The following is a 61442-nucleotide window of genomic DNA, read 5'->3' on the forward strand; positions in this document are numbered from 1 at the left end:
GGGACGATTCTGCTGAGGTTGCAGTGAGACGAGGAGCCGGACGGCGGAAAATAACTGCTTATCTGGAGCTCCAGCTCCAGGGAGAGGTGTGCTCAGCGGGGCATTGTGTCAAACTGATAAGAGAAAGAAGCCACGATGTCATGGCTAGACAGAAACGGAGGACAAGGGAGAACAGATAACACGCTGAAACTGTGACAAGGTCCCGTTTTCGAAATTGCTTTGGCCAGAAGCAGCCAGGCTGGGACAACACTGACCAGACAGGAGGAAGGAGCCGTAAACAAACACAACTTCCTGTTTGGGACGTGCTGTCCCAACGTGTCTGAGTGTGGACACTTCTTGAATGCTAAGAATTTGACGAAGAAGGTCATATGGCCATTGGTTGAATCACACTAGTGTGCCCTCCTCTGGTGTTGGCTGCACTGGTTGTTCTGGAACTCTTGTAAACAGAGAAGGGAGGGAGGGAGGGGGGGGAGAGAGACTACAGTATACAAATACAGCCTTGGACCTGGGGTCTGTGATCAAGTGAACATGCAAGGTCAAGGGCACTGAGCAATGACACTCATTACTAGGCTGGAAGTCCACAAATAGACTTATTCCTAATCAGCTGAGCAACAGATCGTTTTACCAGTACGTAAATAAAACACAACCCCTCTTCATTTACCGCATAGTGTGTACAGTGTGTGTCACCTGTTGCCGAGTCAATGTCCCCCTCCTGAATTAAACTGTGTATGTGTGTAAACATGCACTTGCTAAAGGGACATACCTTACATACCATTGTATCAGCTGATCCACAAAGTGGTGAGTGTGAATTTGTGGGTGTGTGTGAGCTCATGGGAGTTACCGGCAGTATGTAGCAATAAAGTATGCAAGATGGATCAAAGTTCCTCTCTTATTGAATATTAACAGTGTATAGGAGCAGCTGTTTTGTGGTTAGACAGCCTTCTACAGAGGACTATTAGGCCTATTGTTTACACAGATCAATTTACTGTGTTACATAATTAAAGGTTCACTGGTTGCGTGGTGTTGCCTTTCTGTGTGCTCCATGGTTAAGATGGTCCTCAATCCTGACCCACTTTGTCTATGAAGACGGAAGTTCCAGCGGCACTAAGACACACGTATATGCACACATAGGGCTGGACCTCACATGGAACAATTCATGCAGAGGTCCTTATGTGACAGGACAAAGAGAGAGTGCTTGTGCGCATGCAATTTTCAGTTTGTGAGCATGAGCACAAACGGTGTCTGCGTGTGTCTGTGTGTGTGTGTCTATGTGTGTGAACACAGGAGAGAGACGGTGATATTTACACACAAGCAACACAAGGACCAGCAAAACAAAATAAAAAATATATATTCACGATATTTTCCAATTTTACATCGTCGTCAAAATGATTGCAATATTATTGCTAATATTCGATATATCGCCCAGCCCTACACACATAGGCTTTTTTGTGCTACTGCAGAAAAACCACCTAGTGGCATGGATAGTGTATTTTCAAACTGTAGGATCTCTGCCAGACTAGATATCTAAGTTGGTTACCCTGCAATTGCAAACAAGTCTGTATAGATCAACTATTTTAAAGTACCAATGAACTCGCACTGAAGTGCATTCATCTAAAGATATTCATCTTTTATAATCAGTAATTATGTGCAGGGGTCCCTTAAGTAGCTCACACTATCAAACAGTAAAGAGTTCAGCCTAGTGCACACACTGAGACTGGTGCCAGAGCAGTAATCTTATCTCCTCCGCCTGACAGGGTTTCAGGAATCTAAGCCAGTCAATTCATCCATCAGGCATGTCAGGATGGCCGAGCGGTCTAAGGCGCTGCGTTCAGGTCGCAGTCTCCTCTGGAGGCGTGGGTTCGAATCCCACTTCTGACAGTAACATTTTAACTAACCAAGCACCAGAGAACTAAATTAGCAACAAAGTATACACAAGTTCTGGATACATTGGGGCTAGAGGTATCCATAACAGCTTTACTTGAAAGCTTTTTGTCAAATAGTCTAGTGGAGAGACTAGTTAGACTGGTGTGTCTTAGGTGAACCTTCCGTGTCTTAGTGTTTCCAGCAGTGTCAGCAGTACTGACAGGCCTTAGTAAAGCTCAGCTTACTAAACCAGCTGGTCTCAGTTTCACTGGGACAAGCGCAGACCTGAGCCAGGCTACAGGGGGCAAGAATGTAAGATATTCTGGGACAAAACGTAAGGGGCAGGGTGGATTCTGATAAGGTTCAGGGCCTGCCTGTTACGCAAGTCCAGATATATTGTGTGTTTGAACAGTACAGCTGTAGCCTCATTCAAAACCGGGTTACCAGGACCTATGAAAGATTTTTTCTTTCAGTTTGTCAGCATTTATTAACACCTTTATGAAAAATCGAGCAAAAGAAAATCTTTTAGATGAATTATCAAAAAACTTGCCTTGTCTCAATGAACAACACGAGAGCTCAAGAATATAAACCTATTTACACAGCCTTATAGAAAGATGAGAATTTTCAGATGGCTCACCAATGCCTGTGTTTGCACTGACCACCAGCATGGCAAAGTCTGGACAGTAGCTGGTCAGCCCAAATATGGTGGTTTTCAAGTACTTGTGGTGTCCAGCCAGGTCGATGAAGGTGATCATCTTCGATGCGCTCTCGCAGATCTCTTCTGCTGTCCGAGACTCACTGTAGTTTACCACCTGGTGGACAGGAAACGAGAAGAGACTACTGTTCGCTGCAAACTTATCTTCCAACACCAGCAGGACAGACTTGCACCCATCTAAAAGCATCTGCCTCTCCTTCTAAATGACGTGTTCTCCTTCCTCACCTCTCCTTTGCTGTTGAAGCCCAGGATCTCAAAGCTGATGCTGGATGTGCGTCCTGTCTGGATCTCGTGGAGGTGTCTGAAGAGGTTGAGACGGGCGCGTCCTCGCCCATTATCCAGCTCCCCTTGCGTCAGCACACCGAGCAGGGTGGACTTCCCCGAGTCCACATTCCCTAGCACTGCCACGCGCAGGTCCAGGAACTAAACAAACACATTGAAAATGAAACATGCAAAACTTATGAAGCATTTGCATCCACTTCTACTGTCCATACAGACAGTCTTTGCGCATGCAAACCGACGCAGAAGGTGCAAATCTAAGTTGGCCCAGATTTCCTTGTTCCACGGACGGTTCACCCACCTGTTGGTCGTCAGGCACTTTACGTATGAGCACCTCAGCGATCTTACGAGGGATCTCAGAGTCATAGTCCACCTCTCGCTCTCTGAGGACAGTAATGTCAGCTCCAACCCTGAGGGAACACGAATCCATGAAGCACATTGTCTGTCCAGTTCACACCATTCCCGCGTATTTGAATGGCAAACAATAAAGACGACACGTGTCTGAGTGAGAGATGGCAACGGGAGGGCCTTACTTCTCAGCCATCCTTCGCAAGGTATTGAGGGATGCCCTCATGTCCTCCTCCGATAGGCCCACCAGCATTCCGTTATCCTCCACGCCAATCTGATAGACAGCCTCGCCGCGGCCCTCCTGCAGGCGCCATTTCATTTGCGTGGCCAGGTGTTCGAAGCGATATTGTGTAGGGCTCACCAGCTTCAGCTACAGGGCCGGGAGAGAGAGGTCAGAATACAGTGCTGGAGGCAGATACACCGGGGCAACAACCAACCCAGCAGAGTCCAGAGGAGAAATAGGGCACCCTAAGCTGGACAGGCAAACCATATTGACTAATACTCTGACACTGGTGGAACTGACAATAATGTTGTCATTGTGGTTGTAAAGACAGTGGTCTACACATATCTCAATTGTGTTTCTGGACAGGGGGAACCTTTCAGAGCTTCTGCAAATGTTCACCTTCAGGGAATTTATTTAGAATAGCTTCAGTTTTCACCAATAGCAAGAGAATAGGTTTATGAGTGATTGATAGATCGAACTTTATAAGGAAAGGACAGTTGAGGCAGTGGAGTTTTCGCTTACCTTGTACTCTATATTTCCCTCTTCAGCCTGAACCATGGAGAGACAAAGGACAGCATTTAAATACAACTGAGACAATGAACCCTATTGTTCTGTAAATAGGTACAAAAACGCCCAATCTGACTCAAAGAGCAAACTATCCCTATGTCTGTGAATAGGATGAATGGTTAGGAGAATGGTTAATAGCAGCATTCATTGTTTGATATGGCTGTAAATGCATGTGTAAGTGCTCTCCTAAAGTGATGCAACTATGAACCCGGCTATGAAACTGAGGATGTCCTGATATCAGGGCATGTTCAGACATGTAAAGGGTAATCATGACAGAACACTACAGATTGAGAGGGTTGGTTAACGACCACATAATTAATTGGCTATTTAGCATATTGCGTTATTGTGACACTTATTACACATTCTCAACCTATAAGATCAGTAAACACGTTTAGGAGTCATGGTAACATTTTTGAGGATTGAACACGGACATAAGCAGGTTGAGTTTTACGTCTGAGGTTATTCTTTGGCAGAGGTTAACGTTCGGCAGAGGTTTAAAATCTACATTTAGCCAAACTCGGCCCGCCCCCTTTCCGAACTCTGCGCTAATATTTACAAACACAGCTGATCATGTCTACATATGATAGGTTTTCTAACTCTTCTCGTCCCTCATTGAAGTCAAAAGTCATAACCCCTCTGGTCCCTCATTGAAGTCAAAACTCATGACCTATAGTGCTTTCTTAAAAACACTGTTTATTCAGTTAGCTTTAGCAAGGCTCTCACTCGGTAACCCGCTCAAATGCAACGTGTCATTGGCGGTACAGCTGATGAAAAACCGTGCCACAGCAGACTGCTGAACTGAACATTAATAATGTCATTAAACCACATGCATTTTATTTCACGATAGATGTTGATACAATTCGTGCTAAGATATACAAACAGGTACAGTAGAACATCCAGAGTTGAGGACACACCAACTCTGTAGGAAACATTTGATTAACTCTAGCTAGACTACTGTAATGCCAGATTCTACCATGCCATAACTGGCCCCTTTCAAATAATTTTACCTGAGACTAGCTCTATCGTGGCTATCAAGAATGGGTTAGAACCAAGCAAAGTCAGAATGGACGATCAGCAAACGACTTCTTAAGTGCTACGCGGAAGCCTCGGCTCAATACAATACAGTACTGTAGATGGTCGGGCTGGGTGCTTCTGCTTACCTCTGGAGGTAGATATGGAGGATTATTGCTTGTTTTTAAGTTTCGGGATGACCGACCCTTTGGCTTTTTGGTGTTCTTGGCATAATGTTTTTTGGAAACATTTCCAAAGCCAGTTCCTGAGCAAGATCCAACTCCTTGAGAACCAGACTTCTGTCCGGAACCTGAACCAAAAAGCTCTGATACCAATGTTTCCATTATAAATAGTTTGCTATCTCTGTAACGACGGTTTGGCTGAATAGTTTCTCAACCCGCCGTAACATGCGCCTTTTGCGTTTCAATTTAATAGTGAAAAGAACAACAAAAACATCCAGGGTCTGGACCCAGACCAACCCCCCACTACAATTTGACTGAACAAAAACAACGGACCTGAGACGACTAGCGTCCGAGTTGACAGCGGAAATACGTCAAACCAATGTGTGCTACGTCAATGTTTTGGTTTCACTCATTGGTTGCGAACACTTGCATCAGCTTGCCTTGACATTTACTGTCCCGACCATAGACATATCTATGGTCCAGACTGTTAGTATAGGGCAGTCAAACTGGGAAGCAATTATTTTGTTGCAAATTCCTATCACTTAAATATAATAGATGTGATCAATTTTTTTTATACATAATTCCATCTTATATATTATTAAAACACTAGGAAATATTATGGATATAGGTTACATTAACAGCATTAAGTAGCCTAATACATTAGTTATCGTATTATTTGTTTGTTTGTTACAAGCTGTCAATTCTGAGTAGCCTAAATAGTACCCTCAGGTGTTCACTTTAGACACTGCACCAACAAATTCAAATCCAGTTCATGACACTTTCCGGTGTTGTGCCCCAGATGCACCCCCGGCTAATTTTGACTAGGGAAGTGTCACATGTAGGAAACTTACTCTGGTAATTTGGTGCATTGCATTAACACAGTGGCGATTTTAGACTCTTTTTAGGGGTGCTCAAGCACCCCTAAAAAGGGGTGCTCAAGCACCCCTAAAAATAATAATAATAATAATAATTTAAAAAAAAGAGTAGTGGCCGTGGCCAACACAGCATTTTACCCATGCTTCCCGAAATTACAACTGCCTCTGGAACCAATCGTCACTCCTAATGCCTAAACCTCACAGCCAATCAGAGGCAGCGTAGGGAGAGGTTTACAGACCCATCTCACATCTAGTAGAAACAATTTTAATACAATATTATATTTTAATACAATATTTTAATACAATAAAAAAGTATGTCTATTGGATGTGTGTGAGCTTTACAGTGATGCTTTTGACTTTTTTAAAGCAGTTCAACACAGGTGATCCCATTAGTTTAACTGTTTTTTATGATGTATGCTTTACATTTTTTTTTATTTATGGTTAAAAGAACATGACATTGTTTACAAGAGCACATATTCTACATAGATCTAGCCTCTTTGTTTTGCTCTCAAAGTACACCAGATTCATGCATTTAACTTTAAAATGTAATACATTTTCTTCCAGGGGACCATGCCCCCGGACCGCCGAGAGGGTCAGGGGTTCGCCGTATCCTTATCACTTAAAAAAAAAACTCCTGATCTGTTTGCATGCCTGTTATTAGCAAGGGGGCTTTTGCAAGGCACTGTATTCATGTCTCATTCTTATTGGGGGCTGAGCACCCTTAAAGGTCTGATCCTAGAATTGCCCCTGCATTAACATCAAATGGAAAACAAGGCCTGCCAATAAATGCTCTCCACCCGCATACATTTTTCCCTTAACCCCAGCATTAGATACATTTTATAGCATACATGTAATGCCGATACGTAGGCCTTTGACAGGTCTGAAAGCACAGCATTTTGTGCTGAGAAGATCATCAGTTATTTACACCAATAACCAACATTCTTCTCTTCTATTCTCCTAGCCGAAATGGGAGACTGCTGTCTCCCCCCCATGTGGTTGTGATATCAAGACGCAATCCTTCACTTTTCAGGGCAGAGGGGCATCTGGGGGCACAGCACCGGCCACCTCACAATTTGCCATTCATAAATTACAAACAAGTGTAAAGTTAATGGGACGTTTATAAAAACGTATAAAACACATGAACATATCTATGCAATTTTCAAACCAATTCAATATGTCACCATAATGCCTTTTAGACTGTTTTTCCACCACATTTTTGTCTTTATGTAACGAAGAAAATTTGCAGCCAACTACCCCTGTTTTTTTCTCCAGTGGAGTTCTAGAATGTGGTGTATGTGAACTCTGATTGGTCAGAATGGCTGTGATGTAGGGGTTCTGCCCATTCATTTTTATTGAGAAGAGAATTTTACAGCAGTACTTTCACATACATTCTCACGCGTACTCTTACATTCAGTTTCTCTCTATTTCTCTGTCTCTCCTTCCATTATGTACCTTACAGTTTCTCTCACTCTTCTGGTCCTCTATTTGGGACCATTGGATCAGACCACAAGTTATGTTCTCTTGGAGAAACTGGCAGACAGTAAACTCTGTGCAGAGAAGGAGTGTTCATGTAAGTATGGGGATATAACAAGACTTGCACTCTCTGGAACATCAAGAGTAACTGTTGCCTTTTCAGAAAATGTAATGTATTTTCTGTTGTCTTGATTGTTTTAAGATGCTCTGTCCATGGCCTTGGCTTTAGATGACTTCACAGCTCCTGACTGCAGATTCATCAATGTTAAGAAGGGGCAGATGATCTATGTGTACTCAAAACTAACACCAGCAGAGGGTGCTGGAGTCTTCTGGTCGGGCAGTGTAGGTTGTTTTCTTCTGAGGATTTCCCACTGAGCGGGATTTGAAACGTTTGTGTGTAATATCAAGTGTGATATCAAGTGAGCCATATGCTGTAAGCATTACCCTGCAAGTACTTTAGAAGTGTACCTTAAAACATATATTTTTGGGGGTGGGCGGCCAGGTGGGAGGTGGAATGTGTAGAATACATACTTAGTTCTAGGGGTGTTACAGTAAAATGAGTCAAACATATGCTTGACCACTACTCAGAGGCAGCAGTATATCTGTTTTCTGTTAAGGCCCACAAGGTGACCTGTGAATACTGAACCGGCAAGGTGCTGGTCCCTCTGTCCTGACAGGTTTACAGTGAGCGTTATGTGGACCAGATGGGAATCATTGGCTACTTCCCCAGCAACCTGGTAAACGAGACGTACATATTCCAGAGGGACACGGTACAGATCCCCACCACTGTGAGTGCAAGGTTACTGCTTTGACCTTCTGCAATGTATGCTAAAGTCATAAAAACGTTTGTCTCTGTTTGTATATATATTTTAATCATATGTAATTGTTATAATCTTGTTATGATGCTTTCTCTTTTAGGTCATGGACTTCCATTGTGTTTGAACTTGCACTGACATGTCTCAGCTATTGTAACAAGAACGGATAGAGAAACCAAAATTATTCAAGATCCTATTTTATACCAAAAATATTTAGATTTGTGTACTGAAATTACAAACCTTTTTAATAAAACATTATTTTTATTCCATGCATAGAACTGCCTCGTGAAGATACCTTTTATTTTCACATCTCGGTGTTCAGGATTAACAATTAGAATCAGAATCCGGTTTATTGCCAAGTAAATTTACATGAGGGATTGGTGAGGGATTGAGAGTGTGACCTTGAGTGTGACCTTGTTCATATCTGATGAACTACTATGTTTTGGCAACCAGATTCTGCTGAAGTAAGTTATTGTACTTGAAAGCTTGATAAGACATTGTAAAACATAACATAAACAAATTAATTGTCTTTTTTAATGAGAAATAATATATGTATAAAATAAATATTTTTTAAAGAAGATCACAGGTTATCAACACAGTGATTTTAAGTAAAAGTTAATGTCTAGCTTTATTTAGCAAACTGTGCTTAAGCTTTTGAATGGTTGAAAGCAAAAACCTTAAAGAGATCCTTTTCTCCCTCATGCTGGAGTGTTATTAAATAAATACAGTTTTATGTGGCAGTGTCAATCCTTCAATAAGCATATGATGCCAGGACCTGATAGATTTAACAGTTGGTGCTGACAAATAAATAACATTTTGTTAAGAAAAAAGATTTGAAATGTTGCTTGTTCATGGGAGGTAATCACTATGTAGCTCTGTGTTTATTACAGCCTTCATTCTGAGAAATGTTTGCATATTTGGTTTAGAAATCCTGTCTTATTGCTCCCATGACACTGCATATGGTCAAATACCTGCAAAAACCTTGATTACCTAGAAACATCGAAACATCTAATGTGTTACAAGTTTGTAAACCGTCCTGAGCCAACAATTGTTGTGTGGATGTAGAGTGAAGAGCATTACAAGGTGGTTCATTTGGAAGCCTGAGGCCTGTGAGGTTGTGAGGGCGGTCAGCAGTCGAGGTGAGATGCTGAGGTATGCTAATGACCAATCTGCTGCTTAGCCTCTCGCCCACGCCTCAACTGAATGAAGTACAGGATGTTAAACTTGGGTGTTTAGGGAAAAAGGGAAAAAGTATCACAACATCAGATTATATTTATCATTACATTTATTCATTTAGGAGACACTTTTATCCAATAGCGACTTCTAAGAGAGAGCTTTACAAAGTGCATAGGTCACATAGCCCCAAAAACATTGCGGGTAGCCAAAACATGAAGAACATATTGTGAACAACCAAGATATGTGCCAAAGGGAAGGACCATAAGAGCATGTAGTTAAACAAGTTACAATTAAACAACTTGAATCGCTATAAGTGCAAGTGTAGAAAAGGTGGGGGGGATGTCATTCCAATCTTTTGTACAGTTATAAACAGCAGGTTCTATGCAAGTAAATGCTGTACTGGACTGCCAGGACCACATACTCCTGAGGGAGTTTGAGCCATTGCCCTCAGATTGTCGTTTCAGGACCACTGTCTGTAGGAATGACATTTTCCTTCACCCCAAGTGCTATTGCTGCTCACTGGCAGATAGCACTGGCTGTATTTCTTGCTATATCCTGTACTTTGCACATTGCTCATTTGTTTACTTGCATATTTATTGTTTTCTCAATAAATATCTTGTTATATTTATTGTTCTTTGTACCATGTTCCTGAAAAACTATCTTCCTCTTGTGGGACACAGATAACCTTGAACCTTGATGAGAAAATAGTATAATTACCGTATCTAACAGCTCCTCAAAAGTCCTCAATCTGTTGGTGTCTGTCTTTTGTCAAATTATCTGGTATGAACTGGCACAGAAAGATCAAATTCTTTCTTGCAAGGAGGCTCTCATCGCTCTCTTATTATGATCATAATAATAAATATCATGATACCATGATAACAATAACGATAATAGATAGATTTAGATTAGGTGAGGGGGATGTGGAGAGATCGTCACTGCTTAGGTCATGATATTTATGAAAAAGAAGCAAAGTGTGACTCACTATCTGCTCACACACACACATGCCTTACGTGCAGACACACACACACACACACACACACACACAGCCCAGAAGAAACATGTTCATACTCTCTCCTTTAATGATTAAACCCAACATGACATTTTCTTTCTCAGTTAAGACTCCCTGCACGGGATGTTCCAGACACTATCTTCTGTCTTCCCAGACCAGCTCAAAATCCACCATTTCCCTCTCTCTCTCCTCACCCCCCTCTCCCCCCCCTTTCTCCTTCTTCTTCTCCTTCTAATTTTCTCTCTCTCTCCCTCTCTCTCTCTCTCTCTCTCTCTCTCTCTCTCTCTCTCTCTCTCTCTCTCTCTCTCTCTCTCTCTCTCTCTCTCTTTATGAAGGAAGCCCTCCAATGTTCTTCAATACGTGATTCCTATATCTGTTTCACCAGAGGCGCCACAGATACTGAAGTATACCCAGTTGAGAAAAGAGCGCTGTCACAAACAAAAATCAATGCTCTCTCACTTGTCCTCCGTCGAGATCAATACAAACCTGTTTATGTTCTCCTCTCCCACAAAATGTCAGCGAGTAAAAATATTCCCAGCTTCTCAGTGATGTTTTCCTACCAAGAAGTCTAAAACAGAAACTGTTGCTACTACTGTCTCTATTGGGAGAATCTTGAGATAACACAACTTGTTCCATCATAATGTTTTGAATGAGGATTCATTTGTTAGAAATGGGATGCACTTACCTCATGGTTCAAATAAACACCCTCCCATGCTACTCTCTCACATTTCCCAACCTGTTAATGGTGTCTATAGATTGTCCCTCTAAGATCCGGATTTAATCGTTGAAGTGAAAAACACATTTACGTAAATCCTCATACTATGCCCTCAAATACAGTCTCCAGCTTATAATATGTTGTTTTTGTCTGTCTATTACAATGACCTTTTGCTATTGTATCGATAAAGTCATGTATATTTGGCTGTTTGCATTGAAAGTTTTTTGAAGCCCAATAACATGTTTTTGTTTGCAATCAAATTTGGGCAAAGCTCCTGACACCTCAAGACCCAGTTAGACCTAGTCTCTAGTCAGAAAAAAATAGCTTAGGGCGGTTGCCATGGTGACAGGCAAGCCTGCCGTGACAGAGAGTGATGGGGGAACTATGATAGAGAGAGTTTGTGTGTATGTTTGTGTGTGAAGGGGGCAGCTGTGAAATACTTTGTTTGATATCCCCCACCTCCCCAAACACACACACACCTTTCCACCCATTATTACCAAGGCGTGATTTGTTCTTTCACAATAACCTGGTGTAACAGGTCATAGGTGCACAATTTTTCAACAATGTCTTCCCAATCCTTTTCCCTTATGGTACTCAATCCTGGGACCTTTGACTTGCCAGTGCGACTCCTAGCCTGCTACACCAACTAGCTTAGTTAGCTTTCGTGGTTGCGGTTAGTCTGTATTTACACTGATTAAACTATAGTTTAATCAATCCACATCGGTTACACTTGGTCAAATGCTTCTTCTTTCTATTGTAAAAAACTGTTGTGTATTGAACTTTCCATATCTTGACAAATGCAAAGCAAAACCACAAAGAATAATAATAAATAAATAAAAACATTGAAACACGTAAAAAATCGGAAAACACAGGATGGGGAGCCGAATGGAGCCACGTCTGCCTCTGATTAAACCTTGTCCACTGCAGATTGGGGGGAATTGAGGTTGAAATGAGAAAAGATTAAATAAGTGGGCCAAAACATTTGAAGTAAAAACACACAGGTACCCAGTGTTACTACAATGAATGCCATTGTGGAGCAAACAGCCTAATTTCTCCCAACAAGCCAACATCTTAGCCGTTGTTCCAGTAGAAAGAATATTTACTTGGAACAATGGCAGAACACTAAACTTGTGGTAGGCTGAATTATTTGAGTGTGTTCGTGTGAATGTCTGTGGGTGTCTGCTTGTGTATTTGTGTTAGTCAATGCATGTGTGTGTGTGTGTGCTTGCCGTTACAGATTGCCAGTTATAATCAGCTCTCACCTGTATGGATGGTCAGACCTGTCGGCACAGATCTCCTTCAAGAAGATCCTCTGGCAAACACAAACACCTGCCTGTTCCTTCAATGGAAACAACCAGGATAACATTTTGGGTGAAGCGTACACAAGGTAATGCGTTCACAACATTTATTGAACTGTGGTGTGTATGTTCATACTTCACTGTTGAAAACAAAAAATCATATTGTGGATGACTACTGTAGAGGCTCATGGACTGTGCTGTTGATAAATAAAGGGAAAGTACTCATCCAGGAGATTACCTACGGTACATATGTATGGGTGAGGTGTAGGAGCTACAGCATGTTATCATCTATCATCAACACCGATTTCTCCAAATCACTGCTGAAATAAATTGCGTACTGAAGCTATCAGAGAGAAAAAAGAGTGATAGTAAGAGAGGGAGAGAGGGAGAGAGGGAGAGAGAGAGAGAGAGAGAGAGAGAGAGAGAGAGAAAGAGAGAGAGAGAGAGAGAGAGAGAGAGAAGAGAGAGAGAGAGAGAGAGAGAGAGAGAGAGAGAGAGAGAGAGAGAGAGAGAGAGAGAGAGAGAGAGAGAGAGAGAATAACAGAAAGAGAGAGTGCATTCTAAAAGTTTGTATTTGAAAGTGGTTCTTGTTTTGAGAGTGTGGTCCCTACCTTCCTATCTATCACAAGTATTTTCGTACAATGACGTGTTTCATTCACGTGTCACACTCTCACCCGAATAAGCTTCATTCAAGCACACTTCCTTTTCTCTCTGTTATGGACATCCCCGTGGTTACAGTAATGATTCATACAATTGGCATATAGGGGTGTGGTTTAAAGGTAAGTGCTTTGTTGGAGAGGAAATGGGAAAGAGACCAATACTGAAAGCCTTTCCAGCCATTCATTCAGCACCATTAACAATCCTGGTCTTTTAGTCATTCACCCAGATATAACAGCAGCACTGCTTGTCAGTGTCTGTGATGTCCTTAGGGATCCTTGACGATACGGGCAGGGGGCTTAAGATAGATGAATGATACCAACCTATTCAACTTAGCGAAATTAAAGGGAAGGCACTGAAATAATGTAAACATACAATCAACATTTACGTGCTTGAATCTACATCTGAGTGCCACGGAAAGTCCAAATGGACGAAGTGGTGAAACGTTCCACTGAACAAGCCAGGCTCACTCCCGGGGCTATGTAGGAAGAGATGCACAGGGACAAGGTGTGCGACAGGTGATGGGACACAGCCTCGCCTGTCTGTCCCTGAGGAGCAGTCCTGGGATCAGAAGAGTGATGCGTCACATGCTTGTGTGGACCGCAAAAGAGGTAACCTTTCCAAGCCTTTTGCATGACGCCACCACATTGATTAGTTGCCGTGAAAGATTCCTGTCCGCCCCTCCATCCCTCCAGCCTGTTTGTCTGCTCCCCAATGACGTGTGTGAGAGCCCAGATAAATGACTTGACGTACGGGCCTATATTTCACACCCTGGTTCTATGTTGTCCTAAGAGCTTGGAGCTGTTTTCCCAAATGTGTCAATGGCCACAAATCAACTAGAACCAACATCAGAACCAAATATCATCAGTGTACATTGTAATAATAGTAAAACGTGTCGAGTTAACACACTACAATCCAAGAACCGGTCTCAATTAGTTTCTTGATTTTGTCTCCCAAAAAACTGTCAATTTTTCATAGATATCCGATAGCAGTTTCCCTTGGTACAGAGATTCTGCAGTCACCGGATCTAAATGTGTTCCATGGTCATTGTGGTGTTTTGGTTATAGATGTGTCATTGTGTGCTTGGAAAGTATAACTATATATTAATTAAAATAACAATAGTAATAAACTACTTGCCAGCTCACAACACCACTCCTCAAATGGATTTCCAGATTACTCTGACGAGCAGAAAGCAACCGCTTATTTCTGTCCACTCAGCAGCGGGTGACGTGGCATTTTTCCATCGGAAACATTGCTCTTTTTTGGCCAGGGACTATTTGCAGCGACATGTTCAGGAAACGTCTTGTGGCCCTAGTGTTTGTCATGACAACCAATTATCCATTGCAAAAGCAGCATAGCTAAGTAGGGTAATTATGAAAGAGGTGAAAGAGAGTACTGCAAAAGAAAGTATGAGTAGCAGCGAATGAAAGAAAGAAAGAAAGAAAAGGTGTGTGTGTAGGCTATGTGTGTGTGAGAAAGAGAAAGAGAGAAAAAGAGAGTGATGCACTGTGCCCTTCTACTGTTTCATCGGACCACATACGGAAGGAGGGAAGAACAATCTGTACACACACAGTTCATCAGCTATTAAGATCATAATCTTGCACTGTTGTGTGTCTGCTTTCCCATGATGACATCCCAATGATGCGGAAGTTTTTCTTGTGTTCAATTCGGTCTTCATCCAAGCACACGAGGGACATGGAGCATATCTCTCTCCTGCAGCTTCCCTAACCTGCAGTCAGAGAGGCAGTGAGTGACAGGCACTGATAATGCTCTGGTTCTCATTAAGAAGAACATGGAATCAGCCATCCAAAGCGTCAAATGTGTCAAATCATCAAGAGCTTGCCACGCACTGAAGCACACACACACACACCCAAACCCGAACACAAACACACACAGACACACACTTACACAAAGTGAACATTTTAATCACGTTTTTTTTAAAATCATAAAACTGCGAATAGCTCACACCTTTAGTCACACACAATAGTCACACTTTTCAATGATCCAGGTGTTAAAAAGTGATACTGAAAGCCTTTTTTGACAACCCACTGTAGGTACAAATTACTCTCACAGGTCTTTATGGACAAGCACACACAGTGTCTCTCAGGAACTGCCTGTTATTCATTTACCGAGGACTACTAGCAGTTTATGGACAAGCTGAGTTTGTTAAGCCTAATGGTCCATGTATTGATTGGTGTATGCATCCTTATGTGTCGTAGGCACAGAGAGAGCAATGGCACTCTCACTCAGTATCTGTGGACATACTTCAGCCTCCAGTTTTATTGGACCTCCTGTTACGGCTACACCAGGGTTGATTATGCCTTGGTTTCCTTTTTACAAGTTCATGATTGATCTTAAATGGACCATTATCTGTGCTATCACTTCCCTATTATCATCTGTGGAGAAATAGTATCTGAACCAGGTCCTTTTATCGGTTTTGACTTCATTTGCCCATGTGCGAATGCAAGACTGTTTTGAAAATGTAGAAGCATAGTCTTGCAGGCAATTGTAATGTGGTCTGATGAGTATTCAATAAATATTTGATGAACCGAAACCTTTGGACATTTTTAAGCATTAGCTGAGCTAAGAAAGTAAAACGACTCACAGAAAGACAAGCCTGAAAGATAGGGCTCATCAGGTTAGCCTGCCTGACAGTCAGTGCTGGTTTAGTGCTTTGTGGGTCGTGAATCGGTGAGAGACAGTGACCAGCGGCACTAATGCTGGGATCAGCCACTCCAGGTTGTCACCTCCATGCTAAGATTCCGTTCTCTTTACCAGGTTTCCATCAGCGCTCACAAGCCAGGGCGGACCGCACAGCGGAACCGTGGAGAATCAGAGAGAGACGTTTCAAAGAAGAACACCACGCCGTGGAACAGCCAACCGACAAACACGCTCACATGTATGCGTGCAGACGCACGCTCAGATACGCAACGCGTCAACAACATTTTAATGCTGCTCAGAAGTCCTACGTGCAGGAGGCACGTAGGTAATTCTTCTCTGTTCAGCCCCAACCTTGGCTTTCATTCTTATCACACGCTGTGGTTTCTAATAAACCTTTCCATTCATGGGACAAACAGCATGTGCTATTGTCACACACATACAATGCAGACAAAGGAAAAAGCGTTCTAGGTTTCTGGCTGCTGAGTACCTTGGCCATGTTTACCTTCAACCCTTGCCTTTAAAAAAATAGCTGCTGTTTACTTTATTAATGGACTGTCCTCTCCAGCTGCCTGCCACATGAAGGTCTTCTGGAAAGAGGCTGAAAAGCTCTGTGATACCATTACCATCAGCCCTAATGTCCTTTTAAAATGGAAAGAGTGTCAGGCCTCATCTCCCCATCTCCCCCCCCCCCCCCCCCCCCCCCCCCATCACGCAGAGACGTGTGGGCTGCTTTATGCCCTTAGCGTGATCCTGCACAACCGTCATCTCATTCTGCCAGGGTCAGCTCCCCAGTGCTTTACCATCGTCACAGCTCTCCCACATTAGCAATTAGCCCGTTAGCGGAGTGGTGGCTGTGTATCTTAGCTAATGAGGAGGTGTTAGGTCATATAAGTAGCATATCCAGACCCTATTATTTATTTTTCTTTGTTTAGATGTTTAATTGTTTGATTAGCCCACCGAATAATATTTATCTGTGGACTAAGTAGAACCAGGTGTCAAAATGCTTGCTGTGTGGCTTAGGTTTAAACACTCTCAAAGACACACATACACACACGCACACACAGCCACCCTCTCACACAGAGACACACACACACCCACACATACACACATACACACACACAAAGGTGAGATCCTCCTGAGTGAGAGGTCTTCTGATGTTGCTATAGCCTTACAAACCCCACACCCATTGGTGACCTGCAGTTAATCCACTAAAGCCTGTTCCCAGTCACTGTTTCCAAGAAAAATATTTCATTATATTTTAATCAAACCACCTTTTTACATCCAAGAGTGTGTTTCTTATGTTTGGGAGAGTGGGACATTCTATTATAAATTTGTGAGAAATACAGGAAAAGGTACTACAGATGTGCACAGCATTCTTCCATAGTGCAAATAATAAGAAAGACAGTGAAAGAGAGGGAACGAGAGAAGGAGACACACAGAGAGAGAAAGAGAGACAGAGAAAGTGTGAGAGAGGACAAAGCCTACGACCAGGTGCTACAGCGAAACAGTAGCACACACTGCTTTGCAGTAAGGGTCAAGACCCTCTTGTCATGGTGAGTCAAATGGGCATGTTTTATGTAACGGTAAGACCTTGTTTGACTTACGGTGTCGTGGTGTGGATGTCTTTGCATGCTCTGCTCATTAATACAAAGTCTGGCATCTTGGCTTCTGACAGGGAATAGGATTTGTTCAATTTCAGCCATGCACTGAGGCAGCGATAGTTAGTACCCCATCAGCTCCTTGGTTGGATTGAGACATGTCCTCTCTGGTGTACACACTCACAAAAGCTCATCTGGAGAACCACAGAGAACACTCTCATGAAAAATTCAAAAATATTCTTCCTATGTTGGAAGGGTTTCATACAGAAGCCATCTTAAGGTCAGAAATACCTATTTACCGAAGGACTCCAAACAGCCCCCAAAGGAGCAGGAAAAGGTTATATCTTTGTTGTTTTACGGTTATAGCGGATCCTATTTAGCACCTCTTTGTTTTAAAGTGTGTAAAGCCTCTCCTTAAAGTCACAGCCCATTTAAGTTCAAGATCTATTTGGTTAGAAAATGACAACAAATATACCTGTTAAGTTCAGTACAGTAGCCATGTTGGAGCAGATGGAAGTATGTGTGTTTATCTTTAAGGTATTTAGCTGTGAATGGGGCCTTCCTCACGGTTTTGTTCACTGCCGACATCGTTCCTCTTGGGTTTTAAAAAGCAGAAAAATGACTCTCTTTTCTAAACTTTCAGTGTACTTGCTGTCGGATTTGTAGGTTCCGTAGCGCCTGAACGGCTGCATGCTTGACGGACCTTCTTGAAATAGTAACTGGTTACCAGACTGGTAACTGTCACTAGAGGGGTTTTGCGAAAGGTAATTTCTCTTTCATTTGGTGAATTATCTTTTACTTATTATGAGCCCCCATCCCTTTCTCTCTCTTACTCCCCCTCTCTCTCTTTCACTTCTATACTGTATTTGTCCATGTCACACTCTTTCCAGATGGTTCTGATTCATTCCTCTAATTAGCATATCAAGGTTTTGTTTTTTAGCAGTTCATTATGGAGCTCAAAGTACTCCCATATAAATAAGTAATAAAGAGAGAGAGAGAAAACATTGGGTGTGATTATGCTTCATCTTCCAGTTGTGCTGTTGTTTTACCCTTTCCAATTACTCTTAAATGCACATTGTGAGTGCTTGCAGAATAACAATGGCACGCTTATTTCCCTCTAGATTGTCTATCTTTTCATCTCTCTTTCACACCTACGCCTTTTCAGTTTGTTTCTTCCGTCCCTCCCTCATTTCTCCCTCTCTCCCTGCTCACACGCTCTCTCTCTCTCCCACCCCATCTCTCTCTCCAGCTCTCCGACTGGCACCTCTTCCTTTCTTCCCCTTTCATCCTTTATTTATATCTCTCTCCCTCCCTCTCTCCCTCCCTCCATCATTTGTTGTCGGGTGGCAAGGCTGGGTGAGAACAACGTTGCTGCTGGGTTGCGTTGGCGGTTTGTTTGCCGGAGATCATTAATAATGTAGATTACAAGTAAGACAGAGGAGGATTTCCTTCCATATCGATGCTAAGCCCTAGCACAAGCCAAGTGACTTTACATTTCATTTCCACCTTGATTGATAGGACTGCATTAGGATGAAACGAAGAAAGAAAAACGACAGTGGATTTTGTAACTCCCTGAAAGCAAAACAGAATAACAGGTCGTTTGTCCTTCTGTCCTTTTAAAAATTCCGGAAAAAGATGTCCTTATTCCACAGGAAAGCAAAAACAAGTAAAACTACTTCCATTTGAGTTTCATGGTATGCTCAAGTGTATACATATGAGGTTCACCAGGGATACGATGACAACAACCTGCAACAAATTCTGCTGCCAACCTGTTTCTGAGCTTTCTGACATGATTATAAACACTTTCAACTCTCACAGTGGGGAGAATGAAAACAGCACAGCAGTGCTGAACATTACCAATGAGGCCCCAGCAGGCAGTGAAAACATCTCACTGGACTCCTTCTCACCTCCACACCCACAAACAACACACGCACATACAATCAGAGCAAGTGAGAGAAAATGAAACAGACGGATATATCCGATGTGGTCTTCCGAGGGGTCAGGTTGATGCTAATGATACATCTGTGATGTGCTTCATCACTAATCATAGCGTTTTCAACAGAGTCGACCTGTTTATCTGTGTCACCCAAGTTAGTGATATCTTCCCCAAAGAGATAGGCAGCTTCCTATGAAAGATAAGGGGAGAGAGTTAGTGTGAGACGCCATCAGCTACGCACTTACAGAGACACCAGCTGTCTTTCAATCAATAAGAATGTAATACCTGTAATCTGTCAGTCATCCAGTCACCCAGACAGACAGTCAGCCAGGTAGCTAGGGACCAACACAGCCAGCCAGCCAGTTAACCAGCCAGTCAGCCAGTGACCCAGACAGCCAGCCAGCCCTGTTTTCCTTCCATTCTTCCAAGCTGTCAGACAGGACAAGTAGTGCTGCTTACACTGACAGCTTAACAACTGGGTTTTTTTCCCCTTCTCATTCCTACCATCTCTCTGGTAAAGATGCAGTTTCTTAACAGGGTCTGGGCACTTGGGGAGTACTTGTGGTTACCCAGGCAACAGAACGGGAATCGCAAGCTTCTTCTGGCTGGCTTCAGGTCTCTTTGGTATTTACTCCTCACTATCTCCTTCACAGAGGACAAGTTCAGCGAAGAATCGTGGTTGGTTGTTCACATGAGTTAAGTCACTGTGTTACAACAGGTGTACACATTTTAAAGACCTGTGTGAAAAACGACTCAAACAACAAAAATATTTGTTATACTCTTAACTTGATGGATGTAAATTATGGAATTATTCTGTTTACCTACAGGATGTTGGTGAATTTAAAATAGAGGGTATTAGAAGGTCTGCTTTAATTAGTTTGAGTGCTCTTGTAATATTTCCATGCTGACTTCCACATCAAAGACCACCAGCTTGGTGTTACAGATCAATACTCTTCCCTTTCAAAGCCAGGGAGAAATCAGAGTCTGTTGCTTTGCTTGAAAGGTCAGTGCCACAGGTGGTCCCCTCCCCTAAATAGCAAGGAGTCTGTGCAGGGGTGTGTGTGTTCATGTCTGTGTATGTGTGTGCAAGCATGAGTGTGTTCTGTTGGTTCCCGCTGCAGTATTGTTCGGATCGACGGCCAGGATTGGTGAGGTGGAGTTTTACGCTTCGCAGTCTCCGCCCTGTGTAGTCTTGCCCCCAGGCTAGCACCGTAAGATGAGGAACCTGTCTTTCTCAGCTCCTTCCAAAACATGTTGCCAACCAAGCCAAGTAATGCTTTTAAATGACCTAATACACATTTAATGATCATTATCTAAAATGAGTAGGGTTGTGGCCCAGACTACACCCACAAGATTGTTTAACAACCAGTTGATTGGAGAGAGTTTAAGAAACCAGAACCAGCTCAGACTCACAGTGGAACAAGCAAAGTCTATTTTGGCTAAAAGGTCCAAGGTCAGAATTTATAATGGAAAGGAAAAAACAGAAATAGCATACAGTCAGTTTTCATTATTCAATCAGGCAGATGCTACATCACAGATCCATGACAGTTATTGGAGCACACAATGGTTACAGTTGAAACACATGCAAGAATACACAGAATACTTTAACAGATAATAAGGCAATAGCTGATCTACTGGTTGTGATTAAAATAAGTACATGAGAAATCATTGATTTCAACCACACCTGTGACATTTAGACGATGGTCTCACCATTGTAATAACAAGGTGACTCAGACACAAGAACCTGGCATGTTCCACTATCCCTTTCTTCACGTAACAAAATCAGTGTGTTTCTGTCAGAGAATGACATATATACTTGACAGAGAGACTCAATTAGCCTTTAGTTCCAGACACGTTCCTGCTACATGACACACCATAAGAGCAGAGACAGTCATCTCAGTACCAGGTACAGAAGTTTCTGTGGAAATGCTCGGAATTGAACCATTCCACCTCTGTAGAACTTCCTGTCCATTATACAGTATGTACAACAAAACACGGTCTCCCTAGTGACCGCCTACAAACATTTTGCACCAACAAAGTGTGGATACCATTTCCCATCCAAGACAGAAGCCACCCACTCACGGCACAACTATGTAAATAATAAGCTCAAATAATTAGACACCATGCATATTTTAAGTGAAAATATTTCTGTCATTCGAGAAAGAGAAAAAGGAACCACAGAGCAGAGTCCCATCCTTTCATTTGTTGGATTCTGACTTCTAGCAACTGCTGAGACTAGCTTTCATTTCAGAGAAAAAGCCAGCGGTGGATGACTAGGGCGCAGGTGAACAGAGGAAAGGAGCCTCACCTTTCGGGGCTAAATAAATCAGAGTCTGGCTGCTGCAGAGTAGCAGGTGTGTGGGAGGGAGTCAGCAGGGAGGACGGAAACACACTGATTACTGGAGCAGATCCTCTCAGAACCCCTCCCCCATTCGTACCCCCTCTCTCTGAAAGCATTCATGTTGTCATTCACCATGCTTGCGAAAGTCATGTCATGTGGTTCCACATAATGGAAATATGTGACAAAACAAAACATGCTGATACTGTCCATGGAATACTGAAAGTACCATAAATGGTACTTCTGTAATGTAAATGTCAAAAATAATAAAACAAGTATGTGTATGAGCTGTGATGACTCAAGCAATCCTTTTTATTTGTTCCCTTAGTTTTCCTTATGAGAAAACGAGTCTTCACCTGAAAGAATACAGACAGGGATGTTAAGAAGATGATTACATTGACAAGAACCCCACACATCAGTGCTTATCAAAGCTTTTGTCTGTGAGATGTAATGACAGAAATAATCATCAGATAAGCTTGCAGAGCATGAAAACCAATCGCTTCTCATCCCAATATCCTCAAAGCGTAGAAGATAATTCTTTGAGCAAACAGACATTTCCTTTTGGGGACAAGCCGTCGAGAGATGTATTATTATAAAGCTCTATGGAATTCATCTGATCTATGTTGCCTCGCTGACATAGATGTTGTGAAAATATGAGATTGCTTTGACTGGGAGTCAACCAGAACAGGTGTTTGTTCTCATACAAGGCCACATCAGCTCTTGAATGGTGTCTACTTCAATAGAAAGGACAAAACTGGAGGCTAGCTTCAGTTAGCGTGACAGTGACAGTGGTGCCAGAAAGTCAATGACTATAGGCAGAGATCTTCAGTGGCTAATCCTTTCTAAATCTCTTCATATCTCTAACATACTGTATCTCCAATGGCTTGATTTCAGAGGGATGATAACTTTCCATAATGGTCATCCCCAGAATTAAGTGTGGTCCAGTTCAGACGCAGACCAACTCTAACATACATGTACAGATAAACACACACACACAGACACACACGCACAGACATTCTCTCTTATGTTGCTGTGCTGGAAGGACTAAAACAATCTTTAAATTAATAGCTAAATGTATGCCTGTAAAAGCCTAAATGAAACGGAAGGGTGGACGGGCGCATGAAAAAGTGAAGGTACACTAATCCTATAGACCACTGTCGTACAATGACATGTTAGGCTACTAACCAGGAGCAACCTCGCGCTACCAACCCTATGAAAAACAATTTTCGAGGGTCCTGAAAAAGCCCTGTTTTCTCTGGCACGCGCGTCGTATGCGCGCGCGCTGGTTACTTTCTGAGAGAAACTGGAGACACACCCGCCGGAGCCGATTGGTGGAACGTCACGCGGAGAAGACCCGAACGGAGGAGCTGATGAATTATAGATGGTGATAGAAAGCTGAGGATGCAGGTTTGGTCCAAACACATCCCATCGACTTATAGTGCCCACAGCAAGCCAAACATTGCTTCAACGAGACGGTCCAAGTTCAACTAACCTCGGCACTTGAGGAGGAAATGTATCTGAATCTCTGATTTCAACCACCTCTTTAGAAGAGCATCCCGGCAGAAGAATTTACTCCGACAGGCACACCTTCACAAGGCTGACATGATGCGCGGATCTTTTGGACATGGGACAGCCGTCGGATTGATGTTATTAAACGCACTATTCCTTGCGACGCAAACTGCTGAGGAAGGAATCTTCACAAATCATCTCTTGGTTCAGCTGCATGAAGGCACTCATGATGAAGCGCATCAACTTGCCACAGAACACGGGTACCAGAGTGTCCGTAAGGTATAACATTTATTGTGTTTCATTTTATGATGGATTGCCTTTGTCTATTGAAAAACACAGCCTGGGTCTCTCCATTCCTATTTGTTTTATTTTATTAAATAGCCTATGTCTTTCCATCATACTTGTCTGTCTTTCTGAATATGAAAAGGCCTTCATAAACCCATGTGGAAAACATTTAGTCTGATTTTCACAGTCTATGCATTGCTTCATCAGACTGATCTATTTAGAAATTGTATTTTATTAACGACTGTATAGCTACCACTAGCTAATTAACGAAATAAAATTGTGTGCATTTTAATATTTCCAGTCCTTGAAATTCAAATGAAATTGATTGTTACGGTTGATGTCCGGCTCTTAAAGGCTTGCATCAGTTCCAGACAGCGTGATGAACGGGGACATCCCCGTTCCATAGATAATTGAAATCTAATTAGTTACCTGGAACACTGTGAAGGTGTTCCATGATGGTTTTTCTGCTTCAATTTTAGAAGAGGATTGTTCCATTTTAGTTTACTGAACAGGTGTCTGAATGACAATCGTATGGCCACTGCCCATTGCAATTTTGATTCTCCTGGAAAAGAGAGTTCCCTCTTAATAGATTCTTTTTTCTACAAGAGCTATTTTCACTAAAGGCTTGCTGTGACATCTTGTCCTTGAAACCATCTCAAGATCTTGTTTCTCACCTGCATGTGTGTCATGGAGGTCATGCTTTGTTTGGTACAGGCCAGCTCGTTTGTTTGTGAAGTGATGTTTACACTTGTGATGTAGGCATGTATTCATTTGCAAGGCCCGAAAGTCTGTGTTGACGTCTAGCTCGCATAATAATACTACGATAATATGTTATCATCCTCCTCTCTCCACAACCAACAGCTTACGTTACCTAGCCCAATAAATGCAGAGTGTGTCGGCATGCGTCAAGCACCATAACGAGTCCGTTAGGATGGAGCAAGGGAAATTATCCCCTGACAGTTAGGCGTCGTAACATGTCTAAATAGGAGCGTGGGCGCATTTGTCTGGAACGCTAGCCAATGAGGAGCATCAGAGAACAGAAACCTAAATGGGTTGCCACGAATTAGGATGCAATTCTGCATTCATACTTTCATTGCTCAAAACTTGTATCAAGATGCCTTAAACTGCCTCTGTTCTCCCTTTCATGGATGTTTCCTGTAATGACTAGGTTATGTAATCGCTGGCTATATTTGTCCCCTGAGGACACGCATCATTAAACAATATCTGTGCAATTTGAATTAGCTGCTACTCATGCTTAATTAGTTAAACTGAGAAACATACTGGGCCAACACATACGCGCACACACACACACACACACACACGCGCACACACACACACACACACACACACACACACACACACACACACACACACACACACACACACACACACACACACTGTTGTTAAGGTGACATACTGTATAGTGATAAGGATAAAACAGGCTTTATTGATCTTAATCTCCTTGGATTCTCTGTTCCTCATATGATTTTAGGTGTAATCAATCAGAAAATACAATTGATAACACATGGAGTGCCTGAAGTGCACTGGAGTACCGTAATAATTATAGACTATCCTTATCCGTAGCGATATTGATCATCCTGATCCTGCAGATCCTGCAGATACAAGTGTTTTATCCAGACCAGTGACCTGATAGCCTGCTTGTTGTTAAGGCATAAGGAGATGTTTAATCTGTGCATAGGGCCAGAGGCACGGCTCATATTATGCATCTAATTTCCATCCGCTGGGATTTCTTCTGCCTGACTCCAGCAAGGGCACTTAAACGCCTTTAAATATCGCAAGGAACTTACACCTATGCTACAAAAACAACCATGATGTTCTGCAAGTTTCTCAATCTCTATATTTGACCTTCTCTGTGCTTCTTTTTCTATCTCTCCATATTTTTGATACACCCCTCTCTTTCTTGTTCTCCCCCGTCTTCTCTTCCTCTACGTTCTTTTTGTTTCTTTCCCAGGTTCCCTTTGGAGAGGGGCTTTTTCACTTCTATCCCCAGGACATCCCTCAGAGACGGAGCAAACGCAGCACTCGCAACCGACAGCGACTCCAGAAGGACCGCAGGGTACAGACACACACAAACACTCTCAAACACACTAACACACACTGACACAAACACTCACACACACGCACGCACACACACCCACACACACACACACAAACACACACACACACACACTCACATGCACACACAATCACACACACAGACACATACTCACACACACACACATGCCAGGTTCCCATAGAAACGATTCACCTCCCCCTCCACTGCAAAACAATTGTTAATTTGAAAGCGACCTGTTCCTAGACATCATAGGAGAAAAGGTATCTATAATTGATTGTGTTGCCAATGGATTACTCTAGCTGCTACAACAGTATAACAACTCTACGATAGACTGACTATATGAATTATGATATTTGAGGCAGGCAGTTAATCACGCCACTTATGTGTTCAGATATACGGTACATAGTGATTCTGGTCAACGACACAATATCTTCACAAAAGCAACAAGGAAATAGTTTCTCTCCACTGAGCTTGTGGAGAAAAATAGACCATCATAAAGTACACGTTAAATAGACCAATACATACAGTCATTTAGCAGATGCTCTTAGCCAGAGCGACGTCCAGTAATTACAGGGACATTCTCCCTAAGGCAAGTAGGGTGAAGTGCCTCACCCAAGGACACCACGTCATTTGGCACTACCAGGAATCGAACCAACAACCTTCTGATTAATAGCCTGACTCCCTAACCGCTCAGCCATCTGACATACAATAGAGTCAGGAGTCATTGGTCATGTTATGCAGATAGCAAGGTAAATAAGCCACCTTGTTACTGACAGAAATTTCAGGCCATTGTTTTAAAAATGTGCTTCCAGAAGTACCATAGGACACAGTCCAGGACACATTAGTATTAGTTTCAAATGAAGGAAACACCAATGCAGATGCAAAATTCAGTTTCTTAACCGAATGCTTTTCAATATAAATGGCCATATTTTGACTTGTAAAGAATGTACATAAATATATATAATTGTTTTGTCTGGGGACAAAACGTTATGATGTAGACAAGGATCCAGCCTCTGTTATTGTGCCAGTAAGAGGTGTTAATGAAAATAAATGTGAGCTACTCCAGAGAACTAATATGGCTAATGATGTTGATGCAGAAAAAACATGGCCTTACTGACTTCCTGTAAGGGGCAGTCACTTCCCATCTATTGGCTGACATGCTGTCCCCTGGTCATTACAGTAAGTTCAGCGTCCCTGTGCTTCTTATACGAAAAGGAGTGGAAAGGACCCCTGCTGCTTTTAGTTTTCTTCACCTGTGATTTACTTACACCTAACAAGCTAGCCAAAGGAAACCACACTATTCTGACTGTGACAATGCAATTCTTTTGACTTTGTGTGATTGTATTGATTCAGCAACTGAGACACACAATTTCATCATATTTTTCTGTCTGCCTTTTCCTCAAAAGGAGCGTATATTCAATGACCCAGTTAGAATGACTCCATATTGTATCTTTTGTGTTAGATCTCATTAGCCAATTTGAACATACTTTCCACTGAGAGAGAATGCCATGTTAGAAGAGAAAAAAATCCTCCTGACTGTGTGTGCATGTGCATCTTTGTGATCTGAAAGAGAGATGATTGAGAATGAGGGTGGTGGGGGGGGGGGGGTAGAGCAGATGGGGTGAAAGGACTGAGGGGATGAGCTCTTTGAAGTCGGGTGGTGTTCCAGCAGGCCTGCGGGCAGGGCCAAGGGACGAGGGTGAGGGCGAGGCCACAGGCTGCATCTGATGACGGGAGTGGGTTTCGTGACATTCTGGAGAGCCTGCCTGTCTCTTGGTCTGTTGGTCTGTCTCTTTGACGGTCTGTTGGTCTGGCTAGCTGGCCGGCTGGCTGGCTCAGAGTTAAACACTGTGGTTGCTCCCATGAGATGAAGGAAGCATATGGTTAGAGGAAAGAAGATAGAGGAGGACACGTGAGGAAGGTGGGCAAGGAGGGTGTTCCCCCCCCCCCCCACTTTGACATGTGTCATCACCTAACACAGAAGCTTAAATTAGCCTTGTGGAAAGATAGTTTGATGTACACAGGTTTAGCCGTAGTTGTTTTTCATGTTCAAAAGAACATATTGAAAGAGCCAAATGTATAAGTAAGGTTTTGCAAAGTTGTTAAAAAAACCTTTTTGCCTCTGGTCATCATTGTGTACCTCCGTTAAATTAAAATGTCCTTTTTCTGTTTTTCTGTGCTTGTCGATTGCCATTGCTTTATTGCTTTGTTTTGCACCGATACGGTGAAAGGGACAATCTCTTTTACACGCCTGGGCCTGTTAAAATAAACAACGAACAATAAGACCCCTCTGTCCTCCCCTCTGGCTTAAGTGCTGATTCCTTATCAAGCATGGTAAACCACTGGACAATGACCTTTCCTTTCACTCTCTTAGTTGTGTTTGCTGAAGGTAAACAGAGAGAGTACTCACTGACTATTTTACTATATTCAATAGAAGTACATTTAAATAGTCCCCTTTTACCAATCTCCGTTACAGACTGTTCAAATGGTACAACACATTGCTGTAACTTCAAATATACTGTCGGCAACATAGAAATCTGCAGTCTAAATTACACTCTTTAATGTTCAGCATGTAAGCCAGCATGTAAAAATGTCCCTTTGAAACAATCTTGAAAGGGGTTTTAATGATTTAGAATTCATTTGTAGATCTTAGTCAACCATTATGCAAAATAATGTTAATTCCATTTGAGGATATTAGCTGGAAAGCAAAACCTGTAAAACTCATCTCGTCAGCCACCCCTTCTCTATTTCTCTCTCTCTCGCTCTTCATCTCTTTCTTTCGCTTTTCCTCTTTATCTCTCTCTCCCTCTTGCCCCCCTCTCCGACTTTATTACTGTACAAGGATCCTGTACAAGGAGTTCTAAGCCTTCAAACCAAGTGACGTGTCCTTGAGAGGCTGATGACAAGTAGTACAAGGTCTTTTGTACTCCTAATAAGTTCCAGATAGAGAGCCTACTTCAGACCAGAAATGATGCCATGGCTCCCATTTTCAATTGGAGAGAGGATGAAGCCGTCTTGTCTGTTATTGTCACCCTTCTGTCCACTGTCTGATCTTTGTCTAATTACCTTTACCCTCAGCAAACAGCCTCAAAGTCACAGACATTTCTACTTACTTTACTGTCCTTGGGGATCTTCAATGTTACACTGGTCCCCCTAAAACTGTTCTGAATCTGAATAGCTCATCATAATGTGGGCCTTTTCAGCTTTTATTTTAATTTTAAGTCTTGATACTCAATCACCAAAGTTACAGTCTCTACAGTTAGCTAGACCAAACTGTGTTCTCTTATAGTAAACTCTTAAAGGTCAAACAGGAATCCGTTGATCTTGATTTCATTTGTCATCACTATTTAATCTTTTGTAAGTCCCTCTGTTATCAACAAAAGGCCTGAGCATCACTGGGGAAGCTGTGAAAGAGCTATTCAGTCCAAACCACAAAGCCTATATATCTCAGATCCTTCACAGACAAGTCTCTTTGAGGATGGGAACACACGTGAAGGTGTTTGCATGCAATCAGGGCAATTCTCTTGTCTGTTGAGACCCTCTCTGCACAAACGACAATTTGGAAGCTCTGTCTCTTGTGTGCCAGGCAGAGGAAGGGAGGAAGGGGGTGAGTGGAGGGGAGGCAGAGGCCCAGCTGTAGGCATTGTATGTCTGATTCAGAATGGGACAAATACAATTAGACTGGGAATATATAGGATGTCCCCTCTTTCCATCATACACAGCTGGAGGACATAGGGGAGGGGGAGAGGTGGAGGGATATTTGTCAAACTAATGTACAAAGGCAATATACTTGCATCTAACTAAAATGTGTTTTTGCGTCTATTAGTGACATCCTATTTAAATGGATGTTCGGTCATTGGAGAATCTGCCTGAGAAGCGACGGTCTCTTCATTCCTCCTCAGTAGACACTCACCAAGGTTTCCTCCACAGGTCAAGAACGTCTTTGACCAGGAAGGCTTTGGCCGCCAGAAACGAGGCTACCGGAACATCAATGACTTGGAAGTGAACATGAGCGACCCTCTGTTCTCCAAACAGTGGTATCTGGTGAGCGATCCGTTCGGCAGCTACTCGGCTGCCAGCCTGATGGCTGACCTTTCACACCTGCCCACATCAGACCGCTATAATTACTCCGGAGCCCAGACACATTCACCAACGCTGCCCCCCTGAATTTATTCTCTCATTAGTCTAGCAAATATTGCCCGCGCCACTTCCAAGCTACATCTATGTCAAAACCTCCACTTGTGGGCTGCCCCCCCCGTGCTGTTTACCTAGACTGATCGTAACTTTCTCAGTGGACATCCTTTATGTGGTTTGTCACATCACCCACTCCACCCACAGCAGGGTGCGTTGTATCACTGACATTTACCCCTCCGAATCCCCACACCTAAGCCCCCTCACCCACCCCGCCCCCCCCACACACACCTCCACACGCACACATCTTCATGCCCCTGCGGGTTTGTGTGAAGTTTGTGAACCACCTGATTTGTTGATGGCTGGTTCTTGTTCCAGATAAACACTGGCCAGGCAGACGGGACCCCGGGGCTGGACCTGAATGTGGCAGAGGCTTGGGAGCTGGGCTATACCGGGAGCGGGGTCACCATAGCCATCATGGATGATGGTGAGCACACCTGTCGGCTTTATCAAGATCCACCATTTTCTGTTGACTTTTAGACTTAAGTAAAGCTTTACTTACAAAGAAGAATAAGGACAAATTAGTTAGGGATTTAACTTTACCCACTTACGGTTTAACGTTTTAATTATTTCAGGTTTGATATGTAGTACCAGTCAAAAGTTTGAACACATGGAATGGGAAAATGGGTCTAAACTTTTGACCTGTACTGTACTCATTGTAACTTATTCCTGTTTAAATAATCTTTCAGGAATTGACTATCTTCACCCGGATCTTGCTTCCAACTATGTAAGTACTTTAATTTACTTAATCTGCTAACTGACAATGCTTACCTCTATTTGACTACACTTCAGTGGAAAGAGCCAGACTTGAGGTGGGGCATTTGAAGCCTGTATATGTTTTTGTGTGGTGCCCATTACAGGTGTCTTCCAAGTCTCCTTCATGGCTGGCCAGTCTCCTTGTATCCTTAGAGGACGTGGAGACAGGCAGGCAGGAGGCCAGCCAAGCTGTTTAATGTTAATGTGCACTGCTCTTTGGCAGGGTGATCTGTCACAGGCACAGATAATGCCAGGGTAGCTGCTACTGCATAATGTGAAACGCCAACTCCAGAATACTGATAATGGAGCCTCAAAAAACAGGAGCTGTTGTTGTTAGACGCTGGCAAAGAAGGAAGAGAGAAATCTGTCAAGAAGCCATTCTAAATGTCCCACTGCTGTAAAATGCTACATACTATAAGGATCAAACATATATTTTCAGTAGCATGATTATTCAGTGGATCACTGCTTTAACACCTGAAATGGCAATGTTTGTGTTGTTTGGGCACTGTAATGTGCTAGTAGCCTGTAAGAGTTGTGACTGGGGTGTTGGTCTGAGTCAGTGACAAACAACAGGCTGGAGATGTGGTGGCGATATGCACCTTGCGGTTGCAGGTGTTTCTGTGCAGTACTTGTCCAATCAAATACAATGTGTCTGTATGTGTGTGCGTCCGTGTCCAATAGATTCATGTGAATGAATGGGTAAGCCACAACCACGTGGTGGGTCTAAACCTGCACTACTAGACGTTCACTAGTAAATACAGACGTTCCACTTTCTCAGCTTTTTTTCCTCTCAACTCGGTGCTCTCTCTATTCCGGCTGAAAAAGAGAATCTACTCAGAGTGAGAGATCAGATGGTCAATGAATTGAGTCGATAACAAACAGTTTAACATTTTAACTAAGTAAACATTTGTGTACTACTTTGAAACCGATAAATATGAAATGGAATGAGATGCACAAATATGTTTTGTCATTGGAAGCATACGGTTCTTTTTCTCTACGTGTTTAGAGGTCTGTTTGTGTGTGTGTGTGTGTGTGTGTACTCCGCTGTTTTTTGCCTGTGAACGGAAATGAGTCTTCTCCCCAAAATAACCTCAGAGTCTCAGCCAGGGTGAAACAGCAGCAGGAGCATGTTCTTTTGGGCTGATGGGTCCTGTTGTGAACACATCTTAAACTCAGTTCACCACAGTTCCTGCCTGTGTGTGTGTATGTGTGTGTTTGCATGTGTGTCACTGTATTTCTGAATAATTGTTTATTCTCTGATCTGTTCATGCTCTTCCAATGCTGCAGCACAGATAACCCCCGCAAAGCTTCTAAACACTGACAACGCCATGCACTCTATCATTCAATTACAGTTTGAGGAAAGATCAATGTTGTGGATGTGATCCCACTGTGCATACAGTGTGTGTGTGTGTCTCTGTGTGTATGTGTGTGTGTGTCCATCTGTGTGTTTGGTGTGCGTGTATGTCTGCAGATGCATTTGTGTGTCTGTGGGGAGGGGGTGGCTGGGTGGGTGAGAGAGAGACAAAGAGGCTTACAAAAACTTGCTCATATTCACTTCCCTTTATAGACTACAGTGCTCCCTTCCATTCCAGATTTTTCTAGAATACAAACACAATCAGCCACCATTGACTGCCTTGCATTAGTATGCATAAAATTGTGCGTGTTTGCCTGGGTGTGGGTGTGTTTGTGTGGACCTCGTTTCTAATGGGATTCCACAAAATAATAATACGATAATACTGTAATAAAAAGAAAAACACTGAATTAGTTCTTGAATCAAGGTGAGTTTTACATTCAAAGCCCATTGACAAAGCATTTAAGTAATTCAAATATTTGTTCCGCGTCATGAAACTATTAAGGAGGCTTTTCAGAGACATTTAAAAAAATATAATAAATGGGACATTGTGAAAGGGAAGCAAGTGCTACAGTAATGTGTTTATTTTGTCTATTTCACTGGTAAATGCTGTAGATAACCCTGGACACTACAATTGTCTAGAGACTGACACTTATCCCAAGGGCCATAGTAAATAAAACGGCTTTCTGCTCATATCCATAACGTGGTATGTCTCTCACACAATACAGTAAATTGACTTTTTCTGACATAGGGTTTTCAAGAGGTCAAGGGAGTGCAGGGTAGAAGGAAGGAGAGCAGAGCAGGGAGAAGGAGAGGAGGGGTTAGGAGAGGAGAGGTGAAGGAGAGCAGAGCAGAGAAGAGGAGAGCCATCTGAATTGTGTACAGGGACCTTTGTTTTGTTATTGGATTTTGAGCCTCAATATTGTTCTCCTCCTGAACCATTACTGCCCTTCCATGCTCTGTGGGGGGAAGTAACCATGACAACATGTGGTGATGTCACACAGCGGTATGGTGCATTTCTCACCGCGTATACCGCGTGTCTTTCTTGTATCGAAGTGGCATTAAGTGTGGTGCTTGGTATAGTGCTTGACGCAGATGGCGGCGCAAAGATGCAAATGAAGTCTATGTTTTTAACAAGGAGCTGTGCCTGTACAGTGTCTGTCTTACTCTCGATACATCAAGTAACAGAATTCTGAATGTCCTGTTCATAATAATAATTACAGTCTGGCTGAAGGAGTCCTTTGCTCCTATATTAGCTGTAAATTACCGCACCAGGGTGAGCTTCAACAACGACAGGCCCTGGTTCTCAGCAGAGCTCAGAAGGTTGAGGTCAGAGAAGGAGGAAGCTTTTAGGAGTGGGGATAGAGACAGATTCAAGGAGTCGAAGAATAGGTTTAGCAAGGCGGTGAGACAGGCTAAACGACTGTACTCTGAAAAACTGAAGCGTCAGTTCTCAGCTAATGACTCTGCTTCTGTCTGGAGGGGGCTCAGGCAGATCACCAACTACAAGCCCAGAGCCCCCCACTCCACCAACGACTCCAGCCTGGCCACAACCTGAACAAGTTCTACTGCAGATTTGAAAGACAATTGGACAGTCCTGAACTACCCCTTCCCATCCATGAGGCCTCCCCCCTCCCCCCCTCTACAGTGATGACTCTCTCCATTCAGGAGGGTGAAGTTAACAGACTTTTCAAGAGGCATAACCCCCGTATAGCAGCTGGGCTGGACTCTGTCTCTCCTGCCACCCTCACTGTGCTGACCAGCTGTCTCCGGTGTTTACCAACATCTTTAACACCTCCCTGGAGACATGCCATGTGCCAGCCTGTTTCAAGTCCTCCACCATCATCCCTGTGCCCAAAAAGCCAAGGCCAACAGGACTTAATGACTACAGACCCGTCGTCCTGACCTCTGTGGTAATGAAGTCTTTTGAGCGCCTTGTGCTGGCACACCTCAAATCCATCACAGACCCCTTCCTGGACCCACTGCAGTTTGCCTATAGAGCCAACAGGTCTGTGGATGATGCCGTTAACATGGCCCTCCACTTCACCCTACAGCACCTGGACTCCCCAGCATCCTACGCCAGGATCACGAACGCTGTTTGTGGACTTCAGGTCTGCCTTCAACACCATCATCCCCGCCCTGCTACAGGACAAGCTCTCCCAGCTGAACGTGCCTGATTCCACCTGCAGGTGGATCACAGACTTCCTGTCTGACAGGAAGCAGTGCGTTAAGCTGGGAACACAAGTCTCTGACTCCCGGTCCATCAGCACCGGATCTCCTCAGGGCTGCGTCCTTTCTCCTCTGCTCTTCTCCCTGTACACCAACAGCTGCACCTCGAGCCATCCATCTGTCAAACTCTTGCAGTTTGCGGACGACACCACCCTCATTGGGCTCATCTCTGACGGGGATGAGTCTGACTACAGGTGGGAAGCTGACCACCTGGTGACCTGGTGTAGCCAGAACAACTTAGAGCTCAATGCTCTCAAGACAGTGGAGATGGTTGTGGACTTCAGGAAGAACACAGCCCACTCACCCCCATCACCCTGAGTGACTCCCCAGTCAGCACTGTGGAGTCCTTCCACTTCCTGGGCACCATCTTCTCCCAGGACCTCAAGTGGGAACTGAACATCAGCTCCCTCACCAAAAAAGCACAACAGAGGATGTACTTCCTACGGCAGCTGAAGAAATTCAACCTGCCAAAGACAATGATGGTGCACTTCTACACGGCCATCATTGAGTCCATCCTCACCTCTTCTATCACCATCTGGTAAGCTGCTGCCACTGCCGCTGTTAGCCACTTTAACAAGGCCAAGGACTCTCACTGACTTTTATATCACAATCTGCACAATGACATCCTGCACATTGCAATTTGCACTATTGTATCCTTTTCTTTGCACTATCTGTATTTTTAGGTTAGATTGTAATTATGGCTACTTATATTTTATATGTTATTTTGTATTCTAAATCCCCTTAGCATTAGCTAGACTTTGCTCCTTTTGTATAGTTAGACCACATATTTAAGTTTCAAGATCCTTAAATGCTTAACGTATGCACCTTCCTGCCAAAGTAAATTCCTTGTTTGTGCAAACATTCATGGCGAATAAAATCCCTTCTGATTCAGATTCTGATTCTGACCTTACTGTAATACCAGAAACCTTCTGTGATTTGCACCATAAGCTACACATGATGTATTAAGTATCAGGATTAGGGATAACCCAAGTGGTGCCCAAGGGCATGTAGGAAAGTGTGTGAGACATCTTCCTCATCAGGTATTTTTTATTGTATTGATGGCTTCACCTCAACACAGCAGGAACTAACATCAAGAGCACGCTGAAACAACCTGTATTACCATAGGGAGTGGAAACTTCTTGAAAGTCTGGGCAGACATGGACAACATTTGGGGCATTAGCAGCTTGTTTGTTGAGCGAACATCAATCAGATGACTCCTGTCTTTGTCCTGTCTGGGCAAGACCTTTTAGGTTTCTCTCCGGAAAGAAACAAGTTCTTATGTCACTGATTAGAAATAGAACAATTTCGATACTACTATTCTCTCTGCTAGTGAGAGATGATGGAGGGAGAGACGGCAAGAAGAGTATTTGGATGCATTCAGGTGTCATTAGTAACTTTGCAACTGAGGTCCATCATTTCCCCACCAATTTCCTGGTGTAAATGTTGTGGATTCTGTGTTGCTAAGATAGAGAAAGAGGAAACCCAGAATCCACCTCTCCAGCTCGCACACACACAGCCCCTTTTTGTCACTGCCAGCCAGAGGGATTACAAAGGTATCATCCCCTCAAAATACTCTTCATCATGCAGCGTTGTGCCCTGGTGTGTTACTGCTCACACAGTTACCTGCTCCACACGGAGGTCATTACACAGCACGCCAGCAGGCACAGCTGCCCGGCATCTTTCAGTCTCACGGTTCCTGACTGAGTCGAGCCTGGAGATGCCAGTCTAGCAGCCCGGCCCGTCTGCCCTTGAACCTGTCAAACTCCAACCTTCTGCAGTGATCTGATAGGTCCAGCTGTCTGCTGTGGGATCTTTCCTCCCCGCCTCCCCCCCCCCTGGGACCCTGCCAGTGATATGATAGGTCCAGCTGTCTGCCCTGGGACCTCCCCCGGACTTTACCAATGATCTGGAGTGTCTAGCTGTCAGCCCTCGGACCTCCCCCGGAACCTGCAAGTTGAATGTCACATCATGGCTTTTACCTCTCTGGGATAAGGGAGGAGGATAAAAAGAGACAAGCACGGTTGCAGGAGAGAATGATATGAGGCTTCCAATCAGTCATTCATGGCAAATAAGAAGAAATTAATATGAAACCAAAATGTAGAGTTCTTGGAATTACAAATGAACCAAAGAGAGAGAGAAAGAGAGAGAGAGAGAGTGAGAGAGAGAGAGAGAGAGAGAGAGAGAGAGAGAGAGAGAGAGAGAGAGAGAGAAAAAGGAGAGAAATAGAGAAGCAGAGAAAGAGAAGGAGTGTTGTAAAGTAATATTTCTAATAACACTGAATGATAGGTGGATGTGTGTCGCTGCACTCCTACAGATGTCTATGTGTGTGTGCTGGTGTGTTGGTGAGTATGTGTGTGCTGGTGTGTGTGTGTCTGTGTGCGCTCACACGCCCAGAGCAGGTCATTTGCTGATTATGCAGGCTAGATTGATGACTGTCTGACAGATGTGTGGCTCCTGCATCTGTTTTCTCCTGTTTTCCTGCAGTTAATTCCGCTCCTATTACTTGTGGCCACGAGGAATTAAATGGAGGGAGTAATCGGGGTGTCATTGTCTCAGTGTAGGTTCCCTGTTGTGGACATGTCTTGCCTCAGTATTACCTCAGTGTGTGTATGTGTGAGTTTGTACTCTTGGTATTACACTCAAATTATGGGTATGACACTTCAACCATTCTGTTCAGTAACTGAAAGCTAAGTCGAAGACTGCAAAATTGCAAACTACAGAGTAGAAGTGTAGAGGTCCAATGATAGGAGGGCCTCTACAGAGGTAAAGGAAACAGACCAGGGGGGTATTCCAGAAAGCAGGTTATGCAACATAACCGGGTAAGTTGACCCACCAACTGATTCACAATGTTGCAGCAACCTACTGGAAATGTTGCTACAACGTTGGGTGTCAGCTTGGGAGTTAACTTACCCCGGGTAAGTCACGTAACCTGCTTTCTGGAATACCCGCCAGATCAGGCCAGTCAGGAGTAAACAATGCTCTTGAACACAGCCCAGGCTTTTCTGGACAAGACTTGCTGTGATAAGGTCAATGCACCACTAACGCAGCTTGCCCTGTTCTCTGACAGTTTACATCTCTTCTCTGCTCTCTTTCTTCTCTCTTTTCCTCTCTTCTCTTACCAAGGCTCTTCCTGTTTTGTTGTTACAGAATGCGGAGGCCAGCTATGACTTCAGCAGCAATGACCCATACCCATACCCCCGCTACACGGATGACTGGTTTAACAGGTAGAGTGTGTGTGTTTGTTTTGTGTAAAGAGAGTGAGGTAGAGATATAGATAAAAAATAATGATCTCTTGGCTGCTATAGGGTTTGGCCGAGCAGACCTACTAGGTCTCCTAGTATTTATATTGATTTTCTCCGATATTCTATCCATCATGGAATGTATATGTGGCTCCTGCTACCATAACAACATTGCTGCTATATAAAAACAATTCTCCTCGCAAAGCTGCTGTAACCTTTAGTCACAGAGTGGAACTGACAGAATAGGATGATGAAGATCTCATTACAGTTGTGGAGATGTAAATCTGCCCTGGCCTGCAGGACACTTAGAAACACAAAGGTTCAGATTGTCATCGTTCCTCTCTCTCGCCATCTCCCTTCCCCTCCTGGTCGAGACGCTCACTAAGCAGACGTTTGGTCCGATAGTAGCTTATCTCTCTCCCATCGCCGTCGCACACTGCATGATCCACTGCTGCCTTGCCACTTTGCCAGGGCACCTCAAGGACACCGCAATCAAACGAGAAAAAAGGACCCTCCTTTTGCGTCTTCTCTCCTCCTCTCTTCCTATATGTGTTCAGGCAGTGTGTGTGAGCTAATGGAACGAGGGAAAATTAGTGTTTGTTTGGGTTCATCTGTGTGTGTGGACTGTATATGGGTATGTGCATTTGTGTATGCATGCGTTTGCATTTGTACGTGTGCATGCGTGTGTATGTGTGTGTGTGTGTATTTGTGTGTATGTGTGTTAGTTTGCTAGCGTCGCCTCTGCTGTCTCAGCACGCACGAATGGCTAATCAGCTGCTTGTTTATAAATAGCTGCCTGTCTGTGGCAATGCATGCTGGGATGGCTCACAGAAAGGCTGGGAGGAGCGTACATGATATGCTGTGTATAGGCAAGACATAAAAACACACAACATTTCTTGCTGTATTGTACACTGTATATGTACTGAAATCCACGAATACTTACCAAATATAATCGCATCCAACTAAACCATTTGTTTTTAGTCCAAATAGGGGATTTAATCATTTGCGAGTTAACTAGATGAATATGTCAGGGGCTCAGCATGCTCCTTAAGCTAATGTTATCCAGATGTCACAATGATGGATTTCCTAACGCTAATCTCCATTGATTTCGGACCCAAAATGCCATGCCTGTCTTGTAACCGGAGATTTCCCCCTCAAAGGCAGACCTTGGATGATTTATGCTGAGAACTCAAAGATAGGATCCCCAATCAAGAAGATAAAAATTAAAACAACTTGACTTCTAAGAACATGTTCCATGTCCTCTATACATTCTAATGGTCCCTATTGGTCCCTGTTAATCTGTTTGTGTCTATGTGTCTGTCCAGCCATGGGACCAGGTGTGCAGGGGAGGTATCCGCTGCAGCCAATAACAATATCTGTGGAGTTGGAGTGGCCTACAACTCCAGGGTGGCAGGTATGTGTGTATGTGTGTTGTAACTCCTTACTGGTTGAGGCAGCAGTGTGACAGAGTAGAGACAAGCTATTGTTCCCTCATTACAGTAGAATCCCAAATAGGCTGTTCAGTATTTGTTTATGTACTGTGGAATCCAATTATTATAATTTTTATGTTCGGAATCGAAATACGCACCTGCACCATTTCTAAAATATAATTTTCTGTTGGAACCTTTTTGTTGGAACTTTTAATGGCAATTTAAATGTAATGTTTTGAACCCTAAATGTGTTTACGTTTACTGTTTAGAAAACTAAATGTGTTTTTAAATGTAAGAGTTAGAACCTTAAATAGTTCTGATCTCAAAAGGGATGTGTGCAGAACCATTTTTTCAAGAGTCTTCTTACATTTTTTATGTTTAACTTCAATGTCATGCTTCCACTATTTATAGATTTTTCTGGAAGGATATGGTTCTGGAATCAGCAAAGAAGAAAATAACCATTGTAGCAATCTAGCTTTGTTTCTGTTTGCTAGAAATGTTATTTTACCAATGTAAATATCTTACCTATAAACATTTGTTCATGAGTTCAAAGACCACACCAACAATAGAATATGTTTAGACATTTTTTTGGGAGAGATGAGTGACAGGCTGATAGCAAATCTGATGCAAGATAAGGATACTGGTTGCAAAGCCCAGCCGTTTGCCTCCTGTGGACACATGAATCAGAGGTGTACATATTATTTGTGGGGCATTAGTGAATGGGGAGGAGTTGGTGCTGTCTTCTCCCAAACCTCACTTAATTTGGACTCCATACAGTTTAAGTGAAGAGAGATCCATCCTAATACATACTATATATACTGTACAGTATATATACTATTTATATATATTATGTAAACATAAAAAGAGTTTCTTTTTCTCCTCTCCTCCTCCAGGAATTCGGATGCTGGATCAGCCTTTCATGACGGACATTATCGAGGCGTCCTCCATTAGTCACATGCCCCAAGACATTGACATCTACAGTGCCAGCTGGGGCCCGACTGATGACGGCAAGACCGTGGACGGGCCCCGGGAGCTTACCCTCCAGGCCATGGCTGATGGGGTTAATAAGGTAGAGAGCTAGTTACCATTGGAAACACCACACACGCACACACACACACACACACACACACACACACACACACACACACACACACACACAGAGTTAGCATGCTGATCGTGTCAGTGCCAATTACCAGCTTGAGTAATCATAGTGCCCCATGCAGGGGAGGTGGTGTGTGGTCCAGGATGACCCTGTCTTAGGCGAGGCTGCCGAACAGCTCCAAATGTGCTGTCATCCCTGATGATATTAACGCAGCTGATCAAGCCCTGTTCCACTCAGGCCCACACTGCTAATGATCACTTATATAAGATGTTGCATTGGCTATGAATGCTGTACATTTTACAGGAAAAAAAGTACTTCTTTCCTACAACAGAAAAAGATTATTCAATTAGACGATTTTCCATAAAGCAGCAACGTATGTTTTCTTACCAGTCGAGAAACACTTGTCGCCTTCACCCTGCTCCAATCACTTCAGTCTAAATGAGACACTTAGTTGCATCTTGAGCGTGGCGGCTTGGTTTTGCAAATTGCCATGGATAATGGAAATAAATCACAGGGAATGTTCCGGGAGTGTGACACGTTGAGAGTGTTGGGGCCTAAGCGAGAGTTGATGTCAGTGTTCCACAAAAAAAGCTCTGGGGAGACAGAGAGAGACAGAGAGAGAGACAGAGAGAGAGACAGAGAGAGAGAAAGAGAGAGAGAAAGAGAGAGAGAAAGAGAGAGAGAAAGAGAGAGAGAAAGAGAGAGAGAGGAGATTTGGGAATGCAACGATGTCTGGTGAGCCGCAAATATAAACCAGAAGCTCCTATGTCGGAAGCCTCCATGTTTCATGATGCCTCATTTGTCCTCACCAGGCAGTATAGTGGTCTGAGGATGCTGTTTATTCTCTGCTGATTCAAGAGGGTGAAGCCGTTTGGATGGCCAGTTCCTCATATTTTCACAAACAGCATCAGAATTCCTATAGTCTAATGAGAGGACGAGCCCAACTTAACCTCTGACCCCCTCTACCTTCGATATGTGTCACATATATAGATATCAAACTGGCCTGGGACATACCTTAAGCTACTTAAAAAAAAAAAATGATCCTCTCTATTTGATCGCGTTGTAGGGACGTGGAGGAAAAGGCAGTATCTATGTATGGGCCTCAGGAGACGGCGGTAGCTATGACGACTGTAACTGCGACGGTTACGCCTCCAGCATGTGGACAATCTCCATCAACTCAGCCATCAACGATGGGCGCACAGCCCTCTATGATGAGAGCTGCTCCTCCACCCTAGCATCCACCTTCAGCAATGGACGGAAGCGGAATCCAGAGGCTGGTGTGGTAAGTGTGTAGGCGTGTGTGGGTGGTGGGGTGGGTGGGTTGTGGGGTGGGGTGGGTGGGTGGTGTGTTAAATGGTTGCTGGTGTGTGGGATTAATATTGATTTATCTGGGAACTTCTGTTTAGCTTTTTGTAGTTGTTTTTCGTCTCTTTTATTTATTGCTTTTGTTTATTCCGTACAGTGTTTTGCGAATGCTGTTCCATTCACTTTCATTTGAACAAAGGCCACAAAAATGTTATCCATTTAATATACCGGATATTCATATGTTCCCCACCTCATTTTGGAAGACTAAACAGAACCTGGCAGGAGGAGGGTGACGGAGAGGGGAGAGGTTGTAGCCTTGTAATTGCTGTGCAGCGTTGAAATGTCAAGGAGATGTTAGGGGAAAGGAAGGCTCCAGTGTTCAGTTACGCCTTGTCTGTCTCCCGTGACTAAGTTGATCAGTGCTTTTCTAAAATGCCAGCTTTTCCCTAAGGCACTCAGACAGACAGCTCACTGACCCACCCCTTGATGGGCCTGCTATTCATTTAGGGTCCTCACATGTTCTGCTTCCACTGACAGGGATGATGAAAAGAGGGAAAGGCCAATCTTTTTTTACGAAGAGAAATCTATAAATGTTTGCAGTTGTCATGTGGCATGTAGAGTTAGGGCCGTGAGAGATACGGCATTCATTTGAAAGCTGTCACTTGGACAGACACCAGCAGGACACAACAGTCTGCCTGGCGCTTATTTCAGCCTTCACTTCGGGAATTGCAGCATGCCATGGATGAGGCATGCCTGGAAAAATGTGTGAATCACTAGGGTGTGCTATAGATAAATGTCATTGTTCATAAAAGGGGATAGACTTGTGAAGTATGTCAGGAAATCCTCTTTGCTTTCGAGGAACTAACTTCTGGCTTTGACAGCCAACCTAACCGTCAAGGTCAGATAATCGACATTTTGAAGCAACTTCATCGACATGAGAGGTGCTATGTAACTGCTTTTTACAGGCAGAAATCTGTTCATGTTGTCAGAGCTCAGAGTATTGAGGAGCAGGTAGTTCTGGTTCTCTCAACCTAGTTACCCAGATCCAATGTGGATCCTCTCCTGGTTCTCCATCCCACCGAGAAGATTGGATTCTTGATCATCACTAATTAACGACATTTCCAACCCCATATTAACCTTATCCACCACTGTTTACAATCTTGACATCTTCTCTTTTGTGGCTATTGTTGTTGTTGTTCATTGTTATGGTTGCTGACGGCCATATTTGTTTTCCTGGATTGTGTTTTGGTAGGCCACCACAGACCTGTATGGCAATTGTACCCTGCGGCACTCTGGGACCTCAGCAGCTGCACCTGAGGCTGCTGGTGTGTTTGCCCTGGCGTTGGAGGCTAAGTATGTTTCCTCCACTGCTTCGACTCATCAACCATGTTCTTCTCAGTACTGTACAGAGTTCACCTCTTTGAGGAGTTCACATAGTGTTTCTTCTTCAGTTAGTGTTTTACCTCCTGAAGTGCTCACATAGTTAACCGTACATACCCCATCTTCTCTATCTCTTTTCATCTCCACATAGCACACACACACACACACACACACACCCCTTCTTTCTTTCTTTCTTTCTTTCTTTCTTTCTTTCTTTCTTTCTTTCTTTCTCTCTCTGTCTCTCTCTCTCTCTCTCTCTCTCTCTCTCTCTCTCTCTCTCTCTCTCTCTCTCTCTCTCTCTCTCTCTCTCTCTCTGTCTCACAGATTTTCTCCCAATTATTTCTCTTCATTTCTGTGATCTTCAGAGAGCCACTTCATATCTCTGCCTTTCACATAAATCTCTTATTTACCCAAACTGCCATTAGGGCTGCTCACTCATGCAAAATACCAAACTCTGTTTGTTGTCTCGCCCACTCATTACAAACTCTCTGTTTTCCTGCCAGAGACACAAAGCTGTCCTGGCATGTTTCATGTTCTTTAAAGCTCATTGCATGGTTGCAACACAAGGTTTATACAGTTGGATGGAGACTCAGAGGGCATGTTAGAGTTTTATTCATTAACCTTTGGCCCGTGTACTTTGAGACAGTTAGGCAGTGTGAGTTGGATGATGTGTAAAGTGCAGGGGTGTTCCCCTGAAGACCTACTGCACGAGTCTGTTATACTCACAAATTCCTCCCATTGTGGCCATCGCTGATTGATGTGAACCATGAAAAAGGTTATTTTTTCTACAAAGATTGGCTGTGTAGTAGCAGTGACTTACACATTTTTGGGGGGAATGACACATTTTGAAACATGAATTTACAGTAGATGTAAATAATATTCAGTTTACTTTATTCCTCACCGGCTACAAAATGCAGAACACAGGCCATTCAAGAACACCCACTTGCTCAAATGAGTAACCTTTTTTACTCTGGGTTAGTATTGTTCTGCTTCCCAAGGCAATCAAATGAAATGATCCTCTCTCAGATGCCCTTTTCTCAACAGAGGTGTGGGTCAGATTGTTTGTCTGCTATTAGTAACCAACACCAGTTAACAGTGAGCAAAGACCCTCTATTTGTCTAAGACACAACAATGATGTTGCTGTCACTAGGAACGGATATTAGACCTTCCTAAAGGGTAAATAGCTGGTTTGTTGTTAAAGCACCCGGGAACCCTTTTTACTGACCAAAGACACTTGAACTGTGTGTGGTGACAGAACTGTGTAAGGCACAGCAGAACAAAGCTGTCATTACACACAGGCTAGATAAGGCAGCCCCATCCAGCTGTCTGCCCGCCCACATACACACACACACACACGCACACACACACACTTTTAGCTTCAGACATCTGAGACTTTTTATCATAACATGGTATCGACAGATCAGACCGGCCTCCCGTTATCTGCTTTATGAATGCACCAGAGCCTATTGTCTGCTGTGGAGCACAGATCTTTTTATTTTTGTTTAGTCTAACAGGGATGTTCCCTTGCTAGCCAGATTCTCCCTTTTCTAATTGTGTTGGCTGAAGCTTGTGGGAAACAAACCGCTGAACACTTGTAGTGCACGATTATCAGTTAGTCTGCTCCTCTCATGCTCTCCTATCCCTCTGTTCCTCCTCCATCCCTATCTCTCCCCCCCCCCCCCCAGCCCTGACCTGACATGGAGGGACATGCAGCACCTGTCTGTGCTGACCTCCAAGAGGAACCAGCTACATGATGAGGTGCACCAGTGGAGGAGGAATGGCGTGGGTCTGGAGTTCAACCACCTGTTTGGGTATGGCGTGCTGGATGCCGGCGGCATGGTGAAGATGGCCAAGGAGTGGAAGACTGTCCCTGAACGCTTTCACTGTGTGGCTGGATCGATCCAGGAGACCCAGTGAGTTGGACCGATGGCCATGATGAAAAGGATGATGAGAATGATGATGATGATGATGACAATGGAGGTGGTGGTGGTGGAGGATAGTAGGCAACAATGAGGGCTATGATAAGGAGGAGGATGAGAATGGTCGTTTTATTAGTAATTCTGGTGCAATTCACCAGTCTCACTCCATCAAACACAAGTGCTACCACTCTCTGGCCTCTTATCAAACGCGCTGGAAGCTTCGAGCGCCAGCAGAACAGGCCTCTGGGTACTGCAGTTCTCCTAATTACAGTCCAGCCATCTGGCCTGTGTTAGGCTCCCTCTCTCCCTCAGTGTACCACCATCCTGACTCTAGTCCTCCCTTGCCTCCCATTTACCCACTACATCTATGTGTGTGCGTGTCTGTTTGTCTGTCTGTCTGCGTGTCTGTCTGTCTGTCTGTCTGTCTGTCTGTGTGTCTGTGTGTCTGTCTGCCCTTGGTTTCTTCAGGTCCCTGCCTCCTCTTGTGTGTCTCATCCTTTATCACACACTATAATTAGACAACCTCGCATCGTCCCCCATCGCGCGCCTTAGCAACACTGTCAAGTAGATAGACTGACAAGCGTGGGGGCAATCTCTGTGTGTAAGTGTGTGTGTGAGTGAGAGACAGAGAGAAAGAAATGAGAGAGAGAGAGAGGGAGAGAGAGAGAGAGAGAGGGAGGGAGAGAGAAAGAAATGAGAGAGATAGAAAGAAAGAAATAAGAGAGAGAGAGAGACAGAGAGAGAGAGAGGCCTGCGAGTGTAACAGAATGCCATATCTTCTATGTTTGGCTCTAATCAGTGGTCTACAGTGGTGACCACCTCAAAAACACAGAAGAATGGCAATTAGCCCATGCCACAAAGACCAGGAAGAAAGAGATAGTATGTGTGTGTGTGGCATAGTGATAAGGACCTGTATGTTAGCAATCCTAACGAAAGCCTTTATAAAGCCAGGGTACAACTAGCTGGGGGTAAGAAGGAAGGGGAAAAGGTGGCATAGCGCTCCACAGAAACCCTGGGAACAATACCACCTACAGCGGCAACATTCATTAGATGGGAAATGCTTTCCCCTCGAGCACCAGGGACACCTGCGGTAGACACACTCAGCAAACATCCCCCAACATCCCAAGTCACATTACATTTACATTTAGTCATTTAGCAGACACTCTTATCCAGAGCGATTTAAAGTATGCACAGGGACATTCCCTGAGGCAAGTAGGGTGAGGTGCCTTGCCCAAGGACGCAACGTCATTTCGCACGGCCTATAATCGAACCGGCAACCTTCTGATTAATAGCGCCTGATTCCCTAACTGCTCAGCCATTTGACTCCCTTAAGATCCACATATGTCTTTCTAGCTTCCGCGACATATGAGTTCAGTTTTAGGCCGAGAGCACAACAGCAGGACAGCCTGAAGGGGGTTGCTGACATACAGTAACTCCAGCAGGTTATTTGGAAGTGTCAGGTCTCTGGTCTTCTCAGCTCCACAGGACATCAGTCCCCATCAGGACTGAAGGGTAATTACAACATGGAATCACAACAGCTTTATCCTGCATGAGAACGACACACACACACACACACACACACACACAGGATAATATGCTCATGCAGGCACACAAACGTATGTGCACACACAGATGCGGGCATCCACACACTCACGCACTCGTGCACACACACACACACACCCTAAGGCTGGACATCAATCAGATAGGGCCTGCGCGGTGGTGTTTGGGGCCGACCAGCTGGGTCAGAACTTGTCATTATCAGCTGTGAGCTGTGGGGTTTAATCTGTCCTCTCAGACGTATCTGTCCTCTCGCTGTTTCATGACTGAAGCCTGTAATTATTCATCGCATATTATCTGATGGGATCTCTCCACCTGGTGCTTGGATAAATCAGTTGGGAGGAACGAATTGATTTTTGACACGTCATATGTAGGCCCTTACACTCCTATTTGCACATGGATGATTTATACCCATGTGGAAGTACACACATGCACACACCCACCCACACACACTCACAGACTGACACAAGCCCAGTGGCTGTGCAGAATGACAAGTGTCACCAGCTGATAGTCCACTGGGTGATGGGGGTCGCGGATGAATTTAGCAGTTTACCTCATTAACCCACCAGCCGGCTTCCTCAGATCAGATGCCTTCTGGGTTATCGCTCCACAGGAAGTGGTTACAGTAAGTCATCTGCAACCTCCGACCTATCCCACACGTTAAATTACTGTTAGACTATGAAAAAGATCTGTTGTGATCTACTTATTATTGTCGATCTCTGACTTGATCTAATTGATGAAGCTCCCTTTCAGTAGTTGTGAACGTTCTGTTTTTTTCTGTACTGTTTATCCAAGTTCCTAATTCAACGCCTGTGGTCTTCTGTGAAACCTCTCCACAGAGTATTTATCGTTGTGCCATGAATCGCAATGAGCTGCTAAATCAAGCCTAAATGCCTCGCTGTAAAACCCCTGCTTCCTCCCTACCCCTCTTCTCCAGCTCGGAACAGTACACAGCTCATCTCCACTGCACATTCTCCTTCATTCTCTCTGTTCCTCTCTTACCCCATCACATGATCTCTCCCTCCATCTCCCTCTGTGATCTGAGGGGGCAGTTATAATACAGAGATGTGGTCTCAAATAATGCCATTTGGTCCACTTTCGGTAAAGCTGTCCATCCGGCATCTCTCTCTCTCTCTCTCTCTCTCTCTCTCTCTCTCTCTCTCTCTCTCTCTCTCTCTCTCTCTCTCTCTCTCCACCAGCCTCTTCAGGACTACTCTTTCATGCATTTTCAATGTAAGGACATCTCTGGTCCAATATGAGTGTTGTTGCTAGTTCCTGGAAACCTGGCAGGGAAAAGCAATTTTTTCTCATAAGGGTGCTTGGGTAATTTGTTTGTGCTTTTGTATGACACATACTGTTCATGGTTTGGCCTACATGTCATAGTCTCCACTGCCTTCTAGACTTGAATTTGTGTTTCTATGAGCCACATGTTTGTAAATTGGAGTGCATCCACATTCCTATGGTTGTGTACTTGATGGGCACTTTGCCCCCGGTTACCCTCCAGGCCAGCCTATGGAGATTCACCCTCTAGCTACCCCTGCTTTTCAGAAACACACAGTGACACTGCACGTCCTTTGATGCTCTTCTTGGTAGATTTGCTTAGAGGTTCTATAATCCTGAGATGCTCTGCCAAGACTGGCTCTGAAGGAATAACACAGGCAAGGTATGAACACCTTCAGAGGATGTCTTGATGTTAAGGTTGCATTCGATGCTATCTTATCCCGTAGGATGAATAGAACTAATGACACAGAAGCCGTGCCTCAAAGCCAGTGACACAAGAGTCTCGCTCTCTCCCTGGGTGGTCACACAGTGAGATATCAGACACAGCTCTGCGAGTTTACCATAACCTATGACAGTACGACTCACTGGTTTCAGTGGTGTGATCATGTTCCTGTTTAGGCAGCCAGGGTGTACTGTATATCTGTCACAGTTGTTTGTCTGTGTGTAGTGGGGAGTGAGAGCTGAAAAAGCCTGGTGCTCCATTAGTGTGCACTCGGCCCATGGTAAGTAGGTCAGGTAATAGCTGGAGCTCCCTGAGAGAGTGAGAGAGAGAGCGAGACAGAAAGAGAGAGAGAGGAAGGGAGCAAAATAGAGAGAGCTGGGGGAGAGGGAAAAACGGAGAGCGAAAGGGAGGGGGTGAGAGAAACGCAGAAAGGATGAAATTAGGCGACAAAGAGAGATGGAGACAGAGCGGGTCGGATGTAAATATGCAACGCCCTCGGGTACCCCCAGACACAGTGACACCTCGAGCAACTCTACCGATAACAGTGCGTCAAATCTCTCCTTGTCTCCCTCTCCCACTTCATCCGTTCCCATCGCTCTGCATCTTGGTCTGTCTGTCCCCTTCCCATCCTCGTGTGCTGCTGTCTCTCAATTGATTGCTCGCAGTCCCGTACAAACACGCCCTATCTTTCCTTCTCGCCTCATTGGCCTCTTCACATTTCCTCAACCCTTCTTCCTCTCGCCCTGTTTCTGCAGTAAGATCCAAACAGGTGACAAGGTGGTCTTGGCCATCACCACGGACGCCTGCCAGGGAAAGGACAACTTTGTTCGCTACCTAGAGCACGTCCAGGCTGTGATCACCGTCAATGCCAGTCGCCGTGGCGACCTCAACATCAACATGACCTCCCCCATGGGCACCAAATCCATCCTGCTGAGTCGCCGGCCCCGAGATGATGATGCCAAGGTGGGCTTCGACAAGTGGCCCTTCATGACCACCCACACCTGGGGAGAAGACCCCCGCGGCACCTGGCTCCTCGAAGTGGGATTCCACGGCGAGGAGGAGCCACAGAAGGGAGTCCTAAAGGAGTGGACTCTCATGCTGCACGGAACACAAAGTGCCCCATACATAGACCAGATAGTGCGCGACTACCAGTCTAAACTGGCCATGTCCAAAAAGGAGGAGCTGGAGGAGGAGCTGGATGAAGCTGTGGAGAGGAGTCTGAAAAGTCTGCTGAGTAAAAACTAGCTCACCACTGTCTGCATGACATGACTCTCCACTTCCCCTCTCTCTCTCTCTCTCTCTCTCTCTCACTCTCTCTCCTGTCTCTTTCCTTCTCCTTCTCTTTCTCCCCCTTACCCCCTTTGTCTTTCACTTCCTTGGACAGACGCCCCCCTCCACCTGCGTCCCACAACTCACCTTGTTTCCCTCTTTCACCCTCTTGTCATTCGCCCTCCTCTCCCCTTCCCCTTCTTCCTGTTTCTCTACCTCTCTGTCTCTCCAGCCTTTCCTTTGCTTTTAGTTTATTCTGTACTTGACTTAGCCACCCCACCTTCTATGAATGTTTCTAGTTATCCGATCATGATAATACGTAACCTTCAATTAATCTGTTCTATGTAGAGAAAACAAAGATCCCATCCAGCTTTCAATGTTTTTTACACTTTATGAAAAATGTATATAAACACAATATATACATTAGTATTAAACTATATCATGTTTTTGCTTTCCCTGCCCTCCACCTCTGATCAGGCAACTGATGTACAGTTTGTGACTGTAAATTATTTTTCCGTGTCATTCTACTTAAAGTTTAATATCTTGCAAGCAGAGCAGTGATACTTCTTTCTGTTGATATTTTTGTGACAAGCACTGTTTATATAAACACGAGAAGGAACCTGTGATTTATTTTGCAGCCTGTGGTCTCGTCTCAAAAACGTATTTCATATCCTTTGACGTACGGTATATTATAATAATAAATTTATTCAGCTGTTTGTTAAAGCACTTGGGTGATTTGCACCACTCTGCGACAGTAAGGCAGGCAGGCAGGAACAGATGACAATAGATCTCAAAATGTCTCAAGACATTGAAGGAGTGAAATTTGACTGTAGCTGGGAATTCTAAGCTGTTTATCCATCGCTGGTGCCATCACTATTTCATTTATTGCTCAGGTCAGTCATTGTCCATCACAGACCCCATCTTCAGACCTCCAGGCCTGCATGTGCAATGGGAAACACTGTCACTGTAATCAAATATATACATAGGCACAGACCTGGAATCTGTCATACAGTAAACATAATATCTCATTTCAATAATAGAGCATGTGCTCACTTCCACTCTAACCCTCCACTCTTATTCTCGATCTAATTCTTATTCCATGTCTCAACCTGTCTATCTTTCTACTCCGTCCCTCCCTCCCCCCCCCCCCCCTCTCATTCTCTCTCTCTCTCTCCCACCGTCCACTCTCCCAGACGGAGAGTGGATTATACAGGGGGCACTGTGTGCTCCTTCCGGTCATGTTGATGAAAAATGGATGAGGCCTCTCCAGACACTACGCTGCACTTGAAAACAAAGTCTACTCCAGGGTGTGATGGAGAGAGGATACAAATAGAGAGAAGTACATTGAGAAAAGGAGATTTCACGAAGGCACTGTCTGCGTACAAAAACATGTACTAGACTCATTTTTACTAGACTAGTACTCCACTAAAAAAACAACTGTCTCTTCTAAAGTCCATCTACACGCTAGAGTGATTGTTCTCTACTGCTCTACCTTCTTATCCATTCAGAAGATAGTACAGCACATATTGAAATAATACACTTGGTGACAAAAATAAATCATGAATTCCTCCACACATCTGACACAGAGCCCCACATTAATATGAGATCAAGGGGAATGCTATGTTCACAAAGCAGGCACCAAAAGTATGTGGGGTTTCAAATCAAAACACAGGTGACAACATGTTCATTCAAAGATTGAATTTTTATTCATTATCAGAACAATTTCATACACAGCAAAACTGTGTTAAGGGCATGTAATGGCAACCAATTAAGCAAATTAACTCTCAAGGGAAGATTAGGCAACGTATGGCAGGGTGGTAGCATTTGTGTTTTATCATTTTTGTAATCATTTTTTGAGGTGACGAGTCGCATGGCTTGGAATTTGTCTTCCAAGTTTTCAGACAGTAAAGGCATAAGGCGTGGGCATAGGCAGGAACGTCAACAGCAGCACTGCTGAGCCAGAGAGTGCAAACAGGTTGAGGAGCATTAAGGAATGTGTCAGGATTTTAGAAGTAGGGTTGTTTATCTGTTGGAGAACTGGCATTTAACACAACTGGTCTCTCAGACTCTTATAATAGGACGGTCCCATATCATATCAGTCTTTAGCCTTTTTGATGAAGTTGGTGAAGAGTTGCGTCCAGATCTCTAGTCAGGTACAGGGCTCATCTTCAGTGTTTCTTCTTGCTGGTCTTCTCAATCATGGTCTCCACCACCATGGCTGTTTGCTCATATCCCTTCACCTTGTTGTCGTCTGAGAATTTCTCCACAGACTCCACCAGCTCCACCTTCTCATAGCTCATGGAGTCTGGGGGCATGCTGCTGGTGCTGAGGGGAGAAGGCATGGATGGGTGACCCCTGCGCCCGTCGTCTTCCTTCCTACCTCTGGGGCCAGGGCCTGGAGCAGGGTTGGGCTGTGGGGTAGGACTCGGGTCCTTAGGTCTGGGATGGGGATCTCCATTTCTGTGCTTCCCCTTCCCTCGACCTCCTTTGCCGCTCTCTCCATCTGAGGGTAGGGTGGGATCGAGGTGGCCTGGACCCGGCATGGGCATAGGCATAGGCATGGGCATAGGCATGGGCATAGGCTGAGGTGGAGTGGGGAAGGGGCTGTAAGGGTCATAGGGGGACATCATGTTGTCCCTGATGGTGACGAAGACGTGTCCGGCAGAGGGGCTGGAGGAGTAGAAGCAGGGGTGCAGGTAGCTGCCGTCACCTGTGACCAGCACGTAGCGCCCTTTGGTGTAGAAGTCGGCGATAGGCTCCGGCTTGCTCTTGTACTTCCGCATGCGGTCCCTGACGATGTTGCAGAGGGTGTCGAAGGCCTTGCTGATCTGCGCCCCGTCCGGCACATCCTGGGGAGACACGCCCGTAAACAGGGGACTCTGCTCCACCCTGTTGGCTCCCTCGCCTCCCTCCTCCTGCACCGCCAGCCCTCGCTTCTGGTCCTCTGTGGCCTCCCCCGCTTTCTCATCCTGGCCGCTGTCCATCACGTCCTTGGGTGTGATTTCTCTCTTCTTCATGACCTTCTTGGCCAGGTTCTTCTGGCGGGGTTTGATATTGGTAATGTCCTGGATGGCTTGAGTGAGGTCTGCCAACACATGAGGTCAAAATGAATACAAAAACGCAGACAGAATTGGACATATGATTAGCAAAATGTTAGCGCTCAGATATGTGTTACAGATACCAAACAAAAGCCTCTACGATGAGCCACCACTCCCTGCCAAGATATACAACAGTCTTCTGTAACAAACACTTAGCCATCGTCTCATCAGCAGTTTATCATTAGCAAAAGCCAGAAATAGACCTCAAACTCAAGGCTTTATTTATTGGTTTGATTGTTTTGTTTTGTAAGCCTTTTGTTCCAGACAGCAAAAGGCCCTTGACGGTGAGTAGGTAGGCCCCTATAGCCCTTGTGTGGCTGAATCTATGAGAACCCCTCAATAGCTATCGCGGACAGCTCTTGTGTGTGATGGCAGCTTAAGTGTCTTCTCCATAGAGATGAGTGTGAAGCTGTGGTGTGATGGGGGCTGTGGGCCTCACCTCTCCCCCTGCTCGGAGCGCTGGGTGTGTGGGTGTAGCGGTAATTGGTAGTGAACAGGGTAATGGGAGTCCCAATTATCGCTGAATTCAACCTTCAAACAGAGAACCAGGGCCAGCATGTCAGCAACATAATACCACGTGAAAAGGTACAATAGCGTCAGTGTGCAACAAAGGTAAGAACTGGTGTATTCAGACTTATAAGATCTAAAGGTAGTATGAGTAATTATGATTTTGAGAAGAATGAAAGGTCATTTTATGCAGCAAATTTTAGAGAAAAGAACAAGTTAATTAACAAATGGATATACAACTATTCCTGAAGCTGAGCAGGATGTCATGCACAAAATGACGTGTTGTTCAGTATTACAATCCTAAGAAGAAGAAGTGAATGTACTGTGTATATTGAAAAGGGTTCATGTAATACAAGATATAAGCGTGTATGTGTGTGTGTGTGTGTTGATGAATGTTACCTGTTGTCCTCATTCTCGATGATCCTCTTGTACCTCTCTAACTCGTTCTCCAGGGAGGTCTGGTACATGGCCAGGTGACGACACTCGTTGGTTAACTTCTCCAGGGACTTTTCGGCCTCCTCGATCTCCTTCCTCAGAGACTCAATCTTTTCGTTGTACATCTGGATCTCATCATCATAGCTCTCCTGAGTGTTCTTTATGCTTTGCTCCAACCCTGTGGTCTGAAAGAGAACAAAATATTGTGAGGAGAGGAGGAGAAATGAAGAAAGAGAATAAGTGGAACGTTTTCATGTGACATTAGAAAACAGTATTCAAACATTGGCCTTTAAACGTTTTTGATGACAGAGTTTATAATCATTTAGCAATCATGACAATCTGTGAGGAAAATATTCACTTGGTCTTTGTAAAGGTTACTCTTTCTTACGGTCCTCTCCAAATCTCCTGTCAGTTCACAAATTGCCATGGAAACTCAAACTCATGAACCAGCTGTCTGATTATAATCACTGTCTGAAGAATAATTATTTCTGGAACCTAAATCCCTTGACTGCCGGCTAAGGAAGGTAAGGGCTTTAGAAAAGTGCAGGTGTCGTTAGTATCCACCATTGGATGTGAATATTATGTTAACAAAAATTACAAACTTTTGAAATATCCTTTGATGGATTAATTTCTCTCTCAAGTAGAAATCTTACAACAAGGATATTAATATGTCTTTAAAAAGAACATTTATGGGAGATTGACAATTAGCAGATACATGCTACATAACATAAAGAGAGTAAAGAGCAGCATTTGTTATTTATCGTAAAAACCTGTGTGTGTGTGTGGGACGGGACGGGGGGGACAGACGGGACAAAATGAACATCACTGATTATAGACTAAATTTGATAAGAGATGTTGCCTTCTTCTATTTTCTCCTTTCCTCTACCACATATTCATGGATAGGTAATGTCTGACACCTAGTGGTGAACCTGTGCAACAGCTCCCAAAATTCACCCTTTGGACTACGTTGAGCTGCCCATCATCGGCCTATCTCAGTAATCTTAAGTGGATGCCTCTTTGTATGTATTATTCTATAATACTATGTCCAAATGTTCAAATCAACCCTCTCCCATACCTTCCCTATACCTCTTCCACCTTTCACATCTGCGTACACATGAATTCTGAACCTCTGTGGCTTTAGACTACTGTCAGGGTTGTCATGGTGACAGTGAGTGACTCACCTCAGTCTGAAGTCGCTGCTTCTGCAACTGTAGCTGACAGAGGGCGGTCTTGTACTCCTCCAGCTGGCTCTGTAGGCCCGGAACCTTCCTCTGGGCGAGAAGCTTCTCTTGCTCCTACGCAGACACACATACACACACACACACACAAACAGACCAGTGCAGTTAATGAAATAAAACACATTTTCAAGTCTTTCCAATAATCAATTTAGAAGGCAAGCCTCATTCTACAATTTATCCCAGTCTACCTATCTTTATCTAATGTGACACGTCAGATCTACACACACACACCCACACACACACACACACACACACACACACACACACATATACAGTAGGTTACAGACACAAACACGCTCGCGCACATGCAGACCCACGCACATACACACACAGGAATGCTAATATGCCCTTACCTCGGAGATGCCAACTGTCATGTTGGGCATCAGGGGCAGGGTCTGGTTGATCTGGTGCAGAATGTTGACATATGTCTGGATCTCAGCCAGGTTCTAATGAACAAACAGAATAGGTCATCAAGTGAAGATAATCAGTACATACAGTTCATGGCACATATGAAACACTCTCCCGGCACATTCCACAAAGTGGAAAGATGCTCACTGCATCATAACATCACCAGACAGTTACGTATACTACAAAACATGGCCCTTAACCGTGTTTTATAAGCGAAGTGCTTTATTCCATCAGATCGACCATCTTATATTGGCACATTTACCAGGGCTGCATCTCCTGCACAATTACATCTGAAAAGAAAGTCGTAACAATGCAGGGGACACACAATGTAACGGTCGATCTATCGACTGTCTCTTTGATGAGGTGGCTCCTCCACTGACCCTAACGTACCCCACTTTTACAGTGAACTACAACAAAGACACATTGATTTGCATGACATAATGCGATCAATGTCTGGTCATTATGTTGAGAGGAGAGAAAATATCTGTCTTTGTTGTAGTTTGTATGTATGGGTAGGCTGCATGTTTTTCTAAAGGTATTCAATGTCATAATGCATTTGAACCCTTAAGGCATAATGCATTTGAGACCTTATATAACATAAAAGTTCAGACAAAGAGACAAGTCAATAGATCGCAAGGACATTGTGTTTACCGTACACGGTTAGTACCTTCTTTTCAGATGTTGTTGTGCAGGAGACTCAGTCTAGGTAAATGTTGCCATTGTGAGATGGTCGATCTGATTGAAGTACTGCTGTTATAAGAAAGGGGGGTTGGGGAGGCTGAGGTGGGGAACAGTCTTTTTTGCACAGGGTTTTGTGGGTACAGCATGTCCTTTAATAGCACTATAGCCATACTCGAGAAGAGGTGTGAAGTTGAATAGCCTGCGGTTGAGCCCGTAATCACTATCATACAATCTTAATGTGTCTCATTAGGCTGTGTTTTCTGAGCTCTTTTTCAGTATAAACAAATTACCAATAAATATGTGTGCAATGAAACATTTAATAGCCCACGGTGTGGGCTATTAAGTATTTTTTTTTCGGGGTAAACATCCTGCCACTAAGTAGGATTATTAAAGCAATTAGACATTAATTACATTTGAGTATCCTATGATTGGATTGTTATAGTTTGTCTGGCAGGTGTCAATATGGTAATATTCACTAGCTTTCTGAGCTATCTGGCTTACCCTATTAGTCATATTGTAAACCTGAGGCTCTATTACATTTACATTACATTTACATTTAGTCATTTAGCAGACGCTCTTATCCAGAGCGACTTACAGTAAATATCTATTAGGATTGAACAGAGATTTTTTGGAATGAGATTGAGGAACAGAGATTTTTAGGAATGCTTCACTCAGCTGAGAAGTAATGCCAGTGGTAACCTAAAGATTGCTAACTATTACATCACACATCACTGACCTTCTTGTGTCTGTCTTTGGTAGAGTTGATGTCATCCTGAAGAAACTGGGACTGAATCTGATACTCCAGATTGCCCAGGAGAGCCGAGTCTGCTTCCTGTTAGAAAGGAGAAGAGAAGGAGGGAGTTGAGGTATCAATGATAGACCAAACCGTTTATCCAAGGTTATCCAAGGATTAACTGCAAATACATACACACACATATATATATATATATATATATATATATATATATATATATATATATATATATATATATATATATATATATATATAATTTAGTATTGGATAATGACCTACACACTGAGTGTGTGTGAAGACATAACAACCACAATGAGGTGTATCACTATATTTTGACTGATTGCTGCATCATTACTAAAATCACTCACTGTTTAAATTAAGGAAACAGTGAAGCATGAATACAATTGAGTTATAGTTGTTAAGTTATTTTTAATTCAAAAGCATACCTTGTTGAGCTGTTCCAATGTGCCTCTAAGTTGCTCCTGATATTCACATTCGTTTCTATATCTACGAAGACAACAAAGATTCGATTTACAATTACATTTTGCCTGCCGATAAGAAGAACGTTCAAACCGCTGTGACATTTTCTTTCAACAATTACGGTGATTGCATTCTAATTCTTCTCGCTACTTTGGTTTTTAATCGCCCCCACTTCTAACAAAGCCACATCTCTCATTATGTTACCCTGTTTCTATCCTAGTCTTGTCTGAACAATTCAGAGTGCCACTAACACCACACTCAACATTATCTGTGGTAAGGTGACACCAACAGCAATAAGGCCCTGGGTTTGATTCCTGCTTGTGGTACAGTTTGGTGCTCAGGTGGACCATCTACCGGGCCTTACTTTGTGGAGTTTGCGCGTTATACTGGTACTCACATGGGGTTCCTCCACAAATAACCCCTATGTTTGTCTCTTGCCCGTGTCCCTGGTCAAAACATGAGGAGGGCACTTGGCCTTGGCACCCTTGATGTGACTAATCACTGCTCCTGTGTGATCTAAGTGTCCCAACTCCTGCCTGCGTGTTTATGATGATGGACAAATATAGTGTATTCTTCATTATCATCAGTGGTCTATCAGTTATATAACAACCTTTATGTACCCTTTTTCTATTCCCAGTCTCAAGTTTTGTCTGCAGCTTTAACACTGACATTTGTATTCTTGCAAACCTCCCGACATTATTTACAATTAACTGTCCATGGGCTGAATACCGTAGCTTGGACCACAGGCATAGGACAACCAACTAATATAAAAAATTAAAACACATTACATAGTTAAGAGGCATCGCTACAGTACATTGCCACATACTTGTTGGTATACTCATCCAGCATACGGCAAGCATCTTTCAGCTCGCGGTTGAGTTTTGCATGGTCTGCTGAGAGCTCGCGGATTCGCTGACGGTTGAGATTGATCTGCTCAGTAAAGGCCTCTTCCAGGCCGCTGGCCTCCTCCATGCGCTGTAGCGTTTCCAGCTGCTTACGGAACACGGCGTTACGCTGCTCCAGTACCCGCGCCCGGTTTATGTAACGGGCAAAACGGCTGTTAAGCTCCTGGAGGCTCTCCCATCCCTGGATAGCAGAGGCACCCGCTGATGCATCCGAACTAGAGGGCTCCTCAAAGACGTCGGAGTGTTCATACTTTTCCTTGCGCACTTCGCGCCGGTAGCTGGTCGTGAACATGCTGTTGACACTGTTCCGCTGCCTGGGTTGATGTTATCCCCGGTGTGCGTGGTCCCCTTCAGCACCTTTAGCGTGTGAAAACTCGGCTGCTCACCCTCCACAGTCTCATGCTAGACTAAACGATGCCCGGCCCTTGCCGGCCGCGAAATAGACCCCCCAAATCTCCCACCTGCCGGTGACCACGCAAGCCACGCGCGTGGTGGCTTCCAGATATTGTTGACGCCTTTGTGACTAAGGTTACAAAAGCTGGGGGAATGATGACAGGACAGAAAGACCAAAACAACGAGAGGCTCGGCGAGAAGAGAACACTGCTGCGTCAAACAGACTATTATGAGAGACCCCTTTGTTTTCGATCAGCTGTAGTTCTAGATCAGTTTGATTTAGAAAAAAGACTGAGCTTTTGTTTTGGTCTGAACATGTTGCCAAACTGGCAAGGCCTTTAACATCAACACATAAGTGGATTGCCTATGAATGAACCTCAACAAACACAAATACGCTGTTTATAATAACCCGCAGAAAACTGGCAAGCCTCTAGGAAAATGAAAGATATTCAGAATCAGCAACAAAATTGCTGTTTATTCGCCATGAAAGTTTGCACAGACAAGGAATTTACTTTGGCCGGAGAGCCTACCTAGGCAGCTATTTTCAGCGCCAACTAGAACAGTTACAGCATAACATGAGGAGAGAGGAGGAGAGAAAAAGGCAACCACCCGACAATGCTACTAGAGGAGTACAGTGTGGGAACAGGCAAAAACCTCAGCACATAAGCCCAACAACATTTACAAAAACAAGTGACTTGCAACGGGGAGTGGGGGGGGGGGGGGGGGGGCGACAAGCAGCATTTGGACCTGCAGCCATGGTAGGCGCTGGACACAGACCCGCCAGCCACCCTGGGGAAACAAACAGGCGAAGGCGTTGGATGGGGGTGGGGGGTAGGTGATATCTGTAGTAGGTGAAAGTTAATGTGTGAGTAGGTCTGGGTTGGCGACCTCGACCTACCAATTGATTGGTCTTGCAAACATCTCCAATGAGATGATTGACTGACAATTCAACTGATGATTTGATGGAATAGCGCAATGGTAGACGGGAGTCAGATGGCTGAGCGGTGAGGGAGTCGGGCTAGTATCAGAAGGTTGCCGGAGCGAGTCCCCACTGAGCCAAATGAAGTTGTGTCCTTGGGCAAGGCACTTCACCCTACTTGCCTCGGGGGCAATGTCCCTGTACTTACTGTAAGTCTGTCTGGATAAGAGCGTCTGCTACATTACTAAATGTAAAGGGTAGCCCATTTAGACAACCTGATACCATTATAACCTAAAAAAAAAACTAATGGTTTTGTTTTGTTTTCAAATTCAGTATAGCAGTTTGTGTTCCCAAAGTTTAGCCTATCATTGCATATCTTATTTTCCCTTGATATAATGTCCATTTATCCACAGGTGAAGCTAGAAGCACAAATATAAAAAAAAGAAAAAAATTGACAAATGTAATCTCTCTTTGTCTCTTTCACAAAATCTGTGTCCGTGACCTCAAATAGGGATTTAACAGACCTCTAGTTAAACACTAAAAGAGTATGCAGTCGTTAGGTACTGTATGCTCTTTTTCATGACATAAATCTAGTTTTTTCTAATAGAGAGAGAGAGAGGAAGAGAGAGAAAGAGAGGGTAACAGTCAGCACATGAAGGCATATGTGTGGGTGTCTGGTCATTGCCCTGGGCTCTGCCAGGGGTGTGGGGTGGATAGTCAATAACAGTATCACTCTGGACAGATCTGGGAGCTCTCTGCCAAAGGCTGAATGGGGCACATGCCCCATTGTATTACATCAGCATTTCTGTGCCTAGAAAAGTGGGGGTTTTGGGAAGAGGTCACCAAGACCAGCCCAAATGCCCTGCTTGCGACAGGTCTGCTCTGTTTAAATCATGTGTATGTAGTGAAAAATAAATTTAAGTATTTCCAGAAGAAGTCATGTATATCACACATTCTAATATCAACACAACCATGCACATTATTTCAGGGAGCTGAGGGGAAATGACTGGCTCATCAGTACACAGGAAACCCTTAAAAAACGTGAAGGTGTCAAATGTAAAACCCAAATGTAAAATGTGACATGCTTTAATGATGGCATCCCTCGCTGGGTGATCTCAATCCACATGCAGTTAAAATGCACCTTACACCATTACAGTTAACATTCTGCTGCAAGGCCTGTCCCGGTTCTCCTGAAGGTCCAATTTAATTGACAGGTACAGTGGGAGGGAGCATGTGTCTCCCTGACTAAGGAAGTTGGACAAGAATGCAATATTGCACAAACCAATTTACTGCATTAACTGTCAACGAACTTACTGTTACATCACATAAATCATAAAAGGGGAAAACTTTCTGTCAAAGTGTTTATGACCAACATTATCAGTGAACACAAAGACACATGTACATGTGTAAACACACATGCAAAAACTAAAAAGGGTAACATCAACGCAATGTCCACAATTAATGTGGTAGTTTATGCTGAACAATTATTGTGGCATAAACAAATGATCTAATTACAGGGACATCGCAAAGTCAGCATTGCAAACAAACTGGCAGGCCAGCAAACAAGCAATCCTTTAAGATTTAATGTCTAGATATAGCGGTATGGATATTGCCATTATCACTGATCTCTATCCCCCAACTGCCCATAAAGCTGCTTTCAATCTGCCATAACCTGTTCAGAGGCTGTAGAGTTTTTGCTTTTGCATATGCTTTTGCAGTGGATCGAAAACAATGGATCTGGCACACTTATCCTCCATATTCATCTGTTACGAGGGGTTGTGAATCCTAAAGTTGGGTGAGATCAAAGAACTGTCAGATGTGGAGATGGAAGCTTTATGTTGATCCTGTTGGGCAGGTTTGCTGTCTGCTCCAGAAAACAGCAGTTCCTTGTGTATTTAGAGGGTAATAAAACTAAGAGGGATGGATGGGGATAGATTGCCCTGAGATATGTTTGACTCCATGTACAGTCTTTCCTATCAAGATGTGCTAACCAGGTGAAGATGTCTGGAACCAGTGTTATGGTTTCTTATGACCGCTAAACAAAGTATGTTTGGAATGCTTTGAAAGGTGGTATCTAGGCGACTTGTAACAGATAGTCATGCACAGAAAATAGCATGCGCTGCAGGAGTGACAAAGTGATTCTGACAAGCAGCAAAATCATTGTACATTTGACAGGGAAAAATACATTACAGTAGAAATATTGCTTTGAGTGAGGAGGGCAGAAAGACCACAACAACAACTTTCCATCATTTTCAGGACAGGATCTCACATCCCACTGCTACCATTTTGCCAATATCCTATCTTGAACAAATACCCACAGCAGGGCCAGCATAAGGCATAAGCGAACTAAGCGGCTGCTTAGGGGCCACTGTGACTACCAGAGGGCCCCCAAGAGCAAATGAAATTACAGTTTAATGTATTATGTAAAAAAAAAATATATATTTTTTTTAATCGGCAACGATAAGCGATGCCGAGGGGCCCCCAAATCAATTTTGCTTAAGGCCCCATAAAGGCTTAGGCCGGCCCTGACCCACAGTGTATACTATATCTCACACAGCTTTTC

At 43.9% G+C, this 61442-nt stretch overlaps 4 protein-coding genes and 1 non-coding gene across 5 annotated transcripts in view; 3 read left to right on the plus strand and 2 right to left on the minus strand.

The window, feature by feature from the left end:
* gtpbp2a (GTP binding protein 2a) overlaps window positions 1–5541 on the minus strand; it is a 9584-nt gene extending 4043 nt beyond the window's left edge. Inside the window, exons 1-6 of the mRNA XM_084667108.1 lie at window positions 5156–5541; window positions 3951–3977; window positions 3391–3575; window positions 3159–3267; window positions 2804–3001; window positions 2501–2675 (exon numbers count right to left, since the gene is read on the minus strand). Coding sequence (XP_084523234.1) covers window positions 2501–2675; window positions 2804–3001; window positions 3159–3267; window positions 3391–3575; window positions 3951–3977; window positions 5156–5350 — 889 coding nt within the window. The 5' untranslated portion in view covers window positions 5351–5541. The remainder of the gene's footprint in view (window positions 1–2500; window positions 2676–2803; window positions 3002–3158; window positions 3268–3390; window positions 3576–3950; window positions 3978–5155) is intronic.
* trnal-cag (transfer RNA leucine (anticodon CAG)) lies at window positions 1796–1878 on the plus strand. The gene has a single exon. It is a non-coding gene; the product is annotated as a tRNA-Leu (tRNA).
* Window positions 5542–7317: 1776 nt separating the features above from the next.
* On the plus strand, window positions 7318–8841 carry LOC146268275 (otoraplin-like). Its single transcript, XM_084666956.1, has 4 exons — window positions 7318–7633; window positions 7739–7878; window positions 8214–8324; window positions 8455–8841. The coding sequence occupies exons 1-4, from the start codon at window positions 7510–7512 to the stop codon at window positions 8476–8478; spliced, it is 399 nt and encodes a 132-aa protein (XP_084523082.1). The 5' UTR covers window positions 7318–7509; the 3' UTR covers window positions 8479–8841.
* A 14322-nt stretch (window positions 8842–23163) lies between these two features.
* Window positions 23164–49610, plus strand: pcsk2 (proprotein convertase subtilisin/kexin type 2). The gene is made up of 12 exons (XM_084709688.1): window positions 23164–23527; window positions 25506–25610; window positions 29541–29654; window positions 30120–30228; window positions 30491–30528; window positions 37285–37361; window positions 38702–38790; window positions 39700–39875; window positions 40975–41190; window positions 42466–42566; window positions 44279–44506; window positions 48548–49610. The coding sequence occupies exons 1-12, from the start codon at window positions 23342–23344 to the stop codon at window positions 49035–49037; spliced, it is 1929 nt and encodes a 642-aa protein (XP_084565814.1). The 5' UTR covers window positions 23164–23341; the 3' UTR covers window positions 49038–49610.
* A 1245-nt stretch (window positions 49611–50855) lies between these two features.
* Window positions 50856–58068, minus strand: bfsp1 (beaded filament structural protein 1). Its single transcript, XM_084710130.1, has 8 exons — window positions 57489–58068; window positions 56629–56689; window positions 56165–56260; window positions 54693–54785; window positions 54283–54396; window positions 53066–53286; window positions 52599–52690; window positions 50856–52146 (listed from the first exon to the last, which is right to left on the minus strand). Exons 1-8 carry the CDS (start codon window positions 57857–57859, stop codon window positions 51230–51232), a joined length of 1965 nt encoding a protein of 654 aa, XP_084566256.1. The 5' UTR covers window positions 57860–58068; the 3' UTR covers window positions 50856–51229.
* Between the last annotated feature and the right edge of the window lie 3374 nt (window positions 58069–61442).

The sequence above is a fragment of the Hypomesus nipponensis genome, chromosome 11, assembly GCF_054491055.1.
Source record: "Hypomesus nipponensis isolate SF chromosome 11, ASM5449105v1, whole genome shotgun sequence".
Classification (NCBI taxonomy): domain Eukaryota; kingdom Metazoa; phylum Chordata; class Actinopteri; order Osmeriformes; family Osmeridae; genus Hypomesus; species Hypomesus nipponensis.

Excerpts from the sequence above, each read along its gene's own strand:
- bfsp1 (XM_084710130.1), bottom strand. The coding sequence starts at position 57,859 with ATGTTCACGACCAGCTACCGGCGCGAAGTGCGCAAGGAAAAGTATGAA. Across the intron at positions 56,261-56,628 it reads CATTGGAACAGCTCAACAAG|GAAGCAGACTCGGCTCTCCT; the intron begins GTATGCTTTTGA and ends CCTTTCTAACAG. Across the intron at positions 54,397-54,692 it reads TGACAGTTGGCATCTCCGAG|GAGCAAGAGAAGCTTCTCGC; the intron begins GTAAGGGCATAT and ends GTGTCTGCGTAG.
- LOC146268275 (XM_084666956.1), top strand. The coding sequence starts at position 7,510 with ATGTACCTTACAGTTTCTCTCACTCTTCTGGTCCTCTATTTGGGACCA. Across the intron at positions 7,879-8,213 it reads GAGTCTTCTGGTCGGGCAGT|GTTTACAGTGAGCGTTATGT; the intron begins GTAGGTTGTTTT and ends CTGTCCTGACAG. Across the intron at positions 8,325-8,454 it reads CGGTACAGATCCCCACCACT|GTCATGGACTTCCATTGTGT; the intron begins GTGAGTGCAAGG and ends TTTCTCTTTTAG.
- pcsk2 (XM_084709688.1), top strand. The coding sequence starts at position 23,342 with ATGATGCGCGGATCTTTTGGACATGGGACAGCCGTCGGATTGATGTTA. Across the intron at positions 37,362-38,701 it reads ACGGATGACTGGTTTAACAG|CCATGGGACCAGGTGTGCAG; the intron begins GTAGAGTGTGTG and ends GTGTCTGTCCAG. Across the intron at positions 38,791-39,699 it reads CTACAACTCCAGGGTGGCAG|GAATTCGGATGCTGGATCAG; the intron begins GTATGTGTGTAT and ends CTCCTCCTCCAG.